Here is a 63,285-nt window from a genome sequence, read left to right on the forward strand (position 1 = left end):
ATTGAGGTTTAAGATGCCCTGATAGAACTGGCACAGTCAAGTAAAGCTGAGGCTGGAATCAAGCACAAGGCTTGGCAAACCAGATCATTGATTTCAAATTTCTGGTCTCAGTTGTGGTTTGGCATGATATCCTGTTCCAAGTAAACACTGTAAGCAAGGCATTATAAACTCAGTCGATTAACATCACAACCGCTACTACTTTGATGAGAAGCTGCCTGATTTTGTTGTGGCCTGCAGAGACAACGGATTTGAAGACGCTATCACTGCAGTCAAAGAAATGGCAAAAAATGTAGGAGTGGAGGAAACTTCAAGGAAATTTATTCATTTCAAGAAGAGACAGTTTGGTTACGAGGGTAGAGATGAGGTGATGGCAAGCTCGGAATAAAAATTCATGGAGGAGCTCTTTTTTGCTCTCTCATTTGACACTGCTCTAGTGTTGATCAAAGAAAGTTTTGGACAAATGAAGCAACACAAAAAGACCTGCTAGGTTTTGTATGACCTTAGTAAGCTTCTAGTTCAAGAGAGTTTTTCTCTCCACAATTGTTAGAACCTTCGCCGGATGCTGACACATGGGGAATGTTTGGACTAGGGCAGTGTTTCTCAAACTGGGGTTGCCACTTGTGTAGGAAAAGCCCCTGGTGAGCCAGGCAGGTTTGTTTACTTGCCACATCCGCAGGTCTGGACTACTGCAGCTCCCACTGGCTGTGGTTCACCGCTGCTGGCCAATGGGGCTGCTGGAAGCAGCGGTCAGTAAGTCCCTGGGCCCGCATCGCTTCCAGCAGCCCCCATTGGCCTGGAGCAGCGATTCACAGCCAGTGGGAGCCGTGATCAGCCAGACCTGTGGACAGGGCAGGTAAACAAACTGGCCTGGCCCACCAGGGGCTTTCCCTACACAAGTGGTGACCCCAGTTTGAGAAATACTGAACTAGGGTTCATATTCTAAGGCTATTGTGACAGATTTTTGTTACCAATCTGCCTGAGACATCAGGTGATTACGCTGAAGCCACAGGATTGTTCGGGGAGGGGATGAAGGAGCACACCAAGTGTTTAGGTTTTAAAGCTTTGCTAATAAAAATACAACAACAGCAGAGAGTGATGGGGGGGGGTTATGTTACTTAGAGGAAGGAAGAAAGTGTTAGTGCCCAAGCCCTAACCCACTTTTACACTTATATCCCTACTACCCGAGGGTGGCCAAGCCTGAGTATAACATAAGAGGGGGAGGGGTGGGCAGGAGTTTTTGTTCTGGGCCCAGGTTGATCGGGATTTGCTATGATTTTTGAGGTGCTTTAGTTTCCAGGAGGGTTTTAAGTTTTGGGGATTTGGGGAGGTGTTTCATTCAGGGACCTCTGCTCCTGATGCTTTTTGTACCAGTCAAAACTGGCTTTCTGTGGTCTTCTCAACTTTTCCAAAACACACCGGCTAGACTTTGTTGTCCTCTTTGTTTTCCTCCATGCTGGCCTTCGCTTGTCTCGTTCATTATGGACTCCCTCTGCAGGTCTGTTCAGCTGCATCTTCCTTTCTCACAGCTGGTCGGTGGATTTCAGGTCCTGTCTTTCTCAGCAGGCAGCCAAGCACCAGCTGTGAGCTGCGGACTTGGGCTGGAGTCAGTGCCCTATCTTTTGACTGAGTGAGCTGGAGTGTCAAATTAACCCATTCTCTGCTTTTTTCCTCTTTTTTCCCTCTGGCCTCTGAAACCTGCAAAGGAATCTTTCATTCCACACTTACATCTTCAATCCTTCCCCCAAATGCCTTGCAATGCTTGCAACAGTGTTAGCAATATACAATGCTATTTTGCCTCCTCAGGGGATCTACGGGAGGGAGGGGGCTGTTAGAGTAGGTGACAGTGTCACCTACTCTAACACTACTTAATACTGTTCCAACCAATGTTAGTGCACAGTTTAATTTCTTGATATTAGTACATTTCAGTTATTCTTAAAATTAAAAAGGTTCTTTAACCTTAGAGGAAACAGACTTATTTACTTTTATATTGCATGAATAAATATAGATTTACAGATCCTAGCATGAAAATTTATCATCTTATGAGCCAGGGATAAACCATGCATGCAAATCGTGCATCAAAGTTGTGAAATGGGCTACAAATGCAATAAAGAATAAGGTATTTCATAAGTTTAATAAATGGAGAGGGGGTGCTTAAGACTCTCCTCACCTAGGGCGCCATTTGCTCAAGGGCCAGCCATAGCTCTAATGAATTGAGAAATTTCAGTTTATATTTTAGTTTTATTGCTCTGGTTCTTCAGACATATTTCCCAAGAAGTTTTTTCATTTAATTCTGAAGATTAGTTCATTCAAGGAAATGGCTATAGAAAAACCAAGTCAAGAACACAGTTTTACAGATAATAGTCAAAAGCATAGTGATAAAATACAAAAGAAAAAGCATGGATTTCAGCATAAACTGAGAAACTACAAAAGACAGTTCTATTGTTTCCACTGAAACACCATATGTTAACTTCACAGTAAGCTTGAAGTAACAGACTTATTGTTCTTGTTGACAGTTAAATGTCATCTGGGTCTCAACATTTTTTTCTTATATTCTCGTCATTACCAATAAACATTGCCCAAGACCAGTTTGTTGTTTGAAGCACAATATAAAGAACAGCTCAAGGTCTACGCTGCCAAGGGTAATACTGGTAGATTTCTTGACAGCTAATTTATTATATCTGTCCCGAAGTATAGTTGCTTTACTGTTGACAGTGGGAGAGTGAAAACAATCTTCTTTTGGGGTGAGATTAAGAAGTTTGAGAAATATGGTCTGAAGTGAGACTACCTAATGCTTGAAAATAACATTTAAATATCTCACAACCAAATAAATAAATAAATGAGCAGAGATCATCATGCTGTCATCTTTCCTCAATGCCTTGGAATTTTCCATTGACTTTAACTGGACTAATGCCTTCAGAATACTATGAGTAAAGCTGTTAGTTCAAGTTTGATACTTACATCTCAATATTCCAAAAGCTCTTCAATTCTTAACATGAAAATGCTGGAGAGAAAGTCTAGTAGTCATTGCTCAAAATATTTCATCCCTTCTCCCTGAAAAATTAAAAATGTAATTTAAAAACAAAAGCCTTTTTGATTATTTCCTGTTGTAAACTATTTTATAACATTGGACACTTGAACTTTTTCCCACTGTATTTAATGTAGTTTATAAAGCAGGATTTCCAATACTTCATTTGGGAAGAGGTTGAGGTCTAGATAATAACCTGTGCTTGGCTGAGCAAACTCTTCCTTCATAGGTACCCGCTCTGGGGGATGTCTGTTCTTCAAAAAAAATTGACCAGTTTTTAAATGAACTATTAATGCATAATCTGAGCATAAAGGTAGCATTCTATGCTGAAAAATGTGTATCAGCATTTTTTGTAAGTGGGATGTAATTAAAAAAAAACCAAAAAACTGTTATATAGTTTTATACTGAGTATAAAACTCTTGCTTTAAATTAAAGAAAAAGGAAAATACCTTCATTAATAAAATAAACTTTTTAAAGATAAGTAAATTTCATTAACCCTAGGGGAAAGATGATAAACTTTTACATTTATTCTAAAATTGTTTTCTTCATATAGATTTAATTCAGAGAGCCCAAGATGGAAGAAAACAAAGGGCTGTATTCGGATATCAGTACCCAGTTGTGGGCTAAATAATGATATACAGATATTAGTTGTTCATTTTAAACAAACAATTAGTAGGTGAACATGATAAAGATTCATGTGAAAATCTACATTAATTTTATATTTCAGGAAATGAAAATGTTCTCTTTGTAGGGTATGATTATATAAAAATGTTTTATTGCAGTAATGAAGTTACTCTTCATTTACACAGTTATAACAGATTAGAATCTGGCCCATAGTTAAAAATGTTTAGAAAGTTCTAAATACCAAATGGCAGAGTTTACAGAATCCTTGGTTTACAGAACCCCACCAAGACATGCATAGATTTTTCCTAATAATCAGGGATCTGTAACTGGCTGCTTATTATGCCCCATCTGTCCACTCTGCATCCAATCTCCGTTGCATGCCACAGAGAATCTGGGCCATTGCTAGCCTGACAACAATTCTGGACAAATCAATTCAACAACTGATACAGGATTCAAACAAAGAATCAATAAGAATTAAAAGCCAGTCAACATGACTTTATGGAAAACAGGTCTTGTCAAACATGTTTAAAAAAATAGCACTATACAATATCAATAAAATACATATTAAACAGATTCAGAACTGGCCTTGACAGATCCCAGAAAGTAGTTGTCAATGTGGAATCATTACTGAATGTGATATTTCTGATTGGATTGCACAGAAATCAGCTCTAGGCCTGAATCTCTTAAACATTTTTATCAATGATCTCGCAGTAAAACATAAAATCAATGTTGATAAAATTCACAGATGACCAAAGATTGGCAGAGTAGTAAATAATGATGAGGGCACAGCAGTCATACAAAACAATCTGGATTGCCTGGTAAACTGGGCTCAGCCAACCAGAATGTATTTTAATATAGCCAAATACAAGATCAGACATCTAAGACAAGGCATGTTGATCAGACCTATAAAATGGGGTCCTGTATCCTGGAAAGCAGTAACTCTGAAAAGGATTTAGGGGTAATAGTGGACAAATAAATGAACATGGGCTCCCAGTGTGATGTTGTGACAAAAAGGACTAATGGGATCCTTAGATTTCTAAACAGGGGAGTGGGGAGGTGATTTTACCTCTGTATATAGCATTGCTGTGACAGAAACTTGATTACTGCATTCAGCTCTGGTGTCTACATTTTAAAAAGGTAGAGTTAAAAAACTGGAGAGGATGCAATGAAGAGTTACAAAAATTATTCATGGCCTAGATAAAATGGCCTATGGTAAAAGGCTTAAGAAGCTCAATCTGTTTAGTTTATCAAAAAGAAGATAGACAATAGTGCAGGGGTAGGCAACCTATGGCACATGTGCTGAAGGCAGCATGCAAGCTGATTTTCAGTGGCACTCACACTGCCCGGGTCCTGGCCACTGATATGGGGAGGCTCTGCATTTTAATTTAATTTTAAATGAAGCTTCTTAAGCGTTTTAAAAACCTTATTTATTTTACATACAACAATAGTTTAGTTATATATTATAGACTTATAGAAAGGGACCTTCTAAAAACATTAAAATGTATTACCGGCTCGCGAAACCTTAAATTAGAGTGAATAAATGAGGACTCGGCACACCATCTCTGAAAGGTTGCTGACCCCTGCCATAGTGAATCACTGTTCAAAGTACTCTCATAGGGAGAAAATGGCAGGAACTAAAGGGCTCTTTAACCTAGCAAATAAAGGCACAACAAGAACCAATGGCTGGAATTTAAAGCCAGATACATTCAAATTGGAAATAAGGCACAATTTTTTAATAATGAAGGCAATTAACTATTGGAACAAACTACTATCTCCAAGTCTTGATATCAAGATAAGCATATCTTCCAGAAAGGCATCTTAAGTCAAACATAAGTTATTGGTTCAACAGAGATAAGTGGGTGAAATTCTATGGCCTGTGGTCTTATACAGAAGGTCAAACTAGATGGCCCCATCTGGTCTTAATCTCTACGAATCTATAAAGGCATTCAGATGAGGATACTGTAAGGACCTATCTAGAAAATAATGTAATAGCAAATACCAACGTGCAGAAGATTTCTGATAGCAGAAAACTCTTCAATCTAGCAGAAAAAGAGATAACAGGATCCAATGGTTGGAGATTAAAGCTAACTAAATTCAGACTAGAAAAAAAGGGATTTGAAATTTTCTCTAGAAAATTTATTAGCCATTGGAACATTTTACCTAGGATGGGGTAGATTCTCCATCACTTGAAATCTGTAAAACAAGATTGGATGTCTTCCAAAACAGATATATTGTAGGTCTGCCAGAAGTTATGGGCTTGATGCAGAAATTATTGGGTCAGATTCATTGACCTGCATTATGCAGCAGGTCAGATATGATGATGGTCCCTTCTAACTTTAAAAAACTCTGAGTCTTTGAGACATAGCATTATTATTAACTTTCAAGTAAACTATTATTACATTAACCTACTGTAAATCTCATGGGAATAATCTGAATTAATCTCTACTCAGTGAGTAAACAATTCTTCCTTGTAGGGGTATCGTTATGTTGAAAGGCTGTATTTCTTCCTGTAATTCGGTTCCTTGCCTTCATGTAGGAGGCCATCTACAGCAGCAGCTTTTCTTAAATTCAAATCATTCCAGGCTTCTTAGTTTCCCTGGGGGCAGTATCAACATCTGGTGTCACCTTCTCATTTTAAAATTATGGTTGGAACCTTTAATTTATTTAGAAATATTTCAATTCTTTTATTATCTAGACTCCCCTCAGGACCTACATGAATCACAGAAATAAATGTTATTCCTTCAGGGTATCAGATGTTCCAAAAGCCATCTAGACATGTTACCATACTTGATCTTTGACAACAATAAAAGGGATGCTGTTTTCATATGTCTAGTTTGGATCATTTAAAGTATTTTCTTACAACACAGACAAAAAAATCTGTGACAGATTCAGTTAATTAATAAATCAAGCAAACAACTTTCATGAAGTTGACAGATTTCCTCAGTTTTCTACACTGTTCAAAATCCTACTCTTCAAAAAATATTTACTCCATTTTAAAAATATGAAATAGAAGCATCATATCTTGTAATTTTGCATTATTCTTTACTTTTCCTGTGCGATTCCATAACAAATAAATTGCTATTAAAGTGCAGTTGTACTCTGGAAAGTGAATTTTTAAAATGCTGTTGTGGGGTTCCATGTTTAGCATCTGTCAAATCTGCTCAGTTTACAATATTTTTTTCTGTCAGCCCTGCAGACTCAGCTTGAACTATGAGAATAAAAACTCGCTGATTCCATTTTAGACACCATCACTGTTATAAAGATTTTGCAAGCCAAGTTAGACTCTGACTGACATCTGTGAAAGCCCATTATCTTCGATGGATTTGCACAGATTTCACTGACTGGTACTTAATAAACAATTCTTTTGATAATGCATAAAATAAAATAGAATCTGGAACTCTTTAATTCTCAGCTGGTTTGGCTCTGCAGGTTTCAGTTTTATCTTAATCTTGCAAAGTCATGCTACTTGCAAACACCATTTTATGGCCTATAAGTGTTTCTCAAACTGGGGTCACCACTTGTGTAGGTGTTATTTACTCCTCATAACACAAGAACTAGGGGTCATCAAATGAAATTAATAGTCAGCAGGTTTAAAAGCAACAAAAGAAAGTATTTCTTCACACAACCCACAGTCAACCTATGGAACTCTTTGCCAGAGCTTATTATGAAGGCCAAGATTATAACAGGGTTCAAAAAAGAACTAGATAAATTCATGGAGGATAGGTCCATCAATGGCTATTAACCAGGATGGGCAAAGATAGTGTCCCTAGACTCTGTTTGCCAGAAGGTGGGAATGGGCAACAGGGGATAGATCATTTGAAGATAACCTGTTCTGTTCATTCTCTCTATAGCACCTGGCATTGGCCACTGTTAGAAGACAGGATACTAGGATAGATAGACCTCTGGTGTGACCCAGTATGGCCATTCTTATACAAAAGATTGAAATGTGCACTTTATTTTTGTATTTTCTTTAAAAAAATTTTTTTAGTTTCTCCTTGCAGTCTCTTCTCATAGGAGACTTGTTTCTCTTGCCAAATTGGAGGTGAATCGGAAAAGCTGTTTTAGAGGCTGTAATGGGATGCATTCATTAAGTTGTCCATGTGCCTGCAGTTTTTTCTCAATTTCTTTCACTCATGGTGCCCCATCAGCCATTGCACTTGTCAAGCAGGTCTTTGGTGACAGTCCTTCAGCCAAGTCACACTCAGTTCATGTACAAAACAAACAAACCCATTCCAGGGCACACAATCCAAAGTGTCTCACTGTCCAGCAGCTATCCCAGGGGTTAGTCTTCTAAAACAGTCCAACAGGGCCCATCACAGTTCCCCCACTTGGTCCAGCCAGGTTGCAAGGCTCCTATTCTGGAATTGAGCAGAATCCCAAGGGCTTCTTTCCTAGGGATTCTTTGCCTCTACTTGAGTCCTCAGTGGCCCCAGCCTTCCATCCCTTTTGGACTCCATTCACTGATCACAGCTCCCTGATGAGTCAGTTCCACTGCAGCCTCCTTCCGTGGGGTGCCACAATTCTAATTCCCCCCCAGCCACTTCCCCACAATGGCTGGGGAGCAGGGGGAGACCTGGTCCCACCCACCTCTCTGAGTCCCAATCCAGAGACCCTTTAAGTATAGCAGCCTCACACTGCACTCCTTTATTAATTGCTGCTTTATGATTCCTTGGGTCACTTCCCTACAGCCCACCTTAGTTGAGTCCCAGCAGCCAGCTCAGTCCTTGCTCCCCTGGTCCCTACCAGTAATTACCTGCTTTAGCTCTTACAGCCAACCAGCAGCACCTCTCATCCCTTCCAATCCCCACTTCTCACTCTGTCCAGCCTTATAGCTCCTTTTATCTAGCCCTGCTGGGACCTGATTGGCTGTTCCCTGCAGCCTCTCTCATTGGCTGCTTCTTCTGCAGTCACTCTAGCCTGCTAGGAGGACGTCTCTACATCTTCTTTCCTGGAATGGGCATTGCAGGACCCTGAGGCCTCTTGGTCTAGTCTACCCCATCACAGAAACATAATATTCTATAATAAACAATACTGCAAATGTGTCTAATGTACTTTTAGGAGTGACAGTTGGGCCTATTACTTTTTGCCTGCTTGGGAATTAACCATGAAAAGTAGGTCAAGTTATTTTTAATAATGTTATAAACAGAGGCAAGAAAACCAGACAAAAAAACACTGAATTAGCCCCAAGAAAGGGGCCTAGTGATATAACTCAAGGACTGTATTGAGATCATGCTTGCTTGGTAAACAAGAAATTGTGTGTCTGGAAATCATTAACCAAATTTGGTGTATCAGAATCTAGACCTAATTGATGGGCAAACTAATGAGGGGAATGGCTATTCCAACCACCACTCCTTTTTGGAGTCCTTAAGGAAATCTTGTGCATGACCAGTCAGAAGCTACTAGAGAACTTCACCACCATGGGTTCCACCCCCACTATTTCCTGGGACCCCAGGCCTTTGTCATGCTGATCCTGAGAAATGTCCTGACGAGACTAGGCCAGAGAGAAGTATCCAGATGACATCACCACCCCAACAGCGCCAGTTGAATCCCAAACACCATCTAAGATGAAATCGGAATGGACTTTAACAATAACAGCTCATCTCAACTAACTTCTCTTTAATCCAAAAGGACAGTTTTTACCATCTTTGACACCATTTAAGACACCATCAAACAAGGGGATTTTCCTTCTAAAAACTCTCCCTCAATAAAGGGAAAAGGAATACGGAATGTTGTTAAAATGAAAGCTTTATTTAATACTTTATATTTCAAATGTTTTCAGTGTTTTTCCTTCTTTTCTTTATCTTTAATAAATGGATGTTTTATGATGTTCGTCATGATACTAAGCAGACTGAAATCTCTGTCCAAATCCCGAACCTTGTTTAACACTGTTCAATGTGGACAGTGACTGGGTTATGTTAACACCCTTTGGTCTCTATTTTCCATCTAAATCAGTGCTTCTCAAACTATGGGGTGGGCCTCCCAAGGGAGAAGCGGGACTGTTTCAAGGAAGATGAGAACTGCATGCTTTTTTCTCTTTTTTTGCAGAGTTCTGGCTGTCAGCCCTGGGTGGCTGGGGCTCGTGCACAAGAGACGTGCACACGAGTGGTGGGAATAAAAGGGACAGCTGGAGTCCCATCACCCAGGCCCAGGCTCTCCTCCCCCGACCCATCCCTCATTGGGAGGAAGCCTGGACTCAGGATCTCCTTCTCCCACAATCCATCATCTGGCAGTGGCAAGGCTCCATCTGTCAGCCCTGGGGTGGCAGCAGCAGCGCAGAAGTAAGGGTGGCAATGGGCTGCAAAGTCTTCAGCAGCGTTTCTGCAGGTGATCTGCCGGTCCCGCGGATTTGACAGCAATTCTGCGGGTGATCTACCAGTCCTGCGCCTTTGGTGTACCTGCTGCCGAATTGCCGCTGAAGCCACAGGACTGAAGAACCTCCCACAGAAACGCCGCCGAAGGCTGCCTTACTGCCGCCCTCATGGCGACCAGCAAGCCACTCCCTGCCCTCAGCTTGCTGCCCCAGGCACGCGCTTGCTGCGTTGGTGCCTGGATCCACCCCTGTATATTCCCACGTGGTGCCCAGGAACCAGCAATATTCAGAGCCCAGTGGCCCAGTTCCACCAATATTTGGGGCTGGGTGTCCTCCCCCCCGGCCCCACCTGCCGCCCCCCTCCAGCCCCCTCTTGTCTTTCTGGGTCCCGGAGCAGAGAGTCCCTGTCTCTTCCATGCAGCTCCATGCTGCCCTGCAGCAACTGTTGCCACAGGGTCCTAATGCCCCCATCTCGACTGCCAGGGCAGACTGACTGCTCTTCCACCTCAGATCCTTTCCTTTCCTGGCGGGACCCTCCACCCGCCCGCAGTCACCGCTCCTGCCCCATGCTGGACAAGGAGGCAGCCCCATCCCTCACCCCCAGTGAGGCTACAGTTGGGGCAACAGAAGGGGAGGAGACGCACGCAGTACCTCACGGAACCCACCATGGGGAGCCGAGGGATATTTCTGGACCTGAGAGGGGCCCTAGAAGCACATGCAGTGACAGTGGTGAAGATGAGTGTGTTACTGGGAGGACAGGAAAAGGGGGGCTGCTCCCCCAGAACTAGCTGCTGGCAGGGAAAGGGCTGGGGGGAATCCTCCTCTCTGGCCCTGTCCTGGAGTAGCCTGCCTTCACGCCAAACTCATCCCCAACCTTGCCCCACCCCAGAGCCCATCACCCCAGCCAGAGCTTTCACACCCTCGCACCCTAACCCACTGCCCAAGCCGAGCCCTCATTCCCTTGCACTCCATCCCTCTGCCCTAGCCCTGAGCCTCTCCAAAACCACAAACCCCTCCTCTCCAGCCCCTGACAGAGCCCTCATCCCCCTGCACTCCAACCCTCTGCCCCAGCCCTGAGCCCCTCCCACACCCCAAACACCTTATCCCCAGTCCCAGCCAGAGCTCTCATCCCCCTGCACTCCAACCCTCTGCCCCAGCCCTGAGCCTCTCTAACACCCCAAACAGGGCCGGCTCCAGGCACCAGCCCAGCAAGCAGCTGCTTGGGGCCACCAACGGTGAGGGGCGGCACAACTGGGTCTTCGGCGGCAATTCGGCGGCGGCTCCCTCAGTCCCTCTTGGATTGAAGGAACCGCCACTGAATTGCCGCCGAAGACTGAAGCGGTGGTGGTAGAGCTGCAGATCTTGATGGCTTTTTTATTTTTTTTTTTGCTGCTTAGGGCGGCAAAAACCCTTGAGACGGCCCTGACCCCAACTCCCCCAGCCCCAGACAGAACCCTCACCCCCCACACTCTTACTTTCACTCTGAGTCCCTCCCACACCCCAAACCCCTCATTCCCAGCCCCAGAGCCCTCACCTCCTACACCCCTACTCTTGCCCTAAGCCCCTTCCACATCCCAAACCCCTCATCTACCCCACAGCCTTCACTCCTGCACCCCATCCCTCTGCACCCCTCCGATCCCCAAACTCCCTCCCAGAGCCTGCACCCTACACTCCAATCCCCTGCCCCAGCCTAGGGCCTGCACCCAAGACCTCCTCCCCCCCCCAAACACCCTCCCAGAGCCTTGGGCAGGTGGGGGGGCAGAGTTTGGGCAGGGGCAGGTTCTGGTACTATCAAATTTCTACAAACCTGCCACCCCTGGACACTATGTAGATGTGGGGAGCAGTGGGACCCTGGAGGGAGTGGTGACAGGGAGTGTGTGGAGGGCAGGGGCAGCGCTAGGTATTTTGTCGCCCCAAGCACGGCAGGCAGGCTGCCTTGGGAGGTCTCCGGTCCCGCGGGACCAGCGGACCCTCCGTAGGCAAGCCGCAGAAGGCAGCCTGCCACCCTTGCGGCGACCGGCAGAGTGCCCCATGCGGCTTGCCGCCCCAGGCAGGTGCTTGGTGTGCTGGTGCCTGGAGCCGCCCCTGGGGAAGGGGCAGTGACACTGTTGGGGTGGGGGGGACGCACTCCTGGTGCTCTGAAAGAGATTGTGTGTGGGGTGGGGAACAGGGCAGTGACATTGTGGGGAGCAGGCAGCCCTGGCATAGGCGGGGGGTGGCTCTCTGGGTTGTGGACACTGGGGGGGGCAGGCCTGGAAAGGGGGGGCCTTGGCAGCGGGGGGAGGGCAGCCCTTGCGGGGACACTGAGGCGGAGGAGGCAGGTCCCTGGCGGTGTCCCCGGGCGGCGCTGTGGGAGGCAGTCGGGGCGGCGCCATGTTAAGAGCCGCCCTCCTCTGCCCCCCGCGCTTCCGGCTGCTCCGGCTCCGCCGCCCGCCAGCGCCTCCGAGCCCGCGGCCTGCGCCCGAGGTAAGCGGCGGCGCGGGCCGTCACGCGGCTCCCTGTTCCCGCGAGGATGGGGTGCAGGGCCGCGCTCGCCCTGCCGGTGCCCGGAGCGGGCCCTGCCCCGGGGCTGCGGGAAGGCGGCAGAGGCGGGCTCTGCCGACAGGCCCCAGTAGCGCTCCCCGTCCCGGCGGGCACAGCCATGGCCAGGCCCCGCCGCGCTGAGCGCAGCCGGGACTCGGGGGTGGCGGGACTCGCTGCGGGCCCGGCGGGAGGTAGCGCGGCGTCTCCTAACCCTGGGGCCCCTGCAACGTGAGACTGAGCCGGGCTCTCCGCCCGGGCTGAGCTTCGCCCTGGCCGCGCGAAAAGCGCCGCCAACCCAGCGTCCAGCCTCGCATCGCTTCAGCCAAACGGGTGCCACGGCCCCCCGAGTTGACGCTTGGTCCGGGCAGCGGGGCCCTGTGGTCTCGGTTGCACGAGTCCTGTAGAAAGAAATCAAATTGCGCAGGTAAAGCTTGCAAATTAGTAAAGTGTGTGTGTGTGTGTTGTAATGAGATACCAGCCTATTGCTCTGTGCTGGGTGGGGGAGCGAGGCAGTGATTTCATGCAAATCTCCCTGTTCCTACAAGGAGCTCCTCAGAGAGGACCTGGGCATCATTGTAGACAGCGCCATGTATACCCCTTCTCAGTGGACATCTGCAGGCAGAATAGCAAACGATGTTTTGCTGTGATGGAGAGGAATGGAGAATAATGCAAAGAATATGATAATGCCTATATATCTGCCCATGTTGTGGTCTGTACTGTGTACAGTATTGGTCACCCTATCTCATAAGGCTACTGCAGAACTAGAGGACATTCAGAGAAGCCTTAAGGGCATGGAATATCCCATGTGAAGAGAAACTCTGAAGATTGAATAGTTTTAATTGAGAAAAGAGATATGATAAAACAATAAGGAAAAGGTAAATGGGGGACTCCTTGGAATCACTTTGCCTGACTCCTGTATTTACAAAAAGTTCCAGTCTGATGGTAATGGAAATTAACAGAGTATCAAGAAAATCTTCTGTGCAATAGTTCTCATGGTAGAGACAAATGCAGTCCCTCTCAAAGTAAAGGGAATGATCGCCTATGCACTTTGAGCTTCTTTGCTTTAACACTTTGAAAATTCATCTTTTCCTCTTATGGAATATTACTGTAGGCCGTGGGACCTACATGGCTACAACAACAGGGCATACTATTAAAACTATTGGAAGTTAGGTGAGACAAACATTCCCCTCCATCTGTTGAATTGTTTCCTGCAATATATTTTCTCCTTTGTTTTGCTTCACTTTTAAATAACTTTTATGCAGTGAGATTACTCAGTAGATAAATAGAGCTCATAGAGGATCAGGAAGAATTGCCTACCAGACTAAAATTGCATTGCCTCATTGCATTCCATTGGTGATCCTGCTACTGCAAAGACTTAATCTGTTATATTTCCTTTCCTTTTAGTTGCCTTTTTCAACATATTGAAAACGCATTGATTTCACTGAAGATACAATAAAAATGAATTTGGTCTGCTGCATATATTTCTTTTTGACTAAAGCTTTCAAAGCTGAATGTCAGAGTGTGAATTTAGGAGCTTAGTTTTAGGCCTGGATTTGAAAAATTTGAACTTTAAACAGTGGCTTGATTTTTGTTATGTGAATCAGCACTGATATAATCAAATTCTAATGTGATTATAGAAAAAAGAGTTAGACGTGACCACAAGGAAATATTAATTTTGTATATATAAAAATCTAGTGTAAAGATTTGTATAGCTGTGGAATTGTTCTGTTAAAAAATTGATTCTTCTGGAGGATGACATGCTTTTAATTCATCACATTTTGGGCTTGAACAAAAATACAGTCAGTAGAACAGATAAACACAAATACTACCATTTACATTTAACACTGAAATTAGATTAAAAATCTAACAACCCGAAGGCAATAAGAAACAGCCGTTGTTTCTTTGCTGATAAAAGAATATTTAACTGAAGGTCTCTTTTAATTTACAATTACCATATGGCTTTATTTAGAAGCTCTCACTTAAGTTAAATGTAGTAATTTTCTCCTGATATTTATAGTTTTTGAATGTTGCTAAAGAAGACAGCTGCATTTTTATTGGCGTTTTCCTGGTTAGAATTTAAACTTTTATGGTTTCAGAATGAGGAGAAAAGGAAGGTAATAGGCATCACAATTAATTTGTGATGTTACTTTCTTAGCAAGTCAGGGATGGGTGGACATATTTCTGTTACGATAGGGTTTCACAGTAAGATAGAAAACTACATTAGGCTAATATTTCATAACAGTAGGATAGTCCTTTTTAACTTTCTGCAGCTTTTAAAAAAAATTGCATGGTAAATGTATGGCTGGTAGATATATTTATTATTTGTATTGTGATAGTGCTTAGGGGACTAGCCATCACCTTCAGCCCCCAACTAAAACCTTTTCAGTGCATCATCAAAGATCTACAACATATCCTGAAAAATGATCCCTCACTCTCACAGATCTTGGGAGACAGACCTGTCCTCACTTACAGACAGCCCCCCAACCTGAAGTAAATACTCACCAGCAACCACACACCACTGAACAGAAACACTAACCCAGGGACCTATCATTGCAACAAAGCCCAATGCCAACTCTGTCCATATATCTATTCAAGTGGCATCATCATAGGACCTAATCACATCAGCCACACCATCAGGGGCTCGTTCACCTGCACATCTACCAATGTGATATATGCTATCATGTGCCAGCAATGCCCCGCTGCCATGTACATTGGCCAAACCTGCCAGTCTCTAGGTAAAAGAATAAATAGACACAAATCTGACATCAGGAATCATAACATTCAAAAACCACTAGGAGAACCTTCAACCTCTCTGGCCACTTAGTAACAGACCTAAATGTGGCAATTTTGTAACAGAAAAGCTTCAAAAACAGACTCCAACGAGAAACTACTGAACTTGAATTAATATGCAAATTAAACACTATCAATTTAGGCTTGAAAAGAAACTGGGAATGGCTGAGCAGTTATACACATTGAATCTATTTCCCCATGTTAAGTATTCTCACACCTCTTGTCAAACTGTCTGTAATGGGCTATTTTGATTATTGCTACAGAAGTTTTTTCTCTTAATTAGCTTCTTAGAGTTGATAGGACAGCTCCAACCGTTTCATGTTCTCTGTATGTGTATATTTATCTCCTCACTATATGTTCCATTCTATGCATCTGATGAAGTGGGCTGTAGCCCACTAAAGCTTATGCTCAAATAAATGTGTTAGTCTCTAAGGTGCCACAAGTACTCCTGTTCTTTTTACATCCCTACTGTGCTAGTTGCTTTACAAACATATGAAAAAGACCATCTTTTCCCTCAGAAATTTACAGTCTTCCTGTAAGGCAAGAGAGAGTAGATGAATACAGGAAATACAACGCACAAGCAAACCAGTGACAGAACTTGGATTAGAACTAAATTTCCTGGCTAATCATACTGTGTTTAAACAGACAATGCTGTCTCCCATTAAAAAAAAAAATGACAGTGTAAACACATCCCTAGTGAACTGTTACTGTTGCATGATATTTGGCTATGGTAGCATCCTGAATAAAAAAAAATCCCATTTCCCTTCCTCATTCTTCCAGAGCAGTGTTCCACCTTTTCTCCTCCTCCTACCCTTCTCCCTTTCCCCCTAAAAAAAGAGAACATGGAGTTGGTGGGTCACCTTACTAAAAACTTTGGGAACTACTGTTATAGAGGATATTCTCCATGGTAGCTGAGGGCTGATAGTGAGATTAGTAGATGCACCATCTTGACTTATTTAGGAAAAGTGGAGTATGAAATACGGTAGAAGTACTGGAATGGAAAGTTAGTTCTCATACTTCTGTCCCCTCTCAGTCTCTGTCCTCTGCTCACATATTCCCATATGTTCTGTCCAGTCTCCTACCTCAATACATCATTTGTCTCTGCTTGTTCCTGGCTCAGCCATTCCTCAGTGAGTGCCAAAGAATTACTGGAAAAAAACATCTTCAAGAAGCTACTGAAAACCCAACTGTTCAGTTAAGTGTTTAACATGAAATGGCCATGCTGCATTTTCTGTTTGGTTTTGTCTGATATTCTTTGCTTGTACCTTTAGATTGTAAATCCTTAGACGTGGGACCCTGTTAACTTTTTGACACTGACTTATTATTCGATAGTACCGTGGGTATTTAAGATGCTGTGTATCGGTCAATGAGGGTTTCTTTTAAAGGGTAGGGTAAAATGAGCATGATGAAGCTATGTATTCTTAGGGCTTTGTAAGAGGCCCTCAGTTCAACCTGAGGTACCAGTTAGCTTTTAACTGGTATAAACCAAAACCATGTGGTTATGTTGTACAGCACTGCTCATCTAATGCCTTCCAATCACTTCACAACGTTTGATTAAACCATATAAAGCTGGTGTAGAATCTCAGGAAGAAATGCATGTGATCGAACTGTTTAGTCTGCTCAAAAAAGTTTTAAAGAGGAGAATAAAAAAATATTAAGGATATTTTTGTGTAGAAAAATTTGGCAGGAAGAGAGAAAGGTAAAAGAGGCAGAGGAAATGCATGAAGGCCACAGTGTGAAATTGGAAGAAGCTACAAATGCATTGGGCTTCTTAGGATGACATTAACTTAGTAGCAGTGGGATTCTTTATTAGAGAAATATTGTTTTTGGAGTCTTAGAATGTAGAGAGTGAATCTCTTAGTTCTTCTAGGTCATCTCCCTGTTCACTGCAGGTGTGTTGATTATTGCAAGTATTCTGGGTGGGTTTCAGCAGAAATATTTTAATAGGTTTGAATGGTACCTACTTTTCCAGAGAAGATTGCAAAAGTATGTTTTTATATTTTTCAGGTTCCTTATTTTTGTTTAAAGATCGAGAGAAGTCAACCTGGTAAGATGGAATCCTCTGATATTGTACAGTGAAGCCCTAAAATACAAACTAATGTTAATGTTGACAGCCTAGAAGTAGCAATAATTATGTAATAAGTGGTTTTGAGAATAAACGTAAAAAAGATTTGGAGCCTTCTAAAGACCTTGCCTATCAAAGATGCTAAGAATCTAGTTCACTGCTGTGTTACTCCAGTTTTATGCTAGTGTAATACCATCATAGTCCTGGGAAGTTACACCAGTAACAGTAAAATTGTAGTAATTGAATTAGGGCCCAAATGTATAGTCATGCTCTTACTGTCTTAATGTAAAGATATAAGTATTAGCACCAGTTTCTTCAAGATGCAGATGTCGATAGTTTAAAAGGTTCTATTTACTAGCAAAAGTGAAGGTATTTGGGTAGTAAGTGTTTATTAAGGAGTTAAAACTCCCAAGCACAGAGAGTATGGTGAGAAAACATATACTTCTAGAGTTAATTTATGAACAAAATGAAGGCAAAGGATAGGATAATTTCTGTTTTGTACTGTTCTGTTCCTTGCCAGGCTTGGAAAGTAGTTTTTGCAAAGGCAGAATAACACAATGATCCGAAAATGGTGGATTGAAATGTAAATTCATTTTAAACGTGTAATGTAGGAGTAGAAGCTGGAGAATAAAATACTATAGATTGCCAGAGGTAGAATGATTTCTTAAGAAAAAAGATGTTCAAACCTGTGTACCACAAAAGAACATATGAAGAAGTGTCTTGGTAACTTGATCCATTCTCTTCATACCATTACTGTTCTCTCCTCTATTAAAAGTTACCACCCCCAAAAACAAAAAAGTTTGGTACCCTATTATAGACCACAGTTATTAAACCTGAAATGTTCATATAAAGCAATTGAAGTTTTGTTTCTGAAACATGGAAAGAAATTGTGTAACTGGAAGGTATCTTCTTTGTAAAAGTCAGCTGTTCTGCAGTCACATGAAAAAAATGGGCCATCCTGATTATCACTACAAAAGTTTTTTTTTTTCTCCTGCTGATAATAGCCCACCTTAATTGATTACTCATTATAGTTGGTATGGCAACACCCATTTTCTCATGTTCTGTGTATATGTCTTCCTACTGTATTTTCCACTGCATGCATCCGATGAAGTGGGTTTTACCCCACAAAAACTTATGCTCAAATACATTTGTTAGTCTCTGAGGTGCCACAAGTACTCCTCATTCTTTTTGCTGATACAGACTAACACGGCTACCACTCTGAAATGTGAAAAAAGTGGCCATTCAAAGTTGTTGTGTTTTGTTTTCTTTTTTTAAAAAACCTACTGCCTGGAGATACAAATTGATAGTGGGTTGTTTTGTTTTTAACAGCTGAAATTATGGCACTGAAACAGATTTCCAGCAACAAATGCTTTGAGGGTTTCCAGAAGGTGTTTGAACATGACAGGTAAACATTACAAAGGCAACCTAAAATTTTAGCACATGGAGAGCAATGGCAGTATTGTATTACTTCCAATATTTCCATAGTCGAAAGAAAAAGACAAAATATGCATTTCCCTGATTCTAATATTAGTGTTTTAGAAGTTTCATTTTTATATTGTCTTCAGCTTACTAGTTGCTTTATTCTACATTTTTAAACACTTATTACTAAGTTCTGCAGAGGGAAAACATTAATAGTAAATTTACTATGTCCTGAGAATTGGTCTCATCACCTTGGGCTGCTGTATTTGTAATATGGAGATATGAATATATATTAACTCCGTGTGAGTGAAGCAGTAAGTGTTTGTCACATGACCAGATGCATCAAACAAACTAAAATAGAAGTAGAAACAATCTTTTAGTGAGGAGGAATTACCTATACAACTATATATGAGCATGTAGTTTTCATTTCTAGTCTCTAAAAGACACCCATTACTCATGAATCAGCAGTTCTTTTCTGTGAAGGGGAGAGACTCTCTTTTAGATAAAGGTCAAACTCCAGTTGCTTACGTAAGTCTTTTCAGCCTGTTTGCTTGTGGCATGAAATAGAGTATAATTAAAACGTATTATAATATTAATTAGGTGCTTGTCCATCTTTCAAATTAGAGTATATATATTCCTTTATATAGTACTGCTGCTGGAAGATCTTGCATCTAAAGAAAGTAGCTTCTGAAGAAAACATGCTTTCTAGTGGCAGTTTTAACATTGAATAAAAATTGGGCAGTTGATTAGTGTATCAGTCTGGGAGACAGAAACAACTTGACTTTTGCTTCTATATGTACTGCACTGTAAATTGTGTGAGCTATCTGTATATATTCTTAAAATATCTCTCTCCAATTTAATAGACGAGTTAGGCTGAACATTGTTAGGTCTTGAATTCCAAATGCTAATTTAAAAAATATTCACTACCAGCCAGACTGTAAGGATTTGGTTTATTTTTCTTTCTTTTTAAAATGTATTTAAAACATAGTAGAACTGCAGTCAGTGTTACTCAATAGGCTAATGTTGTGGCTTATTTTATATTGTTATTCATACTTATTTCATTTGCACTCTTTAAAATACTATTATCCATTGAATCAATAATGGCTAGGTTTAGATATTCTGATTAGTATTCTAGAAATGCATAGATAAACTCTAGATCAGGGATTAGCAACCTTTGGCCTGCGGCCTGCTAGGGTTTACCTGCGTGGGCTGACGGATATTCTGACCGCTGCCTCCTGCTGCCCCTATTGGCCTGGAACGGCGAACCTGCAGACGCGGCAGATAAACAAACTGGCCTGGCCCGCCAAGGCTCTTACCCTGGCAGACTGCGTGCCAAAGATTGCCCATCCCTGCTCTAGATAATGAGTGGGTTTTTTTTAAAATGATTGTCCTGGGCTTGTCTGTTAGATACTGTTAATCAAATGTATTTTGTTGCTACAGTATAGAGTTAAAATGCAAAATGAGGTTTGGAATCTATTTGCCACCAAAAGCAGAAATTGGAAAGTGTCCTGTGTTGTACTGGCTCTCAGGTGAGTAATGTGAACTTTGGTATTTTTAAAAGATACTATTAGGTTAATTTAAGACTCAAAATGTGCAGTATGTAAAAAAGGAGATGCATTGATTCCATTATAGTAGAGTTGCCAACTTTCTAATTGCACAAAATGGAAAATCCTTGCCCTGCCCCATCCTCAAGGCCATGCCCCCTGCCCTGGCCCTTCTTTGAGGCCACGCCCCCCCACTCCAGCCCCCTTCCCTTACTCACTTTCATTGGACTGCTGGAGCAGGAAGTTGGAGTGTGGGAGGGGGGTTGGGCCCAGCTGGGGGTGTGGGCTTTGGGGTGGTGCCGGGGATGAAGGGCTTGGGGTACAGGAGGGGGCTTCAGGCTGAGGCTGAGGGGGTTTGGAGTGTAGGAAAGGGTGAAGGGTGCAGACTCTGGGGCCTGGTCCACACTATGCAGTTAAATCGATTTAAACAGCGTTAAATCAATTTAACGCTGTACCCGCCCACACTATAACACACTTTAAATCGATTTTAAGGGCTCTTAAAATCGATTTCTGTACTCTTCCCCAACGAGAGGAGTAACGCTAAAATTGATATTACTATATCGATTTAGGGTTAGTGTGGATGGAAATCGAAGTTATTGGCCTCATCATTTTACAGTAGCTACCCACAGTGCACCGCTCCAGAAATCGACACTAGCCTCGGACCATGGACGCACACCACCGAATTAATGTGCCCTAGTGTGGACGCATAAAATCGATTTTATAATATCAGTTTTATAAAACCGGTTTTAGTTATTTCGATTTTATGCTGTAGTGTAGACGTAGCCTGGGAGGGAGTGTGGTTTGGCCTCCAGGATAGGGCTCAGGGCTGAGAGTGCTGGGTATGGGCTCTTGGAGGGAGTTAAGGTGCGGGAGGGGGTTCTGACCTGGGGCAGGGGGTTGTGATGGAGGAGGTGGTTTGGGGTGTGGGCTCTGGCTGGGCGGCACTTACCTCAGGCAGCTCCCGGTCGCCCGTGCAGCAGGGCTAAGGCAGGTGCCCTGGCTCCGTGCTGCTCCCAGAAGCAGCCAGCATGTCCGGCCCCTGAGTGGAGGCACGACCAGACAGTTTTGCGTGGTGCAGGCATTGCCCCCGCAACTCTCATTGGCCGTGGTTCCTGGCCAATGGGAGCTGTGGAGCTGGCTCTGGGAGTGGGGACAGCGTGCAGAGTTTCCCTGATCGCCCCTGCACCTAGGGGTTGCAGGGAAATGCTGGAGGCTTCTGGGAGCTGTGCAGAGTCAGGGCAGAGAGTCAGGGCAGAGAGCCTACCTTAGCCCCATTGCGCCTCTAACCACACTTCTAATGTCCTGGTCAGTGGCCGGAGCTGCCAGGATCACTTTTCAATTGGGCATTCAGGTTGAAAACCGGACTCCTGGCAACCCTGCATTGAAGACTGCTTTTGTTTGGGTTTAAACACTCCCCTGCAATGTGGTATTGTACTCGCATATGAATCGACCAGCCTTAGGGGGTGCAGGCTGCCAGATTTATGCCTTTTTTTTCTTTTCTGTGCCGCTGGAGCAGTGCAGAGAAACTTGAAGGATCTGGCCCTGCACATGCAAAAAAATCTAGAACCTATATATTGTTGATGGGCCTTTAGCTCATGTTGATTAAATCTTCAAATAGATTTAGGATATTCTGTGTAATTAATAAAAAGCAGTGCCTAAACAGCTTGTGATAAGCTGGTGTTTGCACACTCAATAGAAATTTTACTCTCTGGACCTGTTTCTGGAAGAAAAAATTATCAGAACTAAACCAGTAGGGTGGAATCCACAACGGGGAAATCTGTCCTATTTAAGTAAATTTGCTATATGAAAATTGTTTCATCCTGTATCCATGCTGTAGGATATGGTACTATTTAGATCTCAGGGACTGGATATAGTGTAAAATGTTAATCTTAATGCATGGCGTAACAGTGGAAGAATGACATTTCAGTTCTAAAACAAATTTTAATAGGGACTACCAGTTTGATTGTATAAACAAATCAGACCAAGATTGAAATATGGATTTTGCCAGAGGTACACGGTGTATTTATAAGATGTAGAAGAATTTAGTTAAAAAACAAAACCAAACTGAAAACCTTGTCCTAATATATGCTCTACCAATTTAAGCAGTAGTTGTTGAAAGCAATGTTTTGCAGCCTATTGTAATTTTACCAGTAGTCTGATATATGTAGCTATGGTAAAGTTTACTTGTTACTTTTGATATTTTTCCCCAATTACCTTCTTTAACTGTTAATATTTTGTATGAATTGTCAAAAAATAGCAAATGTATAGTATTGATGGTTGGCAAAATTAGTAAATGTCTCAATTCAGTGTACAAGCATAAGTCACTAAAATTAGAGGCAGTTACAATTACATTAAAGCTAGTGGAAGTACAAGGGTAGAATAGGCCAGTAGAGGTGTGATTCTAAGCCCTAACCTGTACTTGACTTCCACTATAGTTGAGTGTTGTGCATGCAGAATGATGACAGATTGCATAAGAATGTTAACATCTAATATTGGAGCTGTTTATAGGTTAGAAGAAATTGTCTGAGGAGGTACCACAACTCTTATACAGCACTTACAGTAAAATAACTAATTACAAGCAAGCCGCCTTTGCTAATAAGTCAATCAGTTGAAGCTATCTAAAACTCACCACAGGTGAAGGTTAAAACTACAATCTGTAACTCTTCTTATGTGGCACTGTGAAGACTCCTTAAAATACTGATCTACGTTATCGTAGACTTGTAATTCGGCTTCAGTTTCAAACCTGCTCTGTCATAAGCACAGATTGCTATGGATCCTGAGGTATAGGGATTCACCATGCTTATTATAATTGCTAACTAATGAAATACAGGACTTTATTTGTCACTTAATATCTTCTCAAATGACATCTTATGCAGTATTTGAGAACTCTGCTTATAGTAAATGAACAGGCACTTCTGTGGCTCTGTGGATGAAACATTCAGTAATCTAATTATGGTCAATACCTAATCATGGGCAAAATCCGAAAGATCTTTAAAAGGAATGGTGGTTGATACAAGTGGGAAATGAAAAAGTTAGTATGATCAAATCTTTTCTTCTGTGAAAATGTGTAAATGTAACTGAGTCTGTTTCTGTGAACTGTTAGCAATTACATTCATTCTTAAGGCATGAATCCCATTTATTTTTAAACTTCTCTAGTATATGTTGGAAGCTGGAATGCTGTGAGTAGTATATAACCAGTCGTATTTTTATCTCTAGGATTAACTTGCACAGAACAGAACTTTATTACCAAATCTGGTTTTCATCAAGCTGCAGCTGAACATGGCCTCATTGTAGTTGCACCAGATACCAGCCCACGTAAGTGTCTTCAGGTTTCATGATGAGCCTTCAACATGTAAATGTTTTCTGCTGTTTATCTGCAAAGAATAGAATGATTCATGTTACCACTAAATGTATTGGTGTAATTGTATCTGAATTTGGAATGTTCCATATCTGTAGGTTCTGTAGTTTATACCACTTTGCTGGATTATTTATTTAATATATACTAAATGAATTGTAACTTTAGAACTCCACTATTAAAGCCATTTTAATACAAATAGCCTAAAAATTAAGATAAGGGGGCAGTTCAGATGACACATGGGCAATGCAAAACTCTCATTCCCCTCCATTTTTTTTCTCGTTCTCCAAAGTCCCTGGCTTACACTCCATGTGTATATCACTCCTTGGTGTATATCACTGATACTCAGACAGAGACTCGAGAGCTGCAAGTGGCTCTCTAATGTGTCTCTTGCGTCTCTTTGCAGCACATGATATTAAAACACGGTGTGATTTAATTATTAACTAACCTAAGCTATTTAACCAAGCAGGATGTTTTTACTATGATATTAACCCAGGGGTAGGCAACCTATGGCACGTGTGCCAAAGGTGGCATGCAAGCTCATTTTCAGTGGCACTCACACTACCCAGGTCCTGGCCATCGGTCTGGGGCCTCTGCGTTTTAATTTCATTTTAAATGAAGCTTCTTAAACATTTCAAAAACCTTATTTACTTTACATACAACAATCATTTAATTATATATTATAGACTTAGAGAGACCTTCTAAAAATGTTAAAATGTATTACTGTCATGCGAAACCTTAAATCAGAGTGAATAAATGAAGACTTGGCACACCACTTCTGAAAGGTTGCCAACCCCTGTATTAACCAATTGTAGTTGATAAAATAATAGTCATTTAGCTGTGAGAATTTATATATAATATAAATAGTAAATGAAACAATGAATTCATGGTACTGTGGCTTTTTTGAGTAGTGTTGATTGCTAATTTGGCTCCTGAATCACAGAGATCTGAGTATTACTGGTATATACTGTGCTGTACCTTACATCATCCCTGGAACCCTGTTGGAACATGGAGCTAGTGTTTTGTTTTTACTGTGTTGCATGATTTTTCAGAGCCTTTTAATATTTACTGTACTCAGTACTTATAAAGCTAAAACACTTTAAAAAAAGCACACACCTCTCTTCCCCCTATGCAGAAGTCTGGCTGTGGTAGGGTTCCTTGGCTGGTGTAATGTTCCCTGTATAAGGCATTGATTAGTATGGAAATTGGGGAACCTGAAAAGGGGAAATTCTGTACCCACGTTTGTCACAGTTCTCTGGAGAGTTCTGTAAATTACACTACAGCTTTCTGAATGCTCTTGGTATTTCCTTCTACAGTGATACTTATGCTATACATATCGGAGGAGCCTTTCTGATGTTTTCCAGCATTTGATGGGATTGAATCTCAACAAAAATGCTTGATTTAATTCCCCCAAAACAACTTCCTAACAAGTTCCTTCCAGAAATTAATTGTCATGGCTAGGTATTCCAGTTATCCGGACATGGAATGTAAGATCATTGAATACTTGAGAGCCGTTGATCACAACAATGACTTAAGGACAGAATTTCAACTTTCTGGAAGTTCTATTCTTTAATCTCTTTTTTGTACTAAGAAAAAATACTGCAAAATATTTTGCTGAACTGCTAGGGGAGCAACATATATTCTTCCATATTTTATCCTAGGTCTTCCTGTGTTTAGTGCATTTTTAATTCATATGCAGAAAGTATATTGAAACAAGCATTGTTGTAACATGCATTCATAGCTATTATGTACTGCAGAGTAGGGATGGCCAAATCTTCATTATGTCATTCAGATAACATCAGATTAAGGGTTTGGGGCTGTAACCGCCCTTGGTTGCTTGGACTTGCTTTTGTGCTACCTCTGGCCATTTGCTCTTTGCATGCCTGTCCATTGATAGGATCACACATTCTCTTTTGCACTAACCGCTTGGCCTGTCTCCTGCCTTTATAACTTCCCATAACTGGAATAAATCAAAGCAGATGACTGCAAGCTCCACTGTGTTAATGGATTTTCTAGTGCACCTCTGATGTCCATTGTGTTCCAGACAGCCTCAGTTCACTGTTCACAGGGCCCAAATCTCTAACATCTTTAAGTTATCTGGAACATTGTGTTTGCAGCAGACTAAATGTAATCACATACTAAAGTAAGTGGTCTGAACATAGCGTGGAGAAAATATTCAGAGTGGTGTTTGCATGTGCGGGTGTCTGTAAGTGCACACCCAGTAGAAACTCTCCTGGAAACAAAACGTGGGAAGCAAAGAGACATAGCAGTATTAGACACTTATCACTTCTTCTGTGGTAGTGTCTAAGAAATGGAGTTAGGAGTCAGGGCCCTGTTTTTCCAAGCACTATATAAACAAACATAATCAAGACAGTCTCTGCCCTAGAGAGCTCATTATCTAAGATTTGGACAAAATGCAACAGCTGAATAAACTTAGAAGCCAAGAAGAGAGGGAGAATCAAGTTATAGTACTGTGATGGTGCAGCTTACCTTTTTGTCATCAAATTTGTCCAGTCCCTCAATTTCCCCTCTTGGTGATTTTGCCCTCCAGCTGAATGAAAAACTCTCTTTCATGGTAAACAGAAATAAACAGGAAAACATAAAACATGGTTTTAAAGCCTCTTTGTGAGGATATAAGTGAACATTTCTTCTCTTTACTACAGGCATTTGCCCCTCTTGATGGAATGTCCCAAACAGTCCTTTGTTCATCTCCATTGAGGCTTCTTCCCAGGCTGCTTTTCCACGTTTTTTCCTTAAGTCCTTTCCTTTAGCAAGATTATCATGCTGGTCCTTCCCTAGTTTCTTCCTTAACAGAAAGATTCACAGCAAGTCTTACCATCTGTCTCAGACAGAGGTAACCAACCCTTTTATACCCAATATACTTGATTTACAGCCTACAGTTCCCATGATTCCTGGGCTACAAGTTCCAGAAATCACTCAGTTTTTGGCAGAATCTGCGTCACAGAAGTGAGCTAAACTTTGATCCTCTTAAAAGCCCCAGCTCAGCCTGTGATAAGCAAGAAGGTGTGTACTCATAAATTGTTCCAACAGTTGTGTCAAATTAGGTAAGAGTTTACAATTTAATATGGGAGCAAAAAAGTCCCTTGTAATTCTGGTTTTAGTAAACAGGGGCATGTTAGCAAGGAAGAAAGTAATGGTCCCTGTGCTAGTGGCACCTTAAATAATACATTCAGTTCTCAGCGGACCAAATTTGATGATGAATCCTGGTCACATGCCACCTGGAGGCACGTTGTGCATATACTAAGAAGAAGAGTTCTGGGACCTGCTATTAAGAATATAAGAACGGCCATACTGGGTCAGCCCAAAAGTTCCTCTAGCCCTGTTTTCTGACAATGGCCAATGCCAGTTGTCCCAGAGGGAATGAACAGAACAGGTAATCACCAAGTGATTCATCCCCTGTTGCCCATTCCCAGCTTCTGGCAAACAGAGGCTAGGAACACCATCCCCATCCATTCTGGCTAATAGCCATTGATGGACCTATCCTCCATGAACTTACCTAGTTTTTTCTTGAACACTGCTTTAGCCTTGGCCTTCACAACATTCTCTGGCACGGAGGTCCACAGATTGGCTATGCGTTGTGTGGAAAAAATACTTCATTTTGTTTGTTTTAAACCTGCTACCTATTAATTTCATTTGGTGACCTCCTAGTTCTTGTGTTGTGAGAAGGAGTAAATAACACTTTCTTATTTACTTTCTCCACACCAGTCATGATTTGATAGACCTCCTATTACATGCTCCGTTAGTCATCTCTTTTCCTGGTCTTATTAATCTCTCCTTTTATGGCAGCTGTTCCACACCCCTAATCATTTTTGTTGCCCTTTTCTGAACCTTTTCCAATTCCAATATATCTTTTTTGAGATAGGGTGACCATATCTATGCGCAGTATTCAAGATGTGGGCGTAGCATGGATTTATTTAGAGGCAATATTATATTTTTTGTCTTATTATCTAGCCCTTTCTTAATGATTCCTAACATACTGTTCACTTTTTTTGACTGCTGCTGCACATTGAGTGGATGTTTTCAGAGAACTATCCACAATGACTCCAAGATCACCTTCTTGAGTGGGAACAGCCAATTTAGACCCCATTATTTTATATGTATAGTTGGGATTATGTTTTCCAATGTGCATTACTTTGCATTTATCAGCATTGAATTTCATCTGCCATTTTGTTGCCCAATCACCCAGTTTTGAGAGATCCTTTTTTAGCTCTTCACAGTCTGCCTGGGACTTAACTATCTTAAGCAATTTTGTATTGTCTGCAATTTTTGCCATCTCACTGTTTACCCCTTTTTCCAGATCATTTATGAATGTTGAATAGGACTGGACCCAGTACAGACCCCTGGGGGATACTACTATTTACCTCTTTCCATTCTGAAAACTGACCATTTATTCATACCATTTGTTTCCTATCTTTTAACCAGTTACCAGTCCATGAGAGGACCGTCCCTCTTATCCCATGACAGCTTACTTGCTTAAGAGCCTTTGGTGAGGGACCTTATCAAAGGCTTTGAAAATCCAAGTATACTATATCCACTGGATCCCCTTTGTCCACATGCTTGTTGACCCTTTCAAAGAATTCTAGTAGATTGGTGAAGCATGATTTCCCTTTACAAAACCTTTACAAAACCATGTTGACTCTTTTAAATTATGTTCATCTGTGTGTCTGACATCTTTGTTCTTTACTATAGTTTCAACCAGTTTGCTCAGTACTGAAGTCAGGCTTACTGTCCTGTAATTGCTGGGATCACCTCTGGAGCCCTTTTTAAAAATTGGCATCACATTAGCTACCCTCCGGTCATGTGGTACAGAAGCTGATTTAAATGATAGGTTACAGACTACAGTTAGTAGTTCTGCAATTTCACATCTGAGTTCCTTCAGAACTTTTGGGTGAATATCATCTGGTCCTGATGACTTATTACTGTATACAGGGAGTACTCAGACTTATGACACAATTCGTTCCTCAGAATTGCGTTATAAGTCGAAACCACTTTTCCTATAGGAATCAATGATATGAACGGGGAATTGGTTCTCGAACCAAATCTTGTTACACTATTTTCACCACATTAACCTAGAATTTTGTGCTAAATGAATTATAGATGACTAATGTTGGAACAACAATGTATTTACTGTACACTGTATTTTGTAAACAGCATTCAAATAAACATATAAACTCACATATGCTGCTCAGAATGCTGGCAACACAGGCTCGAAAAAGCCAGGGAGAATGGCACACATGCTGAGCCACAGCCAATCACTGTTCAAGCTTTCTGTTTGGCTCTTGGTCCCAGACTCAGCCAATCAAAAACAAGCAGCATCCCTACCAGGCAGCAAGCTACCCTGCTGCCTCAAAGCCAATCAGAAGTGTCCCTTTCAGTTCTGGGCCAGTATAACGCAACCGGGAAGTGATTTCAAGCGAACTTTATGCAAATCAAGCATCATAGGGGCAAAACGGGCAGTCAGTTGAAAAGCATTGTAAGTGGCGTCCGATGTAAGCTGGGTGTCATAACTTTAAGGATTCCCTGTAGTTTGTGAATTTGTTCCAAAACCTCCTCTAATGGCACCTCAATCTGGGACATTTCCTCAGATTTGTCACCTAAAAAGAATGGGTCAGGTTTGAGAATCTCCCTCACATCCTCCTTTAGCATCTCGATTGTCCAGAGGCCCCAATGGTTGTTTAGCAGACTTCCTGTTTCTGATGTACTTAAAAAATAATACCAAAAAAAAAAAATTTGAGTTTTTGGCTAGTTGTTCTTCAGATTCTTTTTTGGCCTTCCTAATTCTGTGTTTACATTTCATTTGCCAGAGTTTATGCTCCTTTCTATTTTCCTCACTAGGATTTAACTTCTGCTTTTTAAAGGATGTCTTTTTGCCTCTTATTGCTTCTTTTACTTTATTGTTTAGCCGTGGTGGCTCTTTTTTGCTTTGCTTACTATGTTTTTTATTTTGGGGCATACATTTAAGGTGAGCCTCTGTGATTGTGTATTTAAAAAGTTTCTGTGTAGATTGCAGGGATTTCCCTTTTGGTGCTGTGCCTCCTCATTTTGTGTAGTTCCCCTTTCTGAAACTAAATGCTAGAGTGTTGGGCTGCTGTGGTGTTTTCCCTGCCACAGGGAAGTTAAATTTAATTATATTATGGTCACTATTACCAAGTGGTGCAGCTGTATTCACCTCTTGGACCAGATCCTGTGCTCTACTAGGACTAAATGAAGATTTGCCTCTTCTCTTGTTCCAGGCCTAGCTTCTCCAAGAAGCAGTAATTTAAGGTGTTGTCATAAACAGATAGCTAAGGGTTAATGTTCTTTTACCTGGAAAGGAGTAACCTGAAACACCTGACCAGAGGATCAATCGGGAAACAAGACTTTTTCAAATCTGGGTGGAGGGAAGTTTGTGTGTGAGTCCTTTGTTCTTGTCTTGTGCCTGTCTCTCTCTCGGCTATGAGAGGATTTCTGTTTCCTGCCTTTCTAGTCTCCTGTTTCCCAGTTGTAAGTACAAAGAGATTGGTTTTTTTTTTTTTTTTTTTGTATTTACATATGTGTAGTTGCTGGAGTGTTTTGAATTGTATTCTTTTTGAATAAGGCTGTTTTATTCATATTTCTTTTAAGCAATTGACCCTGTATTTGTCACCTTAATACAGAGAGACCATTTTTATGTATTTTTCTTTCTTTTTACATAAAGCTTTCTTTTTAAGACCTGTTGGAGTTTTTCTTTAGTGGGGAACTCCAGGGAACTGAGTCTGTGCTCACCAGGGAATTGGTGGGAGGAAGAAGTCAGGGGGAAATCTGTGTGTGTTAGATTTACTAGCCTGACTTTGCATTCCCTCTGGGTGAAGGAGGGGGGTGGGGGAGAGATTGGCTCTCTCTCCTTGTGTTTCCAGGACTGGAAATAGAGAGGGTGGAGTCCCTCTGTTTAGATTCACGGAGCTTGCTTCTGTGTATCTCTCCAGGAACCCAGGGAGGGAACACCTGGAAGGGAGAAGGGAAGGGAAATGGTTTATTCCTCTTTGTTGTGAGACTCAAGGAATTTGGGTCTTGGGGTCCCCAGGGAAGGTTTTGGGGGGGGACCAGAGTGCCCCAAAACACTCTAATTTTTTGGGTGGTGGCAGCTTTACCAGGTCCAAGCTGGTAACTAAGCTTGGAGGTTTTCATGCTAACACCCATATTTTGGGCGCTAAGGTCCAAATCTGGGAATAGGTTATGACAGGTGTCAAGAAACTTTGTCTCTGCATCCCGTCCTGAGGTGACATGTACCCAGTAAATATGGGGATAGTTGAAATCCTGCATTATTATTGAGTTTTATTTTAATAGGCTCTTTAATCTCCCTGAGCACTTCACAGTCACTATTACCATCCAGCTCAGGTGGTTGGTAATAATCTCTACTGCTATATTCTTATTTCTAGAGCATGGAATTACTATCCATAAAGATTCTATTGTACAGTTTGGTTCATTTAAGACTTTTACTTCATTTGATTCTATTGTCAAGTCATGGGCAAACTGAAGAGGGATAAGAGATGGCCGGGTGGATTGAATTTAAGGAAAAATATAAAAAATAAGTACTTACAGTATAGCCTTGGTGAAGGATGTCTACAGTTATTCAAAAGAGGAATGACTTAGGTTTTATACGGGGTTCTAATTTATTATTGACATGAAACAGAAAAAGTGAATTCAGAATTAATATACAGAAGATGTTCCTGATGGAGAGAGATACTAGACTGGAAACTCCCAGGGGAAGAAGTGGAACGTATAATTTGAATAATTCAAAACTAGACTGGACAAAGCGATCAAATACATATGGTAGTATAGGGTATCTTGTATTGGCAGGAGAATAGGCTGGATTTTCTGTTTCTAACATGTCCTTGATTTATTGATAAGAAATTCATAGTGTAGTAAGATTCAGTTAAATTAATATCTGATCGTACATCAGAGACAAATTTTGGGATTGAAGGGATGAAGAAAAGTGAAAATTAAGAAAACTTTGCACTTTCTACGTGTGAATCTCAAAGCATTTTTGAAACATTAATGAATTAACCCTCAAAACACTGTATTACTGCATAAACATCATCCTCATTCTATGTTTTTTGGGAAACTGAGGCACAGATGTTTAAATTTATCCAGGTCCATCTAGAAGGGTGTGGCTTATGGAAAAGAATACTCTAACATTAAACATCTGATAAAGATGGGACAATAAACACAGAATCACTTTTCCATGATAGGTGGCTGCAATATTGAAGGAGAAGAGGAGAGCTGGGATTTCGGCACAGGTGCTGGTTTTTATGTAGACGCCACTGAGGAACCATGGAAAACCAACTATAGAATGTACTCATACATAAAGGATGAGGTGACTTTTTTCCCCAATGAAATTAATGTTGCTAAATGTGTTAAATTGAATCTCATTGTTTTGCCTTGACTAGAGGGACTGATCTTCTCTTAATTGCACTATTGTAGTGAGATGGCTGCTTATCATGCATATCAAAGTTGGACCATTTTCATTAGCAGTCAGATGTCATTATTTTCAAAATAGAATGCTTGACCAAATCTATTAAGATGATGAATAACAATACATAGAAGTCTGTTAATTTGCAGCATGAGTGGTCCAGATTAAAAACTAATGTTGACAGGGACATGAAATACAAAAAAGGCCTCTCCAGATCAAGTTGGCATTCTGCTCATTTTGTGAGAACATATTTAGGGATTTAGTTAAAATGAGAACAGGGTTATAATGAAACCTCAATCTTGTTATGCATGTACATTTACATGTAATATGTCTAGTAGATTAACATCTCATAGACCATGAAATGTCTACAGATGTTTGACATGTGTCCTTTTGTCTTTAGTGTTATTCAGTAGTTGAGATTGTTTTGTACTTGTGGTTAATTTAACAGTTGAGGTCACAGTCTGAAAACTAACTTGTACATTTAATCTCACAATAATTTTATCTGGATTAAAACACAGTAGTAGATCACATTAAGTTGCGTGACTCCCAAAGTCTAAATATATTAAAGTCTTCCTTTTTTTTGTCATACTTGATTTTTTTCAGCTGCCTAAATTAATAAAAGCCAATTTCCCAGCTGACTCAGAAAGGATGTCTATTTTTGGGCACTCAATGGGGGGTCATGGAGCTCTTATCCTTGCTTTGAAGAATCCTGGAAAATACAAAGTAAGATATTAAGTTTTATACAGTCTTCTAGAGAAAAAACATTTAAAAATCAAATTCAAGTTAAACTCTGTTGCAACCTTTAAGATTTTAAATAACTTTAATTTTAATACTAATAGTCTACAGGTACTTGGTACGTGTACTGAATGCTACTGTAAAATGCATTAGCGAAATACCAACTACAGAGTTAAAAACTGAGTTAAATATCCTCTCCAGTGGACAGTATTAAAAAAGTCTTATTGCTATTCTATCCAGACTATTGTAGTTCAGCAGCAGCAGCACCTTTATGTGGCTGTAGTGTAGCTGTGGCATCACCTAGAATGGACTTCCATCTTGAATAGTCTCTTACAGGTCGTCTTCCTTCATGATGAGTCAGTATGGGAGGATTTGGGCTTCTTAACTCCTTCAAAAATCACATCTTCCAATCTCATTTGTGGCCGATCTCATGCTCTCTTTTCTTTTACCTCAGCTCTGTAAATCTTCTATAGAAATGTACCATTTTCTGCCCATTGGACAGGATCCCATGATTGCAGTCACTTTGTTTTCATGTGGGCAGAACTTCAACTTGCCAGAATCATCCACGTATCTCCTCATTTGTGGCAAAATCAAACCAATAGATGTTAAGAATAGACTATTACTTTTGACATGGAAAACTGCTTAGTTTTCTGTCCTCAGCTGTTTTAATGGCCTTGTTTCTGCTCTATATAACAGGGCAGTCATCACCACTGTGTTGAACACTCGTATCATAGTTGTCATACACATAACTTTTGTCACCATTGATCTTAAGTCCCATAGATTCTGAAAATTTTTTTTTTGAGGATTTAGTGTTCCCAGTGATGCATATAATTGTATGTGGGTCGATGGTAGTATTGGACTGAGAATCAGGAGTACCCCAGGGCTGCATTCTCTCTGTTATTTCTAATGGACTATGTGATGACAAAGATGCTGTAGGCCTAAGTACGAGATGTGAAATTTAAAAATTCATCTTTAGAGGATTTTTTTTCCTCATGTGACCTTTTTCATGTTGCTGTGCAAAGTCTTGACATGTCTGCTCAGTTAGAGCTTCAGTAGCTTGTCTCTACAAGCCCACATTTGGAACCACATGCAGGAGACCATAATTCATGTGTGCAAAGAAGGTCACAGTGGTTAGTTCATACATCAAGAGAATAAATGAGTATAAAATTCACAGTTGAACAGATTGACTGTAGCTATCACCAAAATAATACATCTCAGTTCATTCTCTTAGTCTTAACTGAAACAAGGATAAAACATAATCAAAACCTTAATTACATTTAATTTAAAAAAATTCAAATAATGAGGAAGAGAATCGTTATGTCACGTCTCTGATCCAGAAAGTCTCCCTTAAACAAAAATTTTGAAAGCATGGCAAAGGGCCAATTTAAGGAAGATATGGAATCTGCTCAGAAAAATAACTTTAATCTTTCATACTACTAAATTATTTCTATCTTTTGTCAACAAAAATTAAATTTCACAAAGTGTATGATCTTGTGAAAAAAGATTTCTGTGCAACAGCTGATTAAGGAGAAATTTCAGAGGAATTTAAAGCCTTGGAACTGTAAGGTTCAAAAAAGAACTAGATAAATTCATGGGTGGATGGATAGGTCCATTAATGGCTATAAGCCAGGATGGACAGGGATGCAAAACCATGCTCTGAAGTGTCCCAAGCCTCTGTTTGCCAGAAAATGGGAATGCTTCACTTGATGATTATCTGTTCTGTTCATTCCCTGTCAAACATCTGGCATTGGCCACTGTCGAAGACAGGATACTAGGCTAGATGGACGATTGTGTGAGCTGGTATGGTAGTTCTTATATTCTTAAGATTGTTATAAAATGGCTCAAAGTTTGTATTGAGTTAATTCCCAATACATGCACATTACAATTCATAACATTTTTAAGCTGTTCTGTCTTCCTTGGCATCTTCAATAAATGCCCCCATTTTATCGCTTTCAAAATCTAAAGTAACCCCTTGCATTTTTGGTTAGCAAATCATTTAGCTCTTTATTGTTAGATGAGAGCCATTAGTGTCTTGTGTGTGTGGAGGGGAACTAATTGTACCTCTTCTCTTTTGTGGTCTCTTTGAGCACTTATTTGTGGGTTGGTTCCTTTATACATTTTTTTTTTTAAAAATTCTAATTATGTCACAAGACTGAGATTGACTGCTGTGTAAAGGTGAGAACAGAGCACTTGCTCCCCAACGTGCTGCAGTTGTAACTAGGCAGAACAGCTTTTGAATACGCTTTCCACTCATATCTTGCTTATCAAAATGACTTTTCTTGATCCATATGTTTGTGTTTCTAAACAGTCTGTATCAGCATTTGCTCCTATCTGCAACCCAGTTCAGTGTCCCTGGGGGAAGAAAGCCTTTGGTGGATATCTGGGATCAGATCTAACTAAATGGGAGGTATGTGTTGGAGAGTCCAGTCATTTAATGAACTGTAAAAATGATTGTGACTGCACACGTAGTAGGGAAGCAAAACATGAAGTGGTGACTTCTGTTTTGAATAACACTGTGTTATCCCATCACCAAACATTGACTCCGACTGTACAGTACTTGTGTGGATACTGATCACCATCATATTGCTGGCTGGCACTCTACAAAAACAGACTTGAACAGGAGGCTGTTCTTACCACATAGAGACAGTAAATTGTCTCCTCACTTTTGAAGATTTTTAAATTGAGATAAATAGAAATAGGAGCAAGCTCTGACTCTTCATCTGCTTCCTGGAAACATTGAACAGATGAAAATCTGATCCCTTTTTTAGGGTGATGAAATGCTCTGAAGGCTCCCTTAAGGTATGTCCACACTACAAGTGAAGTGTGATCATAAGATGGGTAGGCTAGCTTTAATTGAGCTAGCACAGGTAACAACAGCAGTGTAGATGTGGTGGCATGGGCTTCAGGACAGGCTGGCAACCAGAATATGTGGCTAGACTACCTGGAGAGCTTATATGCCAACTGCTTGCCCATGCTAAAGGCCATGCCATCACATCACCACGGCTATTGTTTCCTGTACATTTAGAGTAAGCTGGCACAGTATGCCTGAGCTACATTCGATTGCAGAGTCGACGTACCCAAAGTGTATATTCCTGTATTCTCTGTGCACAAAGGAATTGCTTCTTATAGTGGCAGGCAAAAGAGGGAAAATGTGTTGGTCAGAGATCAGTAAGTCTTGAGTTCTGTAGGAGCAGGCTGGCAAAACATTCAGTTCTTTAATCGTGATTAAATACTATGGGCATTGATACTGATAGAACAGGATTTGAGTCAGTGAGATAGATTTAAGGTTTTGCCCTGAGAGCCCTAACTTTGAGCTTACTACAGAGTTTGGACAGCCTTTTAGTGTAAACATTGTCTTAGACCCCAGTTTGTTGCATTCCATGTCCCTATCCTATCCTAAACAATAATTCTAACTCAATTGGGTAGTATAGTTACTAGGCGAAGAAAATTCTCAAAAATGTTGTAACACTTTTAATTAGTTTAATTTTATTTCTACAGGCATATGATGCTACCAATCTTGTGAAGTCTTATCCAGATTCCCATCTCGACATCTTAATCGATCAAGGCAAAGATGACCAGTTCCTTTCAGCAGGGCAGTTACTGCCTGACAACTTTATTGCAGCCTGCACAGAGCGGAAAATCCCTGTAGTCTTTAGATTGCAACAGGCAAGTACCAAAAAGTACCTTTTTTAGGGGAAGCAGGGTGGGGGTGGCTGTTGCATCCGTCCCATAATTACTGGGTTGACTCTGTGTGCCTAAAAGGTGAAGCAGCTAGCCAGAGACAGGCCCAGTCCTGACATAGACAAGACAGGCAAAGGGTACACAAAGGTAAAGTGATTTGACCAAGGTCACACAGCAGATCAATGACAGGGATGAGAACAGAGAGCAGCTTTTTGACTCAGTGCAGTGGTGTATCCACTAGACCCCACTGACTTAATTACTTTGACAACTACAGGGGGAGCCAATTTTTAGCTTAAACATTATAAGGTATTTTGAGTGCCATCCAATCTATCGGCAACATGCTCATGAGGAAGAAAATACATGCATTTTGTTGTTGAAGATAAGTATCTTGCTCTGTTTTAAATATATTGCAGTAACCCATCACAAAATCATCATGAAGAAAGTGTGTGCTTATCTGATTTATCATCTATATACATTTAAACAATGTAGTAGTGTTTATATATGATGTGTATCAGCAAAGTGGTACATTGTTGGTTTTGGCTGACAGGATCAATCAGGGGGCAAAGAAAGAGCCTTCCGTTTCCTGTAGCATTATGGTGCAGAGTAGCAGTAGCCTGAAATTCTTCAGGGTTTTTGAAATGACTTCCTCCTATCTGCCATGTCCTTCCCAGATAGCTACTGCCTGCACAGCAAGTGTATTTACTACTTTCCCTCCGTTTCTTTATGGAGTGTGCCCATCTTCATCGGGATAGAACAGCCTAGGGCACAGCCAGTTTATGTAGCCTCCTAGGGCTAGGACAGGCCATGCATAAATCTGAAACAACCTCCTTACTGCCTTCTTAAAATGAGCAGACAGACATTGAATGAGTCGTCATTAACAATGCTCAAAAATACAGTTACAACGCCGTATCATTAAGTACCTTGAATTGCTGAATGTTTTTCTCTTTGCTAGGGCTACGATCACAGCTACTTCTTCATCACTACGTTTATTAATGATCATATCAGACACCATGCAAAATACCTCAATGCTTGAAGCGTAAGACTCTCTTCTGTCCAGTACAAGTCAATATGTACACAAATGTTAACAAAAATCACTTGCTGAATTAGTGCCTATAAAACAGAATTGTGCTGATAGTACTGCTAAAAAATCCTTAATTCTCTCTGTGTACTTCAAAATAAATATTTTGAATGTGTTTATCTGCTTTGAAACTTGTTTAACCATATTGGGAAGAGCATCCGGAGGGTATGGCTCAGAATAGAAATGATCATTTAAGTGTTTTTGTTTTTAAACAGCATATTGACATAGAATGTCTGTGGTCTCAATATGGTGCAGACTGCAGCAGGAGGGTATGTGGGTGAGAGGAGCACTCGTACCACACTAACTTCCAATTTGTCACTCATTCAGCACTGAACAGAATAACTGGACAATTTTGAATACATGGCTGAAAACAATAGCAAATTAAATGGATTTACACTTGTGTTTTTCTCCTGCCTATTGAAATGTATTTCCAGGCCAAAATCTGCAGCTGTTAATGGACAATGCAGACAAACTTACACTGCACTGTGATCAACCATTCCCCCTTGCTAACCTTTAACCTGTAACTGGGAGTGTGAAGGGAAGGGGCTTCTGCAACAGATACTCTGAAGGCAGTTAGCTGAAATCAGGTATTAAAGAGAGCAGTTCTGACTTAAGGTTCCCCAGAAACTTACTCAGTGGCAAAGACTAGAGATTCTTCTAAGAGAGGAATAACTGTCTGTGGCCTAATTAGTTTCTGAGAGATGGATACGCAGTGGGATAGACATAAAGAAATTAACAAGGAGAGCATCGGGGAGCAGATTCTGCCACCTTTAGTACCTTACTGTCTGAGGAGAAAAGGGGGGCTATTTTACATGAGTAAAGGTAGCAGAATCTGACTCCGTTGAACCAGATTTAAAATAATTCCCCATGGTGTGTAACTCTGCCTGCTGATATATGGGTGGGGGGGGAGGGAATACAGTCTGCCTAGTCTTAACTTGGGGTAACACTCTAAAATCCTAGTGAACATGTGTGTTTCCACTTAAAAAGGCTTATGTGGTAGGACAGGATTTAGCCAACCTACTCTGGCTGTTCACCATGCACTGTCTGGATCCAACAGCCAGTCCTTCTCTTCCCTCCTCCAATACTGGTACCGGCTATTTCAGCCTGGAGCTGGAGTAATAGCTCGACTGCTATACAATGGCTTTGGGGGGAGAATTTTTTACCTATAGCAAGTCCCTGAAAATACTTGCAGTTCTCAAACCTAACTGTGGCCCACATCTTAAGAGAGTATATGGACAGTCTCCTCCTGTTTGTGATCAGATAACATCTTCATGTAGGCAACCACAATGTGTTACATGAACAAGTAGTAGGTCATTAATGTAATTTCATGTCTTCCAATCAAATAGAGGACCTAGGAACAAGCTTTCATCCAACCATCCATACTCCAAAATCCCCTGCTCAAATCTTGATTCCCCCCCCCCCTCTTCTGGACAAAGGTTAGTAGTTGGGCTTGTGCAGGAAATGTTTGTTTCTAGAACCAACACATCACTTGACCTCCTTTCTGCTTTGACAGACTCCACTGACTGCAGTGTTAGGGAGACTGATGCTACATAATATCTCTATATTTAGTGATTGCTGGTTTAAAAACTGCCCAGAGAGCTTAATGAACTCTTTAGTTACACGTTGATCGTTGAGGCAGGGGAGGGCAAGATGTTGACTGTGTGGTCACTTTCCCATCACTAAAGCAGTGACTGTAGTGCTCTAATTCTCTACAACACGTAAAACAACTCCCCACCAAGCAGGCTATTTTCCATGTTGAAAACGTAGTGGTAGAACTCCTAGCCTGAGAGAGGACATGAAATATCAGTTTGTATCCTGCAACCAAAATTCAAAGCTATGATTTTGGGAAACACATAAATGTGATTTTCCTCAAAGACTCAGAAACAATTCTGCTCTTATTTAATGGCAAGCTAGCCTCCACACCCCCTGCTCTCTGTATGGGGACAGCTTAGTATTTCAGACTGTTGCAAGTCAGTAAGTTTTCAAGTAGCTGAAAAAAAAATAGTTCCTTTCCTGTCACCTAGTTGACACAGCAAGTCCTGTGCGGGTACATGATAGTACAAAGTTTAAGTGACTGCTACAAGGGGATATTAGAAAAGCTGCACTGTTTTAAAAAAAAAATGTACATTAAGACAAAGGCCTGATCTCAGCACACTGGCACCCTTGGCAAATGCGGTATTTGGCCAGTTGAAATGTTCTAAGAGAAGATCTCAACCTTGTATTGCTGTTACATGCCATATTATATGACACCTGAGATGGCTGGAGTAAGATGAGGCCCTGAAACATAATCTCTTGTGTCAGAGGCCTGAAGCCTGAACCAAAGTAATTCCAGGCATTGCTAAGCAAAAGCTGGGCTGTGAGCCAGAAGCAGGCGTCACTCACAGAAGTGGAGCGAACAACTTGTGCCAAGATGACATCAGGACACTCCACAGACATAACAAGGCACAGGCAGGTACATCTTAAAGACAGGACAGCATGATGGATAAATCTGTTTGTCTGGAACAACATGATCGAAGGAGGAGACAGCATCCTAATGAGCCAAGGAACTGTACCGCAGTACGTCAGGAGGGATGAGTAATCTGTCCTGTAACTGTATAAAAGTAGGTCCCAGAGTGTGCATCTGTCAGGGTCTCTTTCCCACTTTGAACTTTAGCGTCCAGAAAGTAGGGACCTGCCTTTTCCCTTCTAAGCTTAATTCCTAGCTTAGATCTTATCACGCTGCCACCAACCCAAAATATAGTGTTTGGGTACACTCCTTGTCCCCCAAAACCTTCCCTGGGGGACCCAAGACCCAAACCCCTTGGGTCTTAAAACAAAGGGAAATAAACCATTCCCCTCTCCTTTCTTCCTCTCAGATTTTCCCCTCCCTGGGTTACACTGGGAGATCACTGTGATTCAAACTCCTTGAATCTTAAAACAGAGAGGAAATTCACCTTCCCCCGCCTTCTCTCCCCCTCCCAGACTCTCCCTGAGAGAGAGACTCTGATCACACTCCTTGGATCCTAACACAGAGAGAAATCAAGCTTTTCCTCCCCCTTCTCTCCTTTCCCCCACCAATTCCCTGGTGAGTTTAGACCCACTCCCCTTAGGCCTACAAAAGAATAAAAAAATCAATCAAGTTCTTAAAAAGAAAAGCTTTTAATTAAAGAAAAAGTAAAAAATGATCTCTGTAAAATCAAGATGGAAAAATGTTTACAAGGTCTCAGCTTCACCTAGACCAGAGGGATTTCTCCTCTCAGCCTAAGTATAAGTTACAACAAACAGAAGTGAAATATCCTTCCAGCAAAATACACACTTGCAAATAAAGAAAACAAACAAATCTAATCTGCTTTCTAGCTATTACTTACTATCTGGAACCTGAGAGTCTGTTTCAGTAAGATTGGAGAAATCTTGTTACATGACTGGCTTCTCTTAATCCCAAGAGAGAACAAAGAAAACCCCAAAAGCACAAAACAAAGACTTCCCTCCACCAAGATTTGAAAGTATCTTGTCTCCCGATTGGTCCTTGGGTCAAGTGTCAGCCAGGTTCACTGAGCTTGTTAACCCTTTACAAGTAAAAGAGACATTAACCCTTAACTATCTGTTTATGACAGCATCTTTGTCCAGCCTACGGGGCAGTGGAGTGTCCCGCCACTGACTGAGCTGTGTCTATTGCCAGGGGGCACATATTCGTAGTACGTCCTGTAGCGTCTATAGGAAACTATTGCTGTGCTTCGTTTTCACAATAAACCTGGCCGACGTGCCTTCGTACCTTACTAGAGTCTGTGGTCTTTGGGGGTTCTCTTGGGTTTGCTGTGTCAGCTATCTGCGCAGAGCTGGGACAGCACACAGAGGGAACATGCACGCAGCCGACTGTTATCATCATCGAACAAGATCAGAGCACCACACCGGTAGCTACTGACAACTATGGCATGGTAACAACTCTTACCAGCCATTTCATTCAGCATGGGTATGTTGTGATAAACACTTCGATTTTACTATGTGTAGCAAAGTATGTAAAAAGTATCTTTCCTAATTCATTCTGAAATAGCCAGTTAACTTAAAACAGCAGAATCTGGTGCTCTGATTAGTGCCTAGAGCATGGAGTTTGAAGTATCTTAAAGGCTGAAAGATTATCTTTTGGGCATTACAGGCAGCCCTCGACTTATGACAAACAGCACAATGTTTATAAATTGTCACGTTTTGACTTAACACTCAATCTGATGTTCCTATGGGAAATTCAAGTTCTGATGTTTTCAACTTAAGATGCGATTTTCAGGAACCCACTGTGTCGTTAAGTCTGAGGACTGCCTGTATTTTATCTGTACCCTTGTGGCGCTGGGAGCCAGGACTCTTCAGGCCTGATCCTGCCAATGACTATTGCAGGGGTAAATCACACAGCCTCTTTGTTGCAGTTTCCATATCTGTACAAAAGGAATGATAGCACTGCCATGGGACTTTGCAAACAATTTAACCTCATTTGAAATTTGTACCATGTTCATCTCAGTGAGAGCTAGAGAGCTTCAAATCAGAATGTGCCATCCAGAGGGGATTTCCATTATAACCTCTCTATGAATGCAACTAAGCAGAAACCATTTTAACTACAGGTACAGAATTCCTACTAGTATCTCAGCAGACATTTATCTTTCTACAGTAACAAGTGCCAGGCATTTGGGTGCTATAAAGTATTAAAAGCATGTGTGAAAAGTTGTGGCATTTCCTTTGAAGTAAAATTTAAGATTTTACTCCCTGTATGCTTTTTCAAAGATGATGACATTAATGTATCCTAAATATAAAAAAATATTAAACAGGATCATTTAACAACGGTAAGGTTAGTGGTAGCAAATGCAGATCACCACCAGCCTCTGAGAAAAGCAGGCTCATATTTGTTACATTTACAAGGTCTGTTTTTAAAATCTCTCATAGTTCTGTGGGTGATAAGGAAATGCAGTCCCTGGCTGGGTCTTAATTTACTTTCCAGCAAGAGATCTATTACAATAACTGCATCCATGTTGAAACACCAGCCCATATACAAGTTTGGATACAGAAAATACCTGTTGCCTTTTCTATTAAGAATGTGGAATCACTTACTATCCTAGAGCAAGTTTTCTTTGCTGACAAAACTTCGCAGCAGTGGTGAGTCTGATACTTTCTTTTAAAGCTGATTTTCAGAGGCAGTGCAAGTGAATGATTACGTTTTAGTGGGGCTCGTTTCTGTGAGGTATTGTTTCAGAGCACTGCACAGTGGAGGAGGTTTTATAAAATTAACTCTGAAAGAAGCTGGATTTGTACACAAGTCCCAGCTCCATGACAGCAATGAAATGCCTTGCACCTTTGGCTACCCATTGGGAAGGCAGGTTTGGGGGAATTGGATCTGTCTCACACTGCAGCTGAAACCTATTCTTCACGCTGACCTCACTTCTTCCTGTCAAGATTTGTAAAAGCAGCAAAGAATCCTGTGGCACCTTATAGACTAACAGACGTGGCATTGTGGTGCTACCATTTGTGATGCCATCAACTCCTGCAGCAGAAATACAGAAGCCTTGATTCAGCAATGAAGCTGAATAGCTAGTTCAGCAAAAAGGTTGTAATTCACCTCTGCAGGCCTCCAGGCTTATACACTGCCCATTTCTCCTCAATGCAGCTGCTGTAACACATTACTCCATACCTTTGTCTCTGTTTGTAGAACAATGAAAATATTCTGCTTCCCTGGAGCCCTGCCTTCCTGTTGTTTACATCCTCCTCCTTTCTCTAGCCACTGACTGGGGTGTCAATATTCACTGTCTTTTCCGTCCAATTTAGAGCCCAGTGCTTCACTTACTACTTGGACACAGTGCTTACCACCAAAATCAAGGGCACTACTTGGGGTAGTTTTAGGGACTCAGGCCTTGGATTGTAAAGTGTTCAGGAAAGACACCTGCTTTACCCTGCTGTACAGAGCAACACACGCGCTACAATAAAACACATGCAGCTGTAGAGGCTATTTGAATTTGGAGGACAAAAGGTAAAATTATTTTCCTTACTAGACACTTTCTTTTTAGAGGCTAGTTGCAGGACTGTAATCACAATCAAATAGGTTTCTGCCTTTAATCCCACATCAGAGAGAGATTCCTATATTTTTTTTCCCCACAGCTCCCAACTGTGGGCAAATAAACTAGAAACTGGAGGAGGATCATAAAATAATCCAGTTAAGGTGTTGACTGATTTAAGCAGAGCAGTAAGATAGCTACCTAGCTTTTGCTGGTCTCTCAGCACAGAAGGCGTCAAAGAAAGCTTTTACAGTGAAATACAGCTATGCTATAAGAACAGACCCAGAACAACCCAAACATTACAACTGTCTATTTGCATGTGTGTATGGTGAGGGTTTCTAGCAACTTGTCTGGAGAAACATTCTGCAAGAGCAAAGGGCCTTCAGTTAGGTCTGGCTTGAACTTCGGTTTCTTTAAAAAAAAAAAAAAAAGGCACTTTGCTTCTTTTACTTGCTTCTGATTTCCTCCAGCAACTATAGATTTATTGTACAAATTCTCAGTCACGGGATAGTAAATGAATACAAATAAAATGATTTAATTGCAGCTACAGTAAAGTTTGCACTATATACACAATGTTCATTGTTTATGATATTGTCAGGAGGCCATGCATTTTTTATTGCACATATAAAGCGTACAAAGATTCATGAAATTCTCTTTTTAGCCATACAGGTTAAGACTGCATAAAAAAAAGCCGTATTACAAAATATTTAAGCGCTATTTACAGCCAACTTTAAGCAAATACTGAAAGTCATTACTAGGAGAAAACCAAATTTTAATGATGGAAAAAAACAGGATTTGTCAAAATAATAATTACAAAGCTTCATGTTGCCATATATACATTGTAAAAAAAAAATACTCAGGAACCTGCATTTTACCCCTCGATGCAGAAATCATTTATATAGTCAATTTTTGAATGCTTTTAAAGTTTGATATACTCTGAGTTGAAAACCTATTTTCTTTACATTGTTCATGCTATTTGACAAAACAGGTATTTGTGCAGCTCTGTAAAATATTAAAATACATTTTAATTTAGTGTTAAAGTGCACAATACATTTTATAGGAAATCATATGCTAGCTGCCAGTCAAAATTGCAATGTAAGTCAATGTTCCCTCTATAGAACAAAAGCTTTTGCTTTGGTTGGAATAACTGAATAGTCCATGCATACTGTATGTGTCATTATATTTCCTTGAGTTCACATTCCCCCCCCCCAACAGATTGTTGTCGATGTCCAGCATAATCTGTGATGTCAAAAATAAAAGGTCTGCATTCAAACACTGTATATATTCAGGATTAAAAATATAATTCATTGGAATACTGGTGGTTTTTTTAAATGCAGTGTCTTTCTGTGTCCACATTCTTTCAAACAGATTATTTCTCTCTCCATAGCCTCTTTCTCTATTTAATTTGCTCTCTATCTACATTGTCTCACTTTTGCTATAATGCATTTCAAACTCTCCTTCCTTAAATGTAACATGGACCCCTAACAGCCATCCTTTTTACCACATGCAACTTCCCTGTCTTGTTTGCCTAAATTACTTACATCACTAGATTTCCATACCAAAAAAATGGATGTTTAAAAGGTTGTGAAAATCACTGTGCTAGAACTTCTCTACCTAAAATACTTGTCTGACAAGGACTGAACAATAACTTCAGCTTTAAAACATCCTTTTGAAATGAAAAGTAACAAAAAAACCTATTTCCTACTGCTGAATTGGGACGAGGGGTCTGATCCTGCAAACACTCGCTACAGGGCAGTGTGCGTAGTAAGATGAGAAATCCCACGGAAGTACATTAGCTACAATGAGACCACTAACAGTAGTAAGCCCTGCAATCTGCAGTCCATATTTGAGGGATCAGGCCTTTACAACTGCCTAAAACAACTGTAATGAAATTATATTTTCTCTTTTTAAAAAATACCAAACATGTATTTGACACTAGAAAACTTTCTATTTTCACATTTCTTGTGCTATTTTTTATTTGTTCCATAGTGCTGTATCCTTTTAAGATTACCCGAGTACAGTGCAAAATTATATTTCAAGACACGTGATGCTAATGCACATCAGTTATTTTGTTGTAATAAAAGTTTAATGTCTTGTGCATAGTAAAATAAGTATCAATCAAAAATATTTGTTCACATTTATGTTTTCAAGTTTAATCTTTCCTTTTTTTTTTTTTAATAACAGCTATATACAAATAAAAAGGTGTGCTTCTCTTTAGTTCAACCAATTTCATCTAATGGCGGGTGAGGGGAAGTGCTGCTGGAATGTTGGAAACTAACTGGAATGCAGAGAAACTATACTAATCTTTCACAAACCCCAACCCATAGAATGCCATCCCAGCTAACAGTTCTTTTCATTAAAGCACCTAGTTTTGCTTACTGTTTATCATACATATTAGAAAGTATGATTATGGAGATCTAGAATTACTGCACACCAAGTAGAATAAAAAATAACTAAAATTTTATATTAAAATAAAGTGTTTAACCACAAAAAAGCAGTAATAAAATACAGTTTCCTACTTTATATTTTGCATCCAAAGGATGAATAACAACTCACTAATAAATAATATTTATATAAATATTTTATGCCTGAATATTTTTAAAAGGCAATGGCCTGAAGCAACTGCAGAAAAACAAAATGTTAAAATTCGAATTAAAAAAAAAATGAAGATGCTCTTGCTTTAATAAGATGAACATTTTGCGGCAAGGCAGCTGTACTCCACACTTATGTAAGTGGCAGAGAGGTGGCTGTTTTAATGGGTGGTGTACAAACTGAGCTATAAAAGCAGTGAAATGCCAGTTTGTTTTATAAAATGATTATTAGTTTGCAGTTCAATATATTCAGATAGTCTGAAAGATGATTTCGGTTCAGAAATGTAGGAATACTCTTTTGGAGCAGAAGGATATTTTTCAATGCACTTTGAAAAGATGAGCAGTGTTTTGATACTTGTATGGCACATTGGAGCTGATTACAGCAGAAATAGTAGTTTCATGTGAATAAAGCTTGCTTCATTGTGGTTACATCGAGTAATGCTTGAACTGTTATGCTCACTTTTACCAAGCCCTTTTCTTCTAGGATGTGATGTGGTAGGCAGAGCTTCTCCTACAAGGAAAAACAAAAGCGTAAAGATTAGACCACCAAGCTCTTATTGCAAAATCTTGCTTTATGCAAATACAGCTAGAATGCAGTTATCACAACAATCAGGAATCATTTAAATAAAAAATTTTCTATGCCTCTTACAGAAATAATTCTCTTGTTTTGCTGATGGCACACTTGGCCGAGTTTGAGATTTTTAAGTGTTCTGGGTGACTCTAGGGCCAACAGGAAACCATCTTATTCTTACATTTAAAAAACCCCCAAACATCTTAACACTATTAAGATTCACAGTTAGTTTTCAGCAGTCAGTGTGATGGTACATTCATTTAGCAAGTAATCACTGTAAAAACATCAACATTACAGGCAATAGTGAGATACTGTGACATGTACCCATTACTTTTTAAAAAAATTCGTGGGGTGAGATCCCAACCCTACTGAAATCAAAGGAAGTTTTGCCACTGAATTCAATAGTGTCTGGTTTTCATCCTGGAATATAAACCGCGAACAGCAGTGATTACAATCAACAGATTGAAACATGAACAACATTTTACATTTAATGGAATGATTTTCCAAATGATTCCAAAGTTCTTTACAAATTTACGTTGATGTACAAAGGGATCACTTCGTCCATCAGTGGAACGGAGCAGCCACTGTCAGAGGTGAAACCTACCAGCGCTACATCAGAACAAACAAACTGCTAGGCTATTATTTTGACTCTAATGGTAGATAATACCAGATCTTTCAGAAGGAGGTGCAAGAAACCCCAGATTGAACCATTATGGAATATCTGCCAAAGGGGAAGTTTATTCGTAATCCCCATCTCTTAGTGGCTGGTTTATGAGTTCTATAGGTTAATTATACAAAAAAAATTTCCTTTTATTAGCTCTAAATGTGCAGTTTTTTTGAATGTCCTCTTTCTTTTAGAATGTGAGATAAGGTAAAAAGGAGCATCTGATTTATCTTCTCTATACCATGCATTATTGTGCCTGCCTCTGCCGTCTCTCACCATATTTATCACCTCTTAAATTGAAACAGTCCTAATCTTTTGAATCTCTCTTCTTATGGTAGTCTTTCTCCTTCTCTAATCCTTAATAGAATATGGCATACCTTATACAATAATGATGATGTAATATTTTCTATCCCACTACTTATGCATTCTAAATTTTGTTTCCTTTATTTAATTTTTTTTCCCCCAGTGATAACTGGATTTTTTCCCAAGTCATAGTTCACTTAGAACCCAATAATTTGTCTAAGTGGCAGAAAATATTTCTTCTAATGCACATGGCCCTGACCATGTTAACCATGAGAACTTCGTCTGCCATTGTGCTTTACCTAGCTTGGATAGGTCCCTCTAAAGTTCCTCATGGTCATCTCTAGCCTTGACTAACTAATTCTGTTTCATCTACAAATTTTGCCACCTCACTCTTTATTCTCAGATATCTGATAAATATATTAAACTACACGGGTCTTAGTATGGGTCTGTGTGGCACGCCACTGTTAACTTCTGGACACGATGAACACTGACCATTTATTCCTACCCTTCCTTTTCTGTCATAGCCTGCTTCCAATCCATGACAGTACACTCTCTCACTCTAAGACCACTTACTTTCCTTAATATGCTCATATGTGGAATTTGGCCTAAACTCTTACAGAAAATGCCACCAGATTGTCAATGAACACAAGAGGTTAGGACCTCAATTATATAATCAAAATGGCATCTCCAAAAGTAATAAGATACTCTAGGCCTTGGTTCTACACTGTCTCAGAGGTAAATGTCCCACAATACAACTTCATGTAACACAGAGGTTTTTCCTTAAAGGCCTTCTGTCCAAGCTGTGTCTCAGCCAGACTAGGCTTAGCTTGAGGTTGATTTATCATGGCATAAGGCTGTGCATCTACAGGCCATAAATACCCCAATATAAATATATTTAATAGTCTAGTTTAAAACAAGATAAAAATCAAACTCTGCATTCTACATGTCAAATATTGGACAAAAAGGGAGATCCAGAATCTGTTCAAAATGATTACATCTGCCACTGGCACTACAACTTATCTTTAAATGTAGAAGTGCAAGTATTTTTTACTTGTAACTTGTATCTTACTTGTGGCATGTGGTTATACTTCCATATCTATGAGCATACCATATTTTGATTTCTCTTATCAAATTCACTTGAAATTATTTGAGAAATGTAGGCTTCAAGATTGTGAGGTTGAGTGTGTCTGTGGTACAGATATACCCCATGTCCTACAGCAAAGGTGCTGCAAGGTTCTGGCAGTCTGCTCAAGCTGGTTTATATTACATAGGGAGTTTGTGTCTTTCCACCACTTTGGCTATCGTCTTCTCTTCAATGTGTTAGCTTTTGACACTATAATTCATCACTGAATTCACTGCTGTAATGAAGCACAGTATATCTAATCAAGAGTCCTGGCGCATATTAATGTTATGAATACACCTCTACCCGATATAACGCGACCCGATATAACACGAATTTGGATATAACGCGATAAAGCAGCGCTCTGGGAGTGTGGGGCTGCGCACTCCAGAGGATCAAAGCAAGTTCAATATAATGCAGTTTCACCTATAACGCAGTAAGATTTTTTGGCTCCCGAGGACAGTGTTATATTGGGGCGGAGGTGTATCTTTGACGAGAGTGAAAGAGACTTAACTGAAATCATACAAACAATCTCAGTGGGGCCAATCCTGTGTGACTATGAGGTACTGCAGACTCACAAAGGGTCAGGCAAGACTGTCATTAACTTCTGCTTCCTCATTAAGGGACATTTCTTTCTGGAGAGATGTACAGAGACCTTGTAAGGCTTAAAGTTCTTCCTTTAGATGCAAACTGTCATGTAACTTGAAGTATGATTGGTAGTGGACTAACTAAACAATAAAAATGTTTTCAGTTTCAAACATAAGACAAAAATAAAGGTTTTCTTCACTTCTGGTAATATAAGGTTTATTCAAATATGTCTAATAGTTAAGGAACTGTAGTCAATTTAATGTCTCAAGACACACCTGCTCATAATGTGCTCGGTTTTAGAATCTCTGGGAATAAAATATTCTGATCTGTTATTTTCAGATAAAGAAGTCTTTACATTCTATACTGAATATGTTTTAAAGTCAGATAGAATTTTTTTTTAAAGTTTTTTCTACTCCCGCTGGATATGGCCCTCCCCTCACCAGATAGGGATTAGGCTAAGAAAACCCAATGAAAAGGTGGTATGTATGAGCTTCCTGTCTGAATATTGATCATTTCATTATCCTTACATTTTCAGATATGAAATTACTGTATATTAAATTATTGGACACTGAGGTGAATATTCGAAAACCAAAGGAAAACAGTTACAAGCCTTTGATAAGAGACTAAGGGACATCACTAAAAAAAAATCACTGCTGGTATTTGTAAGTTTGAATGCATTCATAAACTATGTTTGTCCCAAATCACTTCTATTGAAGCCAAATCTGTATCAAACACAGTTCAGTTTAAAGAGATTTACACCTCACACTTAAAAGATTTTTATTGCAAAACACTCACTGTTCATCTAGCCACCTATATCAGTCAGAGCTTTTGTTTTACTTATTGGTTTTTCATGGCTACAGTGTTGATTGTCTTACAATTAATCACAAAGAGTAATTACAATGAGTCAATGAGTTCAGTCATCCATTTTAAACCACAAAAACCTCCCCAATATCACTTTGCTTTCTCTTTAAAGAAAATGAATTACCCAGTCCAAAATCTAATATAATATTTTAGTCGAGTATAAAACCAGTACCTACAAGCTCTATTCTCAAATAAAGGAAGTTTTTTAAGGACCCATAAAAGAGCAGACTTTAGGTTTAATTTCTAGTTTTTAAAGCATAAACAGGTCATATAAAGGAAGACAGTACTTTGTAACCAGCATGTTCACTTTTCCCATAATACATCTCCCTGTCCCTAAGCTCTTGCTTAGTTCCCTTATCTCTTTCACATGTTTGAAGGTTTCTACATTACCAACAAGAAAACAATGGACAATGCAAATTTATAAAGAACAAACCAATGAACAAACACAAGGGTTATGTGTTTTGATGAATATCCCAGAACAGTTATTGGATCCTGTAGCATCCTATACAAAGAACACACTCCTTTCACCTCATCGTTTTCACAGTTAACTCAATTCTCTTGTTCACCTCAAAAAAGAGTTTTTGTGCTGAGCTCTACATTCCAGGTTTTTACATTTCTCCCACTATCTAGCACAACCTTCCTACCCAAATCCTTTTCTGAATCCCTGTTTTTTTCAAATCACAGCCCAACGACATTCTATAACTTTTTTTTAAAGAGATGACTCAAATCTTACTAAGAGCATTATCCAAACTCCAAGGACGTCAGTGGGAGCCTTTCCAAAGACTTCAATGGGCTTTAGATCAGATTCCAACCCTCCCAGTTACCCACATTCAATCATTCTCCCTGAAACTTGGACACTTCCTCTTCTCTTCTCCTCTGTCCCACCACGCCTACAAGTGCTACCTCTAAGACACAAGGAATGCACTTATCTTACAGATGTCAAACAATCAGATGAGAGAAACACTATATTATATAACAATATTGCAAAACTTTTATAGAATTCAGCATTTCTAGGCACTAGACCTCAGCTATGGAGGAACTCGCCCATCACTACAGTAAGACTTTAGGCAACTGACAGATTCTTCAAACATCTTTCCCACTTTTGGAAGTGAGTTCTCTCCATCTTAAACTGGCATCATAACACCAGGGTAACTCCACTAACTTCAACACAGGGTATGATTCATCTCTCAGTAGTATCTTCTTTGAAGTCAATGAAGTTATGCCAATGCAAAAACAGTGAGAGAGAGATGGAGTTGGGCACTACATTTCCAACACCAGTGACAGTCTCTGCAGAATCTGTCAGTCAATACAGAGGAAGGACCGATTTCTGCTTTGGTCATGGATGGGTCTTCCTACAACACCACACATGTCCTGATGAATTACCCAGGATCTAAGGTCTGCTTCTGCTTCTAATAAACTCAGTGGAATGAGTGAGACACCTAATCATTGCAAACAGGCTAACCACATTCTACATTTAAATTAATTTAAAAAGACAGATATAATTTTGACTGTTATTTTCAAATTTATGTCAAAGGAAGGAACAAACTTCTTTCAATCAAAAATAAGGCAAAATGTAACAGTATAGAGAGAAGAGAGTCTGAGTCAGTAGGCTGCACCACACAGCTACCAGCAGTGAAGTAAGACAAGAAGACAAAGTTGTAGGTATAGCCACAAATGCAAACGCTATCCTCAGAGTAATCTTCTAGCCATGGAACAAGATGGGTGATTTAGTCGGGGTGAAGGAAAAACAGGAAAATGACAGGAAGCAACAATAGGAGAATTCAGTATGAACTTGGCACTTAAACATATCTCTATTTTCTTTGACAGTTGCCTTAAAGTCAAGGCTATTGTGGGAACTGGAGTAATCCAGGCTAATCGACAACTTCAAGGCAATTAAAATACAAGTGTCTGTTACTAAGGGAGTGACTGTGGCCACTGAATCAGGTAGGCACATCATAAAAGTGATTTGATTTGATTTGCAGATGTTAACCTTCAGGACCCAGCTATATTTGCCAGCAAAAAATGAAGAGTGAATGAAATTTTGCAAGTGCTATTCTCTGCTCCTTTTGTTTCTTCCCCACATTTGTAGACATAGGATTTCAGAAAAACTGAAATATTCTGAAAATGGTGCAAGGTGTAGCTTTTTAGAGACTCCAAATAAGAAAATTAATCTCATGTTTTCCAGGTAAATAATTGGAGTCAAGTATTTTCAAATGTAAATCATCATTACAACAACGAGGACTAAAAGAGTTTAAAACAAAAACCTTTCAAATACTTTTTACAGTTTTATATACTATAGATCAGTGGTTCTCAACCAGGGGTCCGAGCCCCCTTGGGGGGGGGGCGTAAGCAGGTTTCAGGGGGGCCACCAAGCAGGGCCAGCATTAGACTCACTAGGGCCCAGAGCAGAAAGCTGAAGCTCTGTCACATGGGGTTGAAGCCTTGGGCCTGAGCCCTGCCAGCCGAGGCTGAAGCCAAAGCTGAAGCCTGAGCAATTTAGCTTTGCGGGGGCTCCTGTGGCACGGGCCCCTGCAGGCAAGTGCCCTGCTTGCTGCCACCCTAATGCCAGCCCTGGATTTTTTATGCAGAAAACCCGTTGTTGTGACACAAGTGGGCTTTGAAGTGTTTATAGGATTCATAGATTCTAGGACTGGAAGGGACCTTGAGGGATCATCGATGTTGGGGGGGGCTCAGAAAGGAAAAGGCTGAGAACTCCTGCTCTAGATATTACTTTTCACGTTTATACCTTTCCTTGTTCATATCTCAGCATCACTGACAATATCTGTACATCTCTGGGAACACTGTTTGTGTTGCAACAGATGGAGCACAGGAACTAAAATCATTGGTTTGGTGTGTGTGTAGAAGTGGCTTTTAAAAATGTCACAGTGACAGATTAGTGTCCTTTCACATACATAGGGCCTGATTTAAAGAAGCAGATTTCACACATGCATGTGCAATATTACATTCATTATTAACAGCATTTGCAGTTGATGTCAGTAAGTAACCTCAATGTTACGAACTGCACCTGTAATTAATTGTAGGCACAAATATTTTCAGAAACAAAATTTTACATCTCCAACTCAGAAGGCAGGCAGGGACCTTTTACAAATCAGGATCTTCAAATTCCAGAGACATTCCTTTCCATATTATTTTAAAATAGATCAAATATTTTGCCTAAGTACTTGACAATTTCACTTTAATATTCTAAGAACACAACAGCCTTAAGTTAAAAGGTGAGTTAATTCCAAAACCCTAATAATGATAGATAAGTATATTAAACAGCAAAAGAAATTCAAATACACCAGAATCTCACATGTCAGCATTCAGATTTGTGAGATGAGAGCTACTGAATAAGAATTGCATTTTTTATTGTACATAAAGTGGAATGGATTAAAAAATCCCTATTGTGCAACTCTCTTCTTTCTACCTAACACTAAGATCATGTATTAAAATATGAGGGAATGAAGTAATTGCTAAGAGTCTACTAAAAAATTACGCTTGACTCCTGCGATCTTAATTTCTATACATGGAAGTGGTGCTAGTTTTTAATGAGTAAAATGCCAAGGACATTTCCTTTTCAGGCAATATTGCAGAGATAGGCAGTGATGTCATTATAGCTTTTGGAACAGAAAAATAGGATTTCACCTTTATTCGCTAAGGGCCTGATCCAGCTGCCATTAAATCAATGGCAATCTTACCAATGACCTCAACAGGAGCGGATCATGTCCAAAAGCATCTCCAACTAGTAAAGCTTTGAGAATACCTCTATGAAGTGAAGATGCAGCTGAGAGGGTATTACACTGCATGCTACCCGAACAGATGCCTTTTAAGTACTTTCAGTGCTAGGACAATGCCACATATTCTATCTACAGACTTTCGGCTTGTCAGAAAAAAACAAAATATTTATGAACTGGATTGTAACTGTATGTTAAATTAAGCAATTGCTATTATTTGTATGGAGGTACAGACCAGATGACCTAATATATACTAAATCTGAGTAGCTGCAACTTTCGAACAGATTACAAAGAGTTTTGAAATTTCCTGATGAACATCCTGTCATTGCAATGGGAAAACCCCTGGTATCAATGGGGAGAACATATAGAAGGAGCAGATATAAAATCACAATCTGTAAATGGGATATGTGGGCATATCACAGCACACACTACTTTTAACATATGGGACAGATATTCAGCACCTAAAAAGCAGAGTGCACCAAGTCTATGTAGATGAATTCCCATTATGGAGAATAGCCCTAAGGTGGAGAAACACAAAAATTTCCAACGTGTGGAGTGGTGGGTATTCTGAGTACAAAACTATTAGGAATAGCATAGGGACAGACTTCTGAAGCACTCTGAAGATATTGTATCTTTAAGTCACTTTCACCCTTTATTCCTCAATTCAGGTGGGGATACTTGACTTGTACGAGAAGGGCAGGCAGTTCTGTTTCACTTTTGCATTATGCTGAGATTTATAATCTACAGAAACATTACGGTATTTATTATGTGGAAGTTGAAGGTATACTTTACTCAGCCCTGAGGTATAGTGATCAAATGTCTATAACAATGTTATATATTATCATCATTAACAACTGTGGAAAGAGGAGTCTGGTACTGTAGGTGTAACAAATGAATGTTTGGAGAATAACAATGTAGGCTTTGTCTTCACTAGAAATGCTACAGCTGCATTGCTGTAGTACCTCAGTGTAGATACTCACTACAGTGATGGGAGGGGTTCTTCTGTGACTGCAGTTAATCCACTTCTTAAGAGGCAACAGCTAAGTCAAGGGAAGAATTCTTCTGTCGACATAGTCTACACCAGGGTTTAGGGCTTAGCTATGTCGCTCAGGGGTGTGGATTTTTCATACCCCTGAGCAACGTTTCTGGGTTGACCTACCTCTCTAGTGTAGAGCTGGCCTTAGTTACAGTTACAAAGCCTAAGAGGAATTCCTAAATGAGTATATTTATGTATTCAGGGGATTGGTATTCTTAGGTTAGCTACACTGATATTTTAGTGACATAATTTATGTTTACATTTCATAATATGAAATAATTAGCATATATATAAAGCTTTTCACCTGTAGATCTCAAAGTGAAGGGAAAACAACTAAATAAACATCTCTACACATTGTTAAAGAAGTCTTCTCAGATGTGTTACAAAATATTATCATCCCTGTTTTTATAAATGAGGAAACAGACAAGAATATTATGTAACTTGCCCAATGTCACAGAAAGAATCAGTGGCAGAGACAGTGACAATACCTAGGTCTGCCAGTACCCACTCTCTGCACCATGTTGCCTCCATTACCTTCATCCTGAAAGACCTTAAGTTCCCTTACAAATTCTGAGTTCTTTGTAATTTGGCATGGAATGTGGCATGTATTTAAAAACGGACAGCAACACTACACAGTTTGACAGGGAAAGAGAAGATTACTGTTTCCAAAAGAAACTGGAGAAAAAAATTTAGGGCGGGGGTGGGGGAGGCAAGAGAATTGTAATGACCACAAACTGGACTTTGACCAAAACATCAGAGTAAACACTCACTCTTACAACAAGTGCTAAGGACCATGGTTTCTATTCTTCATTTGGAAGATGGCACCTCTAACAAACATAACACATACTCAAAGAGAATATTGCCATCTTCTGAAATGCCAGTATCACTTCCTTCAGCAGCTGGGTGTTCCTTGGCTTCTCACCTCCAAACACTGACCAAGCTCAATGCTGCTTAGTTTGTAAGATCTGATGAGACCACAGCCCAAAATGGTATAGATGCAGTTTACTGCATCTCCACAATCTGTGAGCAACCCAGGCAGTGTGGAAGGAAACAAGCTGCAAAATCAAGATACATGTATGCATTTAAGCTAGGGTTGGGGACGTGAGGGGCGGATTTCCCTCTACAATCAATTCAAGCTTCTGCTACCTCTAGTCAAGAGATTAATAGAGAGGTTACAGGGGGTGAAAGTTTGTGAGACAAAGGAAGGAAATTAAAGTACCTGTAATGTGTCAGAGATAAAGCAGAAAGTTTGTATGCACATGCAAACAGGTTATGCTGTTAGCGCATTCCAGTGATAAGTTATGTACATCAAGACTATAAAAAGTATGTGGAAAAGACAAAAGCCTATTAGATCCCAGGAGCGAAAGGTAGAAGTTGATTGTGGGGTTTTCTCCCCGAGGGCCAGCAGAGTGTCAACAGTCTTTCGAATGTGACGAATATCCGACTGCAGGATGTCATACGGAGAGCAGAGGTCAGCCTATCCCGAAGGGCAGCCATTAGAACAGAAAAAAACAGTGCATAAAATTAAAAATACAAAAAGATAGAGTTTGATAAAGTATTACAGTATTCTATTACGAGTACAAATATGTAGGAATATATTGTTTCTTTCAATTATTCCCTTAATTTACTACATGCACCATCTTACTTTTGTTTCCTCTAAATAATTAAGCTATCAAACAATATCGAAACACTAGCACAAATATACGGTGCAAGCTAAGAGCTCAATCCTGCAAACCTTTATAGATGTAATCCCATTCAATCACTTAATCACTTAAACGGGACTAATTGCATGATTAAGATTTTGCAAGAACAGGCCCCTATAAAAGCAAGGAAGTTCTCTTAGCAGTTGAGACAACCCATGATACTGAAATCTCAGGAAAACACATTAAAAAATAAATTGTTATGAATATACATACAATTGTTCACCTAACATCACATGCAGCTTAAAATCTGGTGATTAAATTGTTTACTTTGGCTGGTACTCTGGGATGAAAATTGAAAGAAACAGAAATGATACTGATTAGTTTAAGACAATTTCCAAACTGAGGAGTTTACGGCTCCTTATTTAAAATTTTAAAATTAAAAACATGTGAACCTAGGCTATTCAGACATTTTTGGAAGATATAAATGCCCATATGTAGCTATTTAAATTGGAATACAAACATCCAAACAACTTGTTGAATTAAGAAAATTGTACTGAGCAATGATATTCATGATAAGCAGGCATGATATTTGGTTATCATTACACAAAATAAAACCCAAAGTGCACACTGATCATTTTAAAATTTGCAAGATGAAAACAATATGATGTGTATTTTTATTCCAATCTCCTTTACACACAAACTCACTATCAATACTCAACTCAATGTATACATGTAAGTAAGAGTATCGTTAAAAAAAATTAAGTTGTGTAAGATGTAGGAAAGACAGCACCCCATTTCAGAAGTTGGGCCAACTATACTCAGTTATTAAAGGAAAAGAATTCCCACTATATAATAATAAAACATGAAAAATCTGCAGGCTTAGCGGTCTAAAATACTTTAATGCTATCAAGCTTCACAATGTAGACTTAATTAATTATTAAATTTTCAAAAGCATTGAAGAGCTCTTCTACTCTGAGAAATGACTGCAGAATTTCTGTAGGGAAAGTTGTCTACAGAACTTGCCCCACAGAATCCATGGTTATTGCGTATCAAAAGTTTCTAGAGCAAATTTGCTAGTAGATAGTTGGTTTTTTTTCCTAATCTTCAGGCTTGCACTCTCAACCTGGGATCATAAAGTCAATCTGGGATCTTTCCTCTGTGCAAATCATCATCAGTAATAAAGGTCTTGCTCAGGCCTTCAGTTACACCTATGACATCTCAGTAAATATCAGTAGGTTTACACTGATGTGACTGATTGAAACTTAGGTCATGTCTGCACTACGGGGACAATACTGGCATAGCTATGGTGGCGTAGGCTTATGCCTAAGCTCATAGTGTAGATGCAGCCTACGTTGATGGAAAGACAGAGCAGAAACACTATCTCGCTGAGCAATGGTAGTTAGGTCGACAGAAGCATTCTTCTGTTGACCTTGCTGCATCTACACTGAGGGTTAGGTACACAAAGCTAAATCGCTCAGGGGGTGGATTTTTCACACCCCCTGAGAGATGTAGCTATGTCAACCTAAATTTTATGTGCAAACCAGGCCTCAGTAAGCAACTGTGGTGATGAGATATAAAAAGGAAGAGAATTCACTTCATTCTCTCTTACCATTGTTGGCTCTAACTTTCACAGGAGTAGAAAGCTGTAAAAACTTAATTTTGTTACTCAAGTGATCAATGCAGCACTGAATATACACAAAGAAAAGATCTGATTAGTGATGGTGGAGCCATTTTTACACAGTCACTTTTCATAATAGAAGCATGCTTCTAACTCCAGATTCAAATGTCATATAAATCTCAAAGGAACAGCACTTGAATTTAGAAAAAAAAAGAGGGACACACAGAGAGTTTAAAACAATACTAAGTTCATTTGTAAACCTGAATTAAAATATAAGATTTAAAGAAATATAAAATCCACAGACTTGTGAACTTGAAATGCTCATTTTTGAGCACAGAACCTGTTAAAACCAAAATCTCACTAACGTAGATATGAAGTATATGTCTTACCGAAGACACTAATAAAACTAATAAACAATGTATTAGCTTTCTAATAGAGTATAACAGACTAATTTCATACTTGTCAAAAACACACTCAATTAAAAAAAAACTACGAAATATTTTGAAGCTAAATTAATGTAATTTCATAGAATTTTAAACAAGGATGTTGCTTTTTTTTTTTTTTAAATGGCAATAGACACCTTTGGAGCAGACTGGAGAGAAGTAATTTCAGAGTTACTGAAGAATGAAAGCAGCTGGTAATAGGTCTAATTTTTACAGACAGTGAGGAATGTGCTGACCAGAGACTTGCCAATGGAAGAGTATTCAAGAAAAGAAATCATGCAGAAGTTGCCAAAGCATGGAAAGGGAATTTCCTACAAGAACTGCTGTTTAGTGTTTAAACTGGTGAAATCAGACCAAGCCTGAGAAGAGCCTCACTATTCTGCAAATTTATTTGCTCTATAAGTGTTTGAATATGCAAAGTAAATACTTCTCAAATTAGTAAATATTTCAAGCAGGATAGACCATTTTCCTCTGCTGGTACTAGGTAGAATCTTTCTTATTATAGATGCCATCTAGTGCTTCTGAACAGGAGCTCAGGATACAATATTCTCTTTCTTTTCAATAACTAAATATAGTATTTCCACCTAAGTGACCACAATTTTAGTGACTCTGATGTGAATTTGATGTGAAACTAAAATACTAAAACAAAACAATCATATAGCTAAAGGGTACAAAATTAAGCTTGGATAATCAACAATTTCAAACATTCTGCTCTCCTCATTAAAAGCACAATTAGTTGTAGTAACAACTAAAAATCTAAGCACAGGTATTGTCCCAGCTACTAGTGATTTTTTAAACATATGTGCAGCTGCATGCCTAAATGGATCATGCAGTTTCCAGATAGATAGATATGGAAGCTTAATCACATAACTGGATGTTTGCATGCACAAGCTCCTCTGATTATTCATGCATCTGCAGCAAATTGCGCAAACAAATCAGTTGCACAGTTTTGAAAACCAAGCCCACAATATTTTAATTCCTAAAAATAAAATCTCAATGGTACGTACTCAGAATTGCACGAAAGAACATATAGCTATGTGTATGTACTATATGATAAATACCTACCTAGGAAACTCAGAGTTAAGATTTTAACAACATATTATACCACTTGCAACCATACTGTAGTCCAAATAGCATATATTGCCTAGCACAGTGGGAAAAATCCATACCTGATATAATTGCATTGCAACTCCATGAAAGTCTCTGGAACAAACTGGTGAGGCAACTGGTCAGAATACGAGTGTGAGTGGAAAACTGGGGGGTGCAAATATAGCTGTAGCAGTGAAAACAACTAACAGATTGGTTATAAGATCAAGCTTTAACAGCAACTAACTGCTGCGTGACAGCTGTTCCATTATCTACATCCATCGGTGATGGCAAAGTACAATTGCTTGATTCTGCTAAAATGATCAGCTGTGAAATGGTAAACAATTTGCCTTCATTAGGCATCAGAGTTAACATCCCATTGAGACTAATGGGGACAGTTTATACTTGTCTCAAAGCTACTGTTTCAAACTGTCTGAAGACTGACAGCCACTACTGCATGGGTTAACATTCACTTCATATTTTGAAGATTATTTTGCAGCCGTAAAGACACTAGATAGGCTTAATGTTGTTTTGTTTGTATTAAAGACATCTTACATTCTGGGGCATATTTATGCAACCAATTCCAAAAGAACATCCAAATCTGAATAACAGAACCATAGAAATGTAAGACTGAACGGGACCTAGACAGATCATCTAGTTCAGTTACCACCTGACAGGTGTTTGTCTTTTTCTTAAAAAGCACCAATGATGGAGATTCTACAACCACCCTAGGTAATCTGTTCCAGGGCTTTAATACCCTTACAGTTAAGAAGGTTTTCCTAATGTCTAACTTAAATCTCCCTCACTGGAATTTAAGCCCAACATTTCGTGTCCTGCCCTCAGTACTTAAGGAGAACAATTTATCACCCTTCTCTTTATAACAACCTTTTACATATTTGAAGACTTATGTTCCCCCTCAGTCTTCTCTTTTCCAGACTAAACAAACCTATTTTTTTCAATTTTTCCCTCGTATATCATGTTTTCTAACCCTTTTCACCATTTTGGTTGCTCTCCTTTGGACTTTCTTCATGTTGTCCACATCTTTCCCAAAATGTGGTGCTCGGGCCTTGTCAGTGCAGAGTAAAGTGGAAGAATTATTTCTTGTGTCTTGCTGACAACACATCCCAGAATGATGTTTCCTTTTTTTGCAACAGTATTACACTGTAAACTCATACTTAGTTTGCGACGCAGTAGAACGCCCAGATGCTTTTCTGTAGTACTCCTCCTCAGGCAGTCATCTCTCATTTTGTATGTGTGCAAATGATTGTTCCTTCCTATGTGTAGTACTTTGCACATGTCTTTATTGAATTTCATCCTATTTATTTCAGATCATTTTTATAGTTTCTCAAGATCATTTTGAATTCTAATAGTGTCCTCCAAAGTTCTTGCAACCCCTCCCAGTTTGGCATCTTCCACAAACCTTATGTGCATACCATCTATGCAATTATCCAAATAATTTATGAAGATATAGAACAGAACTGGACTCAGGACAGATCCCTGCAGGATCCAACTCAATATGCCTTTCAAGATTGACTGTGAACCATTGATAGGAGTCTGGTATTTTGTGTACTTTTACCTTTTACTATAGGTAGGGTGCTACCAAATTCATGGTCCATTTTGGTCAATTTCACAGTCATAGAATTTTAAAAATCATAAATTTCATGATTTCAGCTATTTAAAGCTGAAATTTCCATGGTGTTGTAAGTGTAAGGATCCTGTCCCAAAAAGGAGGTAGGTGTGTGTGTGTGTGTGTGCGTGTGTGTGTGTGTGTGGCGGGGGTTGCAAGGTTATTGTAGGGGAGGTTGCAGTATTGCTACCCTTATTTCTGTGCTACTGCTGCTGCTGACGGCGCTGCCTTCAGAGCTGGGCAGCCAGAGAGCAGCAACTGCTGGCCGGGTGCCCATCTCTGAAGGCAGTGCTGAATTAAGGATACCAATACTAGGACCCCCCTACAATAGGCTTGCAATCCCCTTTTGCTAAAGTTTGCCTTCTTGAAATCCATTGTCTTTATTCTACTGTTTTCCCTCCTACCATTCCTTAGAATTATGAAATCTCTCATTTCATGTTCACTTTCACACAAGCTACCTTTCACCTTCAAATCTCAATCAGTTCCTCCCTATTTGTCAGAATCAAATCTAGAACAGGTTCTCCCCTACTTGCTTTCTCCACATCTCCTGCCATAAAAAGTTGTCTTCTATGCACTCCATGAATTTGTTGTATAATCTGTGCCCTGCTCTGTTATTTTCCAAACAGATGTCTTGATAGTTGAAGTTGCCTGTCGCTACCCAGTCCTGTCCTTTGGATGAGTTTGTTAGTTGTTCCAAAAAGCCTCATCCATCTCTTCTTCATGATTAGGTGGTCTGTAGGAGACCCCTACCATGGCATCACCCTAGTTTTTTTATCCTTACCCAGAGACTTTCAAAAGGTCTGCCTCCAACTTCTATCTCAATCGCAGTGCAAGCACATACATCTTTGATATAAATGGCTACACCGCCTTCCTTTTTTCTCAGTCTGTCCTTCCTGAATAAGCTCTACCCTTCTATACTGATATTCCAGTCATATGAATTATCTCACCAAGTCTCTACGATGCCAATTATGTCATAATTGTGATTATTCACTAATATTTCTAATTCTTCCTGTATGTTCCCCATATTTCCTGCATCAGTATACACACACATCTAAGATATTCATTAGATTTCCCCTCTGCATTTCCTCTTGTATTCCCTCTGTATCTCTCTTTTGTCCCTGATATGATTATACTATCATCACATTATACATCAAATCCTGGACATATTTTACTTTGTGTCAAGACAAAACTTCCAAATTCATTGACCTGTAAGTGTCCTTATAACACTGAGCACTCCTGACAGGCAAAATGCTGTGGGCAGATGACTGAGTACCTCAACAGTATGTTCGTACATATATTAATATTAAAGGTGAATTTCAAAGCAAAAAAGTGTGCTTTTACATAGAAAGATGGACTCTGTTTTTTCCCCTGCCTGTTTATTCATTTAAAACAGTGGTTCTCAAGAAGGGGTATGTGTACCCCTGTGGGTGCACAGAGGTCTTCCAGGGGTACAACAACTCGTCTAGCTATTTGCCTAGTTTTACAACAGGCTACATAAAATGCACTAGCAAAGTCCGTACAAATTAAATTTTATACAGACAATGACTTGGTTATACTGCTCCATATACTACTATACACTGAAATGTGAGTACAATATTTATATTACAAGTGATTTAATTTTATAAATTATATGGTAAAAACGAGAAATTAGCAATTTTTCTGTAACAGTGTGTTGTGACACTTGCATTTTTATGTCTGATTTTGTAAGCAAGTACTTTTTAAGTGAGGTGAAAGTTGAGGGTACGCAAGACAAATCAGACTCGTTCAAGCATTAAAATAATCTGGAAAGGT

General features: G+C 39.9%; 1 protein-coding gene across 6 annotated transcripts; it reads left to right on the top strand.

Moving 5' to 3' along the window:
- Positions 1-12,323: 12,323 nt before the first annotated feature.
- ESD (esterase D) lies at positions 12,324-37,720 on the top strand. 6 transcript variants are annotated; one of them, XM_030565165.1, is made up of 11 exons: positions 12,324-12,425; positions 16,393-16,467; positions 17,280-17,319; positions 18,667-18,742; positions 20,197-20,285; positions 23,517-23,615; positions 31,887-32,011; positions 32,711-32,830; positions 35,151-35,249; positions 36,341-36,508; positions 37,476-37,720. In XM_030565165.1, exons 1-11 carry the CDS (start codon positions 12,333-12,335, stop codon positions 37,554-37,556), a joined length of 1,065 nt encoding a protein of 354 aa, XP_030421025.1. In that variant the 5' UTR covers positions 12,324-12,332; the 3' UTR covers positions 37,557-37,720. The 6 variants fall into 6 exon arrangements, with proteins under 6 accessions (XP_030421025.1, XP_030421070.1, XP_030421033.1 ...); XM_030565201.1 differs by having other exon boundaries at positions 12,356-12,425; positions 16,347-16,467; XM_030565173.1 differs by lacking the exon at positions 16,393-16,467 and having other exon boundaries at positions 12,325-12,425.
- The last annotated feature ends 25,565 nt before the right edge of the window (positions 37,721-63,285 follow it).

Source organism: Gopherus evgoodei, chromosome 1, assembly GCF_007399415.2.
Source record: "Gopherus evgoodei ecotype Sinaloan lineage chromosome 1, rGopEvg1_v1.p, whole genome shotgun sequence".
Classification (NCBI taxonomy): domain Eukaryota; kingdom Metazoa; phylum Chordata; order Testudines; family Testudinidae; genus Gopherus; species Gopherus evgoodei.

Excerpts from the sequence above, each read along its gene's own strand:
- ESD (XM_030565165.1), top strand. The coding sequence starts at position 12,333 with ATGTTAAGAGCCGCCCTCCTCTGCCCCCCGCGCTTCCGGCTGCTCCGG. Across the intron at positions 23,616-31,886 it reads TGCACCAGATACCAGCCCAC|GTGGCTGCAATATTGAAGGA; the intron begins GTAAGTGTCTTC and ends TTTCCATGATAG. Across the intron at positions 35,250-36,340 it reads CAGATCTAACTAAATGGGAG|GCATATGATGCTACCAATCT; the intron begins GTATGTGTTGGA and ends TTATTTCTACAG.